Genomic DNA, 70,939 nt, shown 5'->3' with positions numbered 1-70,939 from the left:
TGTGTGGGAGGTGAATAAGTCTCCAGCAGTTTGTGAATCAAGCTGTGGAAGAGCAATGCAAGTCTAGAGTTGGGAATGTGAAGGCCCTGATGATGTTCTGTGTGCATGTGTGGGCGGCAGTGAGGTTGATTCTGGCTGTTTCACATGTAGAAATATGTTGGAGCTGTGATCATACTCAATTAACACTCTTTCCCTCTTTCTTTCTCACTAGCTCTTTTCATCTCTCTCTCTCTCTGTCTCTCCCCTTCCCTCTCTCACTCACAAAGGCAAGAGCACACACAAACACATGCATACACACGTGTATACTTCAGCTCATTAACTTTGTCTCTCACCATCTCTGTTTTTCTTTTTTTTGTCAATAGAGGACTATTAGCTCCAGAGACTACTCTGGTACTGAGGCTCTCAGTATTATTTTCTCATTATTGGTGTTTGTAGTGTTCAGCAATAGCACACTGGCATGTCGTGGCATGATGGTTAACACATTTGTTACTGACTGCTGCCATTGGGAGTACATGTAGTCATTTATGAGCTGGCCAATGCCTATTCTTTCACACACAACAGGCTCTATTGAATGCCATTAAACAAGCAAATGTACCACTAATTTCCCAATAATGGAAAATATGATCGACTGCATCTGAAATTATTTCCCATTGTAGGGCTACAGTGACTTGATCTTAAGATACAAAACTTGACCTAATATCCAAAGAGTGTGCAGGCACACACTATGCGTTGCTCATTATTCCACATCACCTGGGAAGCTATAGATTTAGCCGTCATACCATTTTTACTGTGCTGTGCTGTGGCTCCAACCCTCTACAGGGCTCATTTGGAAAATGATGCACTGCTAATTTAGGATAAATGCAGTCTAGGGGGACCACAATCTAACTTCTGAAATCATCCTCTAATTGTAATAATTATAATGGATTGATTATTTTACCATTTAATTGTTTTTATTACCGATGGGAACATTCATCATTCACATAACCTTGTCATTGCCGTTGACCTATGCTAATTGAAAGATGTTGACATGAATGACAAAGACTGTGTGTTTGCAACAGTGCACTGAAATAAAGTCAATGGGGAACGTTATGTGTGGGTCTTTCTACAATCTGTTCTCGAACTCCCTTTGCAATGGACTGATGACCTGTCCAGGTTGTGTCCCTGCATATCATATGTGACACACATCATCACAAACTACAGGATGGAGAGGTTTGACCAGGAACTAAAGGGGATTAGATGAATCTGTATAAAAGAAGCCTAAAAGTAGCCTAAAATTTGAGAATAGAGTTTGTGATCAGAATGTTGCTGGTTTGAATTCCCCGACCAACTGGAAAAAAAATTTGCCTGGGGTAAGTGAGCGAATAGTGTTCTCCCCTCCAACAACAACTAAACAAAAAATGTATTTCTGCTCCTTTACTCTCAAATGCTACTGCCAGGGACCTCAACACTTGATAATGCTGCTAAGTGTATCATTCTTGGGAGACTAACTAAGCATTACGGTGAAGACAAGTAGGGTCGTCACCTAGTCAGTGGTCGAGGTTTTGGGGTTATGGTATAGGCTGAATCTAATGTTAGATGCCTCCCTATTCCAGAGTTCCTTCCAACTGGGTTTCTTCCCTGCTTAGCTCGGCACACCTTGCCAGCTCCTTCTGGTGCTGTATTGTATTTCCCCCACTACCAGCGTCCTCTTTTCCAATGGTGTTGCTTTTTTCCATGCAGGCTTGTTCGCCCCCAGACCAAGGCCTCCATGACCTTGTTGCACTTGCCCAACAAGATCCCTCCGGCCCAAGTTTAAGTGCCCAAATTGCTGGCTGAACTGCTTTTTTAGGGGTCAGTTTCCACCCAGCCGCAAGGGTAGGCACTACACCTCTTACTATTGTCTTTAGACAATAGTAAGTATCAGCTGTTAGTATCAGCTCCAGTCTCACTTTTGAGCATCTTGATTCTGTCAAGCTAAATAGACCCTCTTCCCACGGCGCTTCACTGCCAACACATTGTGGGACACTCTGACATCCTCTCTCGATTTCCCAAAATATGAGTTGATCTAGTTTTTTTTCTACCTGTGTGTGTGTGTGTGTGTGTGTGTGTGTGTGTGTGTGATAGGTGGCCAGAGGTGGTCAAACCTTTGTAAAAAAAATGTAGGACACTGTACAACATTTGGCAGTTTCACAAGGCCAACAAAATATCCAACTGAATATCCAGTTGATGCAGGCACAGGGAAAAGTTTGATTTGCAGTCTCAATCACTATTGACCAAATTACATTGACCATAATAGTTATGGTAACGGATGGAAGGCGCGTTATTCTGAATCTATGTCATGATAGAATCATACAATTTATTTTGATTATACAGTGCAACAACGTTAGAAACAGACAGGGAAAGGAAAAGGAGATCTTTGAGATAGAGAAGGTTTTTCCAATTGTTTATTAAGTGTTCATAAATATGTCAAGTGTGTGTGATAATTTCATGCTCTGAACAGGCTATATCTCAAATTATAGAGTTTATGTTTCTTTGATAAGCCTAGCTTATCAGTGTTGTTTATTCACATGAACATTCTCTCTTTATTCTTTTTTCTGCCTTCCTGCCTTTCCTTGGATTCAAGCAGCAATTATTCGTCTCATTTTTGCAATATAACAACATCATTAATATCAAGTGCAGGCTCTCTCAAAGTGTCTCTCTCAAAGACGTGAGTTGGCTAATACTCTCTCTCTCGCAAAAATCATCTTTTTATGTCTAACTCTCTTTCTCAGACTTGATGTGGCCAGTTGATGATAGCAAGAAGAAGGTTTTCCTGATGTTTGCGGTACAATGACTGACACATAACTTAAGGTTGAATTCTCTCACAAACTAAAGCACAGACGCATTAGACCACAGAAGTAGCATTGAACCTAAGTCACACATGACATTATTTACCATGATTTGAGATCCTCAGAAAAGAAGATGCAGTGAGGAGGATGACTGAGGGTTTCCAGCTGGGATCCTACTGAGGTTTGAATGTTCCACAAGAGCAGGTTGCACCACTTGAATGAATATTCACGGCAAGAGCAGCTCTCGTCAACATGTAACAGTGCACCAGTGGTCGTACTGATGATGCAACTCCTTGTGCATACGGGGCAGTGTTGTAAACGTTACATCAGGTTGTCCTCATAGACGATGAAGAACCTCATCTTGTGAAATAAAGTCTTGATTGAGTTCAGTCGACATTTACGGACAGCAAGTGTCTGCTCAACAAAATCTGGGTGTGCAGACTGTTCTGTTAAGTTAGGCTGTAGTAGAAGCTATACCATGAAATATTCTACCATCTTTAGAAATGTAGAGATTATGACCAGGATTGATGTTTATCATCTACTACCATAGGCTAGTGATATATTATATCTGTTTAGAAGTGTTTAGTTTCATTTTAAGGAGCTGATGAAATTGAGTATGATGCTACATTGATGGAAAAGCAGGTAACATTAGGCTATAACTGGATTGGCAGATAATGTCCAAGAGAAAGATGTCAGCTACCTGTCTCGGTGTATTTCTGTTTCTATAGTCGATTAAAAAGGTTCATATCTGTTGTTTAAATGTCATTGAAATTAGACATCAAAAATGTCATTTTTTAGATCTCATGCCAGAAAAGGTTTAGAGTTGCAGTTCCATCCATGGTTCTGGCACCATTGTGGCATTCATGACCTCGGGTTGATTTCTAAATAATTTGACAAACTCTGACGCATACCCAACATATTCAGTTCAGATCGCAGGATTGTTTACCCAATGGGGTATCTCAGCCGACTGGCCTCACGACTCAAGCGCTGCAAGAGTGTTTCCATGGTAACCAAGTGTAGTAGTGAGGAGAGGAGCAAAGAGAGCGAGAGAAGGAGAGACACTGTAACCCTGAGCACAGCATTCTCTCATTTTTCTCTCTTCTCCCTGTCCTTTATTTTTATCTATCCTAGAAGGAGATTGTACTGTAGCTTATATCATGTCAGAATCCATGGTGGAATGATTGCCTGTAACATTGATCTTGGAGACTTTTAAAAATGTGTCTTTACAACAATTGTGGTTATGCAACTCCACTCTCAATCCACAAATGCTGTGGGATTCACAAATTAACATCATTGTCTTTTATGGCTCCAGCCATGCAAAGGACATTAAATCTCATACATATTGTCTGTAGTCCATTTAGACATGCTTTGACACCATTTGGCACTCAGGGAAGAACACAGACAATAACTTCTGTGTAGAAACTGAATCAAGTCCATTAGGAATCAGCAGTAACTGGAACTTATTACACTGAGTCCTAGAAACTGCCTGGAATCATCTGTACAATGTTCTACAGGATTTCTGGGCAGGACTCCTAAAAGCTTGATATACAAACACACCTTCGGCTGAAATCACAGCATCATGTATTTGGCTAGACTTAATCAATGTCCAAGAGTCAGAGTGTGAATGCTGACTATATCATCAGTGGCCTCATGCACGGCCAGCCATATATAGTTCAGGGCATCACCTGACTCAACTGGGTTGCAATCGGCATTCAAGCAGACAGAACGCAGTGTTCCAGCTGATCCGTACAGACACTACACAACATTAAACAAGCATGTAAATGCACAGTCTCACACACACGCCCATACCAGCACACAAACACACAATACAATCTCTCTCTCTCTCTCTCTCTCTCTCTCTCTCTTTCTCTCTCTCTCACACACACACACACACACACACATTCTAAGGGAGTGGGGGGTTATTATTAGTAACATTAAGACGGAGAAAATACAAAGGCTTACAAAGGTCTCTTGCACATATAAGCATGCACACACACACACACACACACACACACACACACACACACACACACACACATATATTCTACGGGAGTGGGGGGTTATTATTTACTTTATTTATTATACTTTTATCTGTGTGAACTATTGCTCCTGCGCACCAATATCACAATTTGCATACCATAACAATTAGTTCAAGGAGGTGAGATGCTAAAGCTTTCTCAATTTCTGTTCCTCTGCTCAGATGTTAGTTTATGGTCTGAATGAAAATAACAGTACAATGTAAGTTAGCACTGCTCAAACTTTTTGGTTTTGGCAACAGGTAAACAATTATCTTTTTGCCTGACAAGTTGTGGCATTCCTACATTCCGGTACTGCTTACATTACAACTAATGCCAGTTTATATTTAAAACCTGTAGTAGAGAATAGCCCATGTCTCTGACAGGCAGCCAGCCTATAGGGGCTGCTCAGATCTCAAATCCCTATTTGAGAAACACATGGATGGATTCCAAGACTGTCACAAACCCAATCAGTTGAACAGACTATTAAGAATGATCAGCCATAATCACTGTCATTCAAACAATTATCCATCCACAACTGTACTTTGGCCAGTGCCTGGCTCAAGGGCACCTAGGCTGGATTTGGTGAGTGAGGGGAGAGCATTATTCATTCACTGTCCCTGCCCAAACTTTCACAGTGGGGATTTGAGCTGGCTTCCCTAACCTTTGGGCAACTGCCACCCCGGTAACTCCAGTCTATTGCGTAATTAGTCAGTCACGCATCATTTTCTGGTCAAGCTTAAGAGGATGAGGCTGGGAAGTGCCATAGGCTTCTTTTGCCACTAGGTATTTGCCATGAGTATCCCTTTGCTTTGTCAGCCGCAACCACAAACAGGCTGCCCTGGGACGGCCAAAACTAATGTATCATAATAAATAATGAGGATGCAGGGAATTTCATTCTTGCTCTTCCTTCATGGTTAGCATTAAAGGGATTGTTCAAAAGATAACTCTGGGACTTCTTTCACACTTTTCCCAAGTACACAAGTGGTTATTTTTCATTCTGTATTTTATATATATAGGTTTAAATAGATTTATATAGGTGATTATGTGCAATAGGGTTATCCCATCCCTAACGAGGGATTGTGAATCACAGTGATCATGGATATATTTTTACTGAAGTAACTGTTTACATGTGAGAGAACGTGTGTACATATTTCTTAATATGCTTTATGTATGGTAACCAGTGATGCTGTATGTATATGGGCTAAATATACAGACAGCAAGTGTATTTTTAGTAATGGCAGCATATACGTTTGATTTTGTTTTTATTTTGTTTTCATGTCATTGTTCCTGTTGTTTTGGCCTGAGAGGCAAGACCACTTCCCACAAAGATGAATAATAAAGTGCAATCTTAGCTTTAACACTTTATATGAAACCTTTATATATATATATATATATATATATATATATATATATATATATATATATATATATATGTATGTTGTCTTTAAAATTACAACCTTGACTTCTTGTAGTGTCCTGGAAGTAAAATGTGTAAAGTACATCAACTGGAGAGTCAACATATGTAATTAAGTGCTGCAGCCTTGTGGTGGAACGATGGCACTACAGCAGATAATGCATGGTAAGTTACAACCTTTCAAAACTGAGCTTCAAGCTTTCCAGTTGTGGAAGTGATGTCTCTCCACAGCTTTTCCAAGGCAGGGACTGGGACACTTGTAAGGATAGAGAGAACAATGAGTGGAGCCAAATACCGACTTCTTCTTGAGGATATCCTGCTTCAGAGTGCCAAAGCCTCCAAAACCTTAAACTGAGGTGATAATTTATGTTCCAACAGGACAATGACTCTAAGCATACAGCCAAATCAACACTGGAATCACTTAGTAGCCCAGCCAAAGCCCAGAATTGAATTTCATTGAAGCTGATAGCTGTCCGATAGCTGTCCACTTCCCATCCAATTTGACTGAGCCTGAGCAAATCGGCAAGGAAGAATGGAAGAAAATGTCAAAATCCAGATGTGCCAAGCTGATACAGACATATGCAAGAGCTGTAATCACTGCCAAAGGTAATTCTACAAAGTATTGACTTTAACGGGGGTTGAATACTTTCTGAAGGCACGGTGTACAAAATGTGTGTCATATTTGTATTACAGTTTTTTACGATCGCTAGCAAGCGTTTTTCAATACTTATAATACTTTTTCTAAACTCTTCACACACCAACTCACCTACAACACACAGTTGGCAAAACAGTTAATTTTATGCTCAAAATCACATATTGTAAACTAAACACCAACACTAATTTTCAAAATGCAAGAATACTTTGTCAAAATACACTAACTCTACCAAAACACTGCAAACATGTCTCAAAATCAAATAATTCTTTCAAAACTCTAGCACATGTTTTCTTCCAACAGGAACATTTAGTCAATCACAGCACAATGACATACAAAATACTAACAGCAGATGGTATTACAGAAAATGCATTACTTTACATGTGTCAGTTCTACCCTTATACAATAGACAGTATATTGATAATCAATTGTTTTTCGCACTGCAGTTACTTTTGAAGTCACTCTACATTTTTCTTTTGTTGAGTGTAGTAAATGTTTTGCAAACATTCTATATCAGAAGTGAATGACTCATCTTTACTTTATAGAATGTACAGTATATGAAAAAGGAATAAGTTACAGAATTGCTGCAGTAAAGGCTTTATTTGCTATAGGAAATTACTGCAAGAGATCAACAAAAATCTGCAGTATAGCTGCTGGTTACAGTTGTGTAAAAATAAAATATACAAACAGAAAAAGGCACAGAAGAAAAAAAAAAGAAAAATACACAGTCCTTTTCTAATCTACCCGGTCTTCTGCATTTGGCCACATGTTCTCGTCCACATCACTCCTTATATTTTCTCTGGCTATGCACCTTGGGAAGTATCTTTTGGCGTGCCTTATCCACCCCTGGCAGTGTTCAGCTGTGATTGGTCTATTTGCATAACTTCAATCAGCTGTTTCTCACTAGCAATAAAAAAAATGTTTCAATGTACAATGTGAACTGCTGTTCACTTCAACTTTAGCCTATAAGTTAGGTTTAGAACATGAGGTTATCTGTTCTGACATACAGTGTGAAAGCATTTGTAAATTTGGCAGTAAAAATCCATAGTTTTGGTCTTAGTTGAGCTTGTGTGTAAAAGAAATTCAAGAGTTTTTAAAATGTGTTCAGTGAATGCATTTTGTGTCAAAGGAACAAGAAATGTGTTAATGGTATGGCCCGCAACAGACCGATGTTGTGCTAACTGTGTTAAGAGTTATGAAAATGTGACTACAGAACTGATAAAAGGTTGCTAGCAATCGTAAAAAACTGTAACAGGTTTACAGCTGCTGATAAGATTAGGAAAATTACTGCAACCTCAACCTGAGTACACATTGCACAGCTGTAAGTAGCTGTGGCAGAGCTGAGTTGCGCGCACCCAGACCTTGTGTGTTCTGCTCGACGATAACACAAGCAATCTTCCCCACTTACTGCTTACGCTGCTACTCATAGGTCTACGTCATACAAACTGAAATAGCCCTACAGAAAGTGCCTCACTTGGACCTAACGTTACCCTTCTGGTCTTTGATCTGTTACCTAGCTGTTGTGGCTTCTATCCCTAGCGCCGATATTTTAAAAATGGTTTGAATGTTGAACTATTCCTTTAATTCAGATTTGGCTTAAGTCCACCCCACAAGTATTTGATACCAGAATTGCACTCTTTGGGTAGCTGGGATATTCCTGAAAATACAGGCATGACCTGGGATGTCTATGATACATCACTTTCAATGGGTGAGATGTAATATCTGCTCCAGAGAGGATGAGGAATCCAGTGAACCCAGCAGGCTGTATTGTAGAAGGAAAGTGCAGTACGTTTCTGACATTTTGTCAATACATAAGATCTAATATAACTTTCTCTTGTGTTATTGAACTTGGGTGAGTGCCTGTGTATAAACTTGGATGTTAGGGAAAGAAGGAGAGAGCGAGTTTGTTTTACAAAACACATATTCTGCTCCCACTAAAGAATCCCCCTTTATGAGCTAGGCAGATAGATAAACTCTTCCAAACACTGCTGTATGAATGATGGATTTATTGTGCACCACCACTTACTGTACGTGTGACAGGATGGAGTAAAACTACAAAAATGAAGAAAAGAATTACCATTTGAATAATCTAATAATACAGAAATAGTGCTGCAATGTATAGAATAGTTTAATGACGTCTAACATAAGCTTCTAAATGGAGATAAGCAATATCGCTAATAGACAGAAACAATAGGTAAGCCATAGCTCTTTAGCTAGCATGAAACATCAAATAAATCACACACAAATGATGGCATGAATGTAAACATAAGTAATTATACTCACAATGTTTCTACAGGTGACAACAAGAAAAAAATGGATTTTTTTTTTTTTATTTTCAGAGACCCTAACCCTTACTTGGATTTTTATGATGGATTATCCATATATCATAAACCTAACCCTTCTTAATCAAGTGGAATTTAAGCAATCAGTTCACCCTTTTGCTCATTAGTGCATACTTTCCTGAGTTACATGCACCAAATCTGTTACAGACCTCCTTTATATACATAGAATGAAACTAGACAGGTTATATTGCTTTGAGTCATGCTCCTTGGTATTGGTTGTTGGTTTTGTTGGGAGTTGTTAATTTGCTGTTGCCCTCACTGTATGTCACTCTGAATAAGTGCATCACCTAAACACAATGTAAATCTATACAATGTAAATGTGTTTGTCTGGTTTTGCCCATCCCGTTAATTTGTCTTGTAAAGCTGGACATGCCCCAGTGCATCCAGCCCCCTTGTAAATACAGCAATGTAAATGGAAAAGATAGAGAGAGACAACGGAGATCTGGATGCTGTTTTACTCTGTAGTGTTTGTGTGTTGTGTGGAAAGTGACCAACAGGGGTTGTGAGCAATAACATGTTTGTACAAGCTCAAGATAACAAATTAGCAGAGATGAAGAGAGATGTAGGCCGATTTTTAAATAGAATCTATAGGAGTAAGAAATAGTTTTTAAATCATCTAATTTCCTTTGGCCTAATGTATGAATGTTCTTATTAGTTACCAAGACATGCGAACCATCATAAACCATCAGGCTTCTTACTGTTTTCCAATACATATGGTTGTCAAACTTGTGAATCCCTGTGGACACATGAGTTACATCAGTGTTAACAGATAATGTATTGTTAATGGATAACTTATTGAACAAGGAGTTTCAAGGCACTCTTCAAGCAAAAAAAAAACATGCTGTGGCCTTCATCAGGGAGTAGCACATGAAACTGCAAGGTGTGCTTTCATCTTTAGCTAAATTCATATAAAGTAACATCCAACTCAACACTGGCTTAAAGACACTAGTGATAATGAAACCAAAATAAAACTTTCAAATAAACCTGCCTGCTATACGTTATTGGAGGGAGATTGACACTTTGCCACAGTGGTCAGACAGTTCTTACTAAAGATCTAAAAGATATTACTTCCCAAACAGAAGTTTGTTGAGAAGTAGCTCAAGTCCAAAAATGATGAAAATAGTGGGCTACAGACAAACAATGATACAATCAAGAAGTGGACATTCAAATTCAAAGATATTTCATACACTACATTCATGTAACTGGAATTTGTCTGTCTCTCATCTCTTTTTTCCTTTTGATTTCATCACCATTACCCATCATCCTGTCTTCCCTGATGTGTTTATTCTTCAGCCTTGTCCAAGTCCTCAGAGACTGACGGTGCATCTCTCTGTGGAAAGCAGCGTTGTTGTTAAGAGAATCACTGAACAAAAAAATAATTAATACGTTGACTTAGTCACTACAGTTGTCACTACACTTATTCCCAGTCCCTAATAAAAAGGGTTATTACAAGCGAAATTACAATTCATCACAACATTTTACCAATTATTGAAATACATGGTAATACAGTTATGTCTGGAGTTGATGGCTCTGTATTTAAGCTGCTTCCTGCTTATCCATGCTGCATGCTCAAGATAAAGCATTCATTAATGACTGTAATTATCACTCTATCACTCTCTCTTTACTCTTAACAAACACCCCCCCCCCCAACTGGACAGAACAACTGTGCAGAACTACAGCAGGTGGAGTTTGGGGAGGTGGAAATAAAGCTTTACCAAGCAGCAGTTTGAGTGCAGCAGCCACAGTAGCAAGAATCAGTGTGAGAGTAAAGTCTTTCTTCCGCCTTGTTATGAGAATGGACTATGATTGGTGTAATCTTCACTGCACTCGTATATCAATACCTCAAATGTGGGGTATTGCTCTGTAAGACGATGTATGTGATATATATTAGCATACAGCGATGTATTGCATCTATAGGAACTCACCACAGATCCTTGAGTATTGCGTTTTCCAAACGAGCATGTCAACCATTTCATGTACTCCTCTCGCACCTAGCAAACATAATGAAATAACACACCACAAAAATTATGTTTAATTGTTTTTAGAGGTTAAACACATTTCAACTGCACAATAAGATGATTGAGGTGTTGAGCTGTCACCTCAACACAAATGCAACCCTAACCCTAACATTCTCTATTCATATTCTCTTCATAGTAGTAGAAGTAATAGTAGTAGTAAAGTATCTGAAATAATTTGTTAGGGACTAAAGAGAGGAGAGGGGAATGATCTGGATAAGTCTACCTCCTTGTTGAGCAGACAGTGGACGATGAAGAGGAAGGTCCCCTGTTGTGAGTTGAGGACGATAAAGAGGAACTGAAAGAAGATGTTGGTCTGGTACAGGCCTAGGATCCAGGTACAGCCCAGTACAACAAACTGGGCCACGATCTTGAACACAATCAATCTGCAAACAAAACATTTTATAGGCTTTTCTCAACAATGTATCAACAATGTAGGTAGTAAAAAATATCTACCCAGTGGACAGTTAAGTGACACCTCAGACGTTATAGTAAATCATGAACTCTACCAATGGAAAGTGGCCCACAAAAGGTATAGAACATATCATACATAGTGGTAACTTACATACATACATACATACATACACAGAGAGAGGGAGAGAGAGAGAGAGATTTATTGACCTGTAATAATATAGATAAAAAGAGAGATCATAATCAGTATAAAATATGACCTGTAACACAATTGTAGAGAGAGAGAGGTCAGATCCTCACTAGGTACAGGCTCAGTGACCACCAATTGGCAATCAAAACAGGAAAACATAATAAATCATGGCAACCAAAAGACAACAGAGTATGTGGTCACTGTTCGACAGGTGAGGTCGAGAAGGAGATGCACTTCCTCCTAAAATGTGAAAAATTTAACTCAGCCAGAGAAATCTACTTTAACAAGTTCAGCTCCCAAGTCCCCCACTTCAGAGAGCTTCATGATCAATCAAAACTACGATTTCTACCAGGACAAGGAAACACAGCAGACCTAGCGGCAGGGGCGTAGCCATAATTTCAGAAGTGAGGGGGGCAGATTGTTCAGGAGTAAGACGATTTTTATTGAATGATTTATTGAAAGATCCTCTCCCATTCGATTTTCACAAACATAAATCAACAGATTTCAAATAACTCACAGTATTATAGGCCTATTAATCATAACATAGTATGCACAAACTAAAGTCTAGCCCGTCTTATTTGTTGAGCATAATATTCATGGCCATGATCTAGCCTAAGTGAAGCACCCAAAAGTGTTTCTGCGCCTCTCCTTAGCCGCAATGAATTGCTGAGCAATCAGTCTCTTATTTAGGTTGTCGTACACACATAACACACAGTCGTACCACATAAAAGTCAGTAAGTTGTCAGTAGAAATATGTCATATCTCTTAGGGGGAGGCTTACATTTCCTTCCCGCTTGCAGAGCACACGCATCCCTACTGTGATCCCAACAAAAGATGCAGTGCCCACTTAGAGCGCACCACTGAGTGCAGATTGGCTGGAGTTGGTGCTGTTGTGTCAGCGCGTGCCTCTTTTCGGGTTATTAAAACTATCTACTTTAACAATGTGAGTTGTCACAAAATTAGCGCTGAATTTTGGAATAAAGTGCGGGGGACAGAGGGGACAGATACGGGAACTCGTACCCCGTGTCCGCTACGCCCTTGCCTAGCGGCACAGTTTGTAGAAACTTGCCACAACCTGAGGAACAGTGAGTGACCAATACACTTTTTTATTTTATTTTATATATTTATTTATTCATTTTTTTTATTAACAGAATCTTAATCGCTCAATATCTTGAAACCCTACATATTTGATATTCTCTTTGAATGTTATTGTGTACTGTATATAAAATGTGTGTAACCCTTGTTACCAACAAACATGAATTCCTTCACATAGTTTACTGATCCTCACTCTGCAGTGGAGGCTCTGGATACAGGAGCTGAACACCTCTGTCCAGCACTGACTCACACACACACACACACACACCTAGACTGATATTCATCTTGATGCTTTGGTAATATTGTCTGTGAACTTTCATGCCAATAAAGCACATTGAATTGAATTGAATTGAATTGAGAGAGAGAGAGAGAGGGGAGGGGGGGGGGGGGGGGGGGGAGAGAGATATTTATTGACCTGTAATAATATAGATAACAAGCACAGATCCTGTACAGACCCACAGCACGAGTGTTCAGTTCAATTCAATTCAATTCAATACAACGCACTGCAAGTACTGCAACACAGTTATCGGTTAAATAATTCCACTAATGAAGCATCACGTTAGTTCAGGCAGGGCACGGACGTCACGCGTTGCTAGTCATCTACCAGCTGATCGCCACGCACACCAATCATAATCCATTCTCATAACAAGGCGGTCTATTTAAATGGCCTCCTCCTACACTGATTCCTGCTTCTCAACTGCTGCACACTCTGCTGCTCGGTAAAGCTTTACCTCCACCTCCCCAGCCTCCACCTGATATAGTCTATGCAGTCGAGCCCACGGTGGCTCTGCTCTGTCCACTCTCATGGGGGGATTTGCATGGCGCCCCTGCTATACCTTCAGCATGCTTGCTGGGTAAGCAGGGAGCTGATAGAGCAGGGCCATATCCGCCAAACATAACTGTATTGTTGCAAAATGGTTTTATCTTGTAATTAATGGTTTTATCTTGTGGCTAAAGTGTTCCTGAATGTAATGTTAGTTAAATACCACAACGTGAGCTATATGTTACCTACCGTTAATGTTTGAAGGGCAGCAGAAGACGTTTATAAACGCTTATGCCAGGCTCAGATTACAGGAGTTTTTCGCCGATTTATCCCCGATTCGCCCCTCCCGACAATCGGAGGAAAAATCTGGATCTGAGTCTTGGTCGGAACCAAAGTGGTAATGTGAGCTGTTTACCGATCAAATCTTAACCCTCTCGAACTGTTCGAAGACGCATCGGAGCTGCTCCGATAATTTCTAACCTGTTTGATATTTGCAAGTTAAAATCTGCACAGCGACGTCACTTCATTAGGCCTTTCAACATTGGACAATACAACTTTAACGTCCCAGCCAGGACAGCTGATGGTATTGCCTAGCAACGGTAAACCTTTTAGCACTTTTAGCACTAGGCTAGTGATAGCGTACCAACGTTATAACAAACAGATCTGCCAGTTAAATTCTCACCTCCGGTTCTCGCTGAAGAACAGACAGCCCGCTTTGCCCACATCTCTCCAACCATTTCCTCATCCAAATTCGTCTGGCCTTTCGCTTTTCTTTGGTAAACTACTGCAAACTACTGAACACACCAGAGCCAGCTGTTCCGCCTCCATGTTTGTAAACATCTGCCTCCTGCCTCTCCATGGTGCAAGTTGTTGCATACAGCAGCTCCGTCGGGCAAGATAATCTTAATAATATCTTGTAGTGTGTAATGCACCGTCATTTTCTAAACTTGTAGTGTGAGCTTGTTTGCGATTTGAGAGAAGGAAATCGGTTAAGTTTCACCTTATCTGCGTGACGCAACTCGATTTCAAAATCAGTTAGGATTTTAAAACTCCTGTAATCTGAGCCCAGCTTTACTGTTTACAAATTCCGTTACACAGGCGAGTTCAGCAAATGGTGGAATGTTAAATTTCACTTTTGTTTTCACACCGGGAGACTCTGTGGATTGAGTTCAATGCTGCTGGTCTGCTGTCTGTACATCTCCAAATTACAGACATGACGTGATGTGACATCAGGCGCATTAGAGATCGATTTAGATCCATTTCTCTACATTGACCAACTTTTGACTTTGTGCTTCTGTATGGGAAACACTGCATCTCTTAGCCACAGACGCCTTCTAAAGGCTATCTGACGAAGCGCATCATCTCACTAATGGTATTTCCACAGGATCCGTCATTTCCACGCTTCCCATTCATTTTCTATGTAAGCGGCTGTGCAATACATTCTGGTAGAGCCGCGGTGTGTTTCGAGAGACAGCGCGTGACGTTGGCCGCTCCACATTTGCATAAAGTTGAGGTCTAGGCTACTTTATGCAAATCAGGGGCGTCCAGCGCAACTCGCTGCCTCTGGAAACTCCCAAAACTCGTGAACAAACTTTTAAACTAGCCGTTGTCGATCTAAAATGATGACAGATTCAGCAACTGTATGGCTTATTTCTCGCCTCAAATGTTTTCAGAAACACATTTCGGAGAGAGAGTTTCCAAACGAGCCGCCATGTTTTTCCAGTTTGAAATCCGGGGGCAGACGGCCCAACGAGTGACAGCGTTCGTCCAATCAGGTGCAGCAAGGAAGCACACCTATCAAGCATCCAATATTGGGAAGCAACGCAATCCCTTGCGTGAAACAGTGCCCCTGTGATAACACACCATAAGCGTTACTTGACTGACTGACTGACTGCTTGACCTGAATTTGCCTAGTGATACCCTCGGCTGCGGCGTATGTAAAAGACAGATCATAAACTTATAAAACATGACCTGTAACATAATTGTACAATGATTAGTGGGCTTGCTGCAAGCACACACACACACACCCCAACCACCCAGACACACACATTCACAACACAGCTACCCACACACACACACACACACACACACACACACTACACTACACTACTGGTACTGTATAGTACCAGTAGTGTAGTGTAGTGTGTGTGTGTCCTAGCAATCATCTAGTACACTCTAGCAACCACCTACAAACGCCCTAGCAACCACCCAGAAACACCCTAGCAACCACCTAGACCACCCTGGCAACCACCCAGTACACCCTAGCAACTACCTATAACACCCTAGCAACCACCTAGTAAACCCTTGCAACCACCTACTACACCCTAGCAACCACCTACAAACAGCCTAGCAACAAACCTAGTTCACCCTAACAACCACCTAGTACACCCTAGCAACCACTTATTACACCCTAGCAAACACCTACAAACGCCCTAGCAACCACCTAGTACACCCTAGCAACCACCTAGAAACACCCTAGCAACCACCTAGAACACCCAGGAACCACCTAGAAACACACTAGCAACCACCTAGAAGTGCCCTAGTAACCACCTAGAAACACCCTAGCAACCACTAAGAAACACCCTAGCAACCACCTAGAACACCCTAGCAACCACCTAGAAACACCCTAGCCACCACCTAGAAGCGCCCTAGCAACCACCTACTACACCCTAGCAAACACTTACAAATGCACTAGCAACCACCTAGTAGACCCTAGCAGCCACCTAGAAACACTGTAGCAACCACCTAATACACCCTACCAACCACCTCGAACACCCTAGCAACCACCTAGAAACACCCTAGCAACCACCTAGTACACCCTAGCAGCCACCTAGAACTCCCTAGCAACCAAGTTGAAACACCCTAGCAACCACCTAGAAGCACCCTAGCAACCACATAGTACACCCTAGCAACCACCAAGAAACACCCTAACAACCACCTAGACACACCATAGCAACCACATAGTACACCCTAGCAACCACCAAGAAACATCCTAACAACCACCTAGACACACCATAGCAACCACCTAGTACACCCTATCAACCACCTAGAAATACCCTAGCAACAGCAAGCCCACACATTTTCTCCAGGAAATGTATTCTAGTTACAAAGACAATGTTTCTCATTGTTGTAACACACAATCTCTCTCTCTCTCTCTCTCTCTCTCTCTCTCTCTCTCTCTCTCTCTCTCTCACACACACACACACACACACACACACACACACACACACACCTTGTGTCTTTGGACTGAGAGACATCACTCTTCATGTTGGCCAAGGTAGGTCTCAGACTCCATAAAGTAGCACAGAACAAGATCCAATTAAGCTTAAAGAAGAAAGACACTGAGAATGAGTAGATATTGAATCTGACCCAATCACCCCATTGAGAAAAGAATGACAACATTGACACTGTATGATGCATTACATTTGTTTGAACACTTTAACTGTCAGGATGTATTTTTTTCCCAACTGCACATTATGATAGTGCTATACTTCTGCAGTTTCTCAATGTTCTGTATTTGGTTATTATATCAAGAAAATATTACAGTAAGAATGATAATAATAACTAAGTGTATAGCATGTTTATTTAAAAAGTTACAAAGTGCTATACTGATTGGATTAAATCATATTAAAATGTGATTTCTAGTGGGGTTCTGGCTTAGCTTTCACCTGAAAATGATAGCTTGGCAAAAATAACCGGAGCAGTAATTGTCCAGTTGTTGAGTTGTAAACACTTATGATAAGCTGAACACTAAGACGTTAAATGCAATATAAGAGGGCTAAGCTAGCTAGCTTGTCATCTAACTAACATTTGTGCCATAGATAGATAGATAGATAGATAGTTGCTCATATGATAATACACTCACTGCAAGGACAACAATAACCGGCCCTGTTAAAGCCCAGTTGAAGTTGCGATCTCTTGACAGCCAGCACCTGCAATTCAATCACACAACACAATCTTATCCAACCATTGTGCAGTATAAATAGACATACATTAATCTGGAAGAAGCAATGAATGAGTGTATGTATCACTGTTTATGCTACTCACACCTCTGACTTTGTAGCGCCATAGCCATCAGAATACACCAGTGCAGAAATGCCCACAATCACAAATGGAACACCATAACCAGTGAGGTAGAGAAGAGGCTTGGGGAGGCCGTCCCTCTGGATGACCTGCACCTTGGAGAGTCTTCTGACCAGCAGATGGAGCTGGAGAGCTTCAAGCAGCATCCACACAAAACTGGCCACAACCAGGAAGTGGAGCAGCCCAGCCATGACAGTGCAGGCCAGCTGTTGACATACATAGCCTTTGCCATTGTCCATAGTTTGAAAACATGCATAGATATAGAAACTCTTTGTCTATTCATGTGTGGGTTAGTTTAGTGAGTGACTCCTGTAATAGGTGTCCTTTAAAGAGTAAAACCAAAACCAAATCTGTGTAAAGCCTGACATCTAATGGTAAAAAGCATACTACTGAAATTGTCATCTGCTATTGGCTGATCTTTGCAGCACAATGTAGTACTGGTTGTAGGATAATCACACTTAATAGAACACTTTGGTGCAATGTTACCTTTAGTCATATGCATTTACAAATTAGTCAGTGGCAAACACTGGCAAACTTGCCACAAAATACAAAATAAGGGAAAAGAAATACTAATGCCTGTTTAATCCATACAAATACAAATACTGTAGGACAGTACATTGTACTTACTGAATGGCTTCATTTAAGTAAAAGTATCACTGCAGTTAAACCGGTGTATTTACATTGTACTACAATACAACTCCTGATCCAGAGTGTTTAGAGCTCCATCAAGTCAGTTAAGTGCCAAGGATTTTGTCCGGTCTACTCCTGGCCTGTTTCATGTCTCATGCTGTTGCAGAACACACATGTGTCTTTAGCCAGGCAAAGCTCCATGCACAACTAGATACACACTCAGCAGAAAATTATTAACTTCAGTTGTCAAATTTATATAATACATGAGACCTGATAAAATATTGGTTGAACCACAGAAAAACTTCAGGGTTTGGATTAGTTCCTCAACCATTCTGAAAAATGACTGCCCTCTAGTAGCTCCTCAGATGACACTGAGTCATTCCTCTATTACCCATTAATATTGAACTTTGAAATGGACTGAGGACCCCAGGACACTTGTACTTGAAAATCAACTAGTATCTGTAACTTAGTCTTATCGTACCTCTTGTTTGACATATCTGTCATTCCACAGCAGCAGTAGATGGGATAGGCTGAGGCTGATGCAGAGGTGAAGACGGGCTGTGTTGTTGATCTTGGGGTTCCAACTACACAGGAGGAAGGTGAGGATGGCCAAAGCAAAGAAGAACAGCCCAATAATTACACACACTCGGTTCAGCCATTCTAGGAAAGGATCCTCTGGTGGAGGCTGAGAAGACAGAGGAACACACACAAACACACACACACTCTGATCAACCTGACCTTGGATGTGGGACTTAGCAAAACACATGTACACACAAATCTTTTGTACCTCCCCAATCTGCAGGATGAGGGCAAAGGTGGAAAGGTGAGAGCAGCTGCACACTGTGAAGTTTTCATCAGAGTATGCGACCCAACAGCCCTCTACTGACCAACGCATGGTCTCTCCCTCTTCTCCTCCCTGGTCATCCCCCTGTCTCTCTCTTTTCTTCTCTCCTTTGTCCTCCCAGTACACACAGGTCACCATACCAGAGTCAGGTAATCTCTGAAGAACCAAGAGAAACAAATATTATTAGATATGTCAAAAGATAGCTTTATGTTGTCAGAGAAGTGGATGGATGGATGAATGGATGGATGGATGGATGGATGGGTGGGTGGATGGGTAGGTATATAATCAATGGGTTGGTTGAATGAGCACCGTCTTGTGTTGGATAGTGAAGTTGACAGGCTGAGAGAGGTTGGTGTGGTTTGTTGTGGGCAAGATTGCAGTGATGACATCAGAGTACATCTCTGTCTTGTTCTCTGTTTGAAAGTATTGATGACTAAGAAGATTCTCCATCCCACTGAGTGTCATGAAGGCAGCTGCTGCAGAACCTGGGAATGTCCACATGATAGAGGAGACAAACAATCTCGTAAAAATCTTTACCATGGTAATCTCCATCATCATCATCCTCTTCATCATGAGCTCTCTCTCACCATTGTTGCTTTTGGCTACAGCCTGCAGGTTGATCTCCATGGTGTTTCCTTTGGCCGAAAGGGAAGTGCTGTTCTCAGTGTTGCTCCCTGGACCAATAGCTTGTAGACTCAAAGCTGGCACATAGATAGGAGTTACAACAGGTTGAATTGATATCCACCTAGAACTCAAATATGTCTAAGCCAGTGATTCTCAACCTTTTTCATATCAAGGACCCTAATTTAGTCCACATTTGATCCACAGTCCCCCATTTGATGAGATTTTGTCTCTCGGACCCAAATCTCAGAATATTTTTATTGTTAAATATGATTTTGTCCAGAATTCCATGACTATCTGTATTGTAGGTAGAGAGATAACAGTGAAACTATGATCAAAATAGTCATTCTTCTACATTCTCTAATTGTGTTAACTTCTTGTAAATGAAATAATGGTGAAGTTTAATAATTCATCAATTTGCTGTGGACCCCCTGGAACCCACTCAAGGACCCCACATTGAGAACCACTGGTCTAAGCTAAGAGGAATTTCTCTTACCCACTGTTGAAGTCTGTACGGTTCTGTTGGTCTGGTTCTGATTTGGCTCTATCAGGGTGGAAATCAAACGCCCTGAGATGCCCAGGATCACACTGCCGGTCTCCCCATCTCCTTCACTACTCACCATCTTGGTTGTCTTGGCCCGTGGTCCAACACCTGACACTTCCTTGAAAAATGTAAGTCATTGTAATGAATAACTGAATTGGCTGACAAATACACAGAAAACATATAGAGAGATATGGAGAGAAAGAGGTTCTCTCTAAAGACAACATGGTAGTAATGCTATTGAAATATGTTGGATGTTGAGTACCATAGATGCAGAGAAGCCGTTTGCCACTGTCTGCAAAGAAGACAGAGGGAAAAGAACTAGGTAAAATGTACTTGCAGTTTTCTCACCACATCACATCTTTACACCAAAAGTCAAGAATTGTTTGATCTGTTTCTACAATTAAAACACACTGTAGACCATGCTATGTTGAGTTGAAAAAGGTTTAAAAAATTAGCTACTGAGTATCGATTACATTCACAGTAATAATGCTCTCACAGAAAGCGTAAACACAGAGAGCAAGCCATTTGAATCTCTGTTTCCAACTCCAGTAGAATCATCATGCACTGACGTTCCTAGAAATTGGTAGGGTGTAATAAGTAGGTAGTGATTATCAATGGTACACAAACTGTGGGTTTAATTAGAGTTTTTTCTACAGACCGCTTCTGGTAAGGTGATGCCTGTGTTGTCCTTTAGTTGTTGATCCATATTACCAAGGAAAGCTCTCTCTTTTGTCTGGCCCTGCAACAAATACACAAACTCAGCCTCTTCTATCTAAATTTGGATTGTACATCTTCTACATCTTTTGATTGAACACAGTTACGTCTCATCTATGTAATTTTGGATTGTAGCTTGCAGAGGACAAAATAATTAAAGAGACATACAGAGACATTTTGGCAAATTAAATCATCATTAAATCATTAAACATTATTGTCATGCTTTAATAGGACTGATAATTGATTGATAATATTTTTACGTTTGTGTCAAAAATGTGTTTACTTTGCTACAGTGCATGCTAATGATTTAGCATGTCTGTGTTAAGTGGAAGGTACAGCCTAGTTTTGTATCATCTCAAAATCACATACATACTAAATGCTGAACATACAAAGGTGACATTGCAACCAATGTTTTCATTGCACAATGGTAAGAGATTACTCTGAGGATTGGATGATGTAGCAGGCTTGTTAACTTCTCAGTTAGCAAGCCTGTTAGACAGTTAGCAGGTCGAATGTTCCTCTGAAAGATCCTAAAACACGCATTGTTGCTAATTATTTGAGTGGACTGGGGTCATTTGCTTGCAAATTACATTGCATAGCATGATTAATGAAATTGTAGTCTTTCAAATTGAAGATGCCAGCAGTACTTACCTCTGGAGGTTTTATCTCATCAAGAATATCTTGAAGACCTGTCAATATGACAGCATACATAGCACATGAATGCCCTTAACAAAATGTTTCATAAATCTTTGTTCTCTTTTAATTTGACTGTGCTCACTTTGACAAAATGTGACCCCCATCTTCCACAAGATCCCAGTTGAAGGGTAGAATCCATCAGGACAGGAACAGTAGAAGGTCCCTGGTACATTAGTACACACAGTTTTGTGACCACACAGACCTGGTGTCTCACTGCACTCATCTATATCTGTAGAGGAGAAAACACACATTTACACAGGCCAGCTCTTATGGGCCAGCAGTGACCACTATTCTGGTCTGTCTATTCTTATGGGACACATTTGGACACCACAAGATAGTAAAAGCATAGGTCACACACATTGAACTATGGCACACACCTGTGCATGGGTTTGCAAAGCTGGCTATCACATCTGGGTTGTTTAGCCGGTAACCAGTGTTACAGGTACAGATGTGAGACCCAATTGCATTGGTACAGTTGGCATCAGGACCGCAGATTGTCTCATCTTCGACACACTCATCAATATCTGTGCAAATACATGATACATGCTTTGAAAAAGTTATTCTAATTTACTATTACTCACCTATGACCACATAGTTGGTATTACACATTTCGTATTGCACCCTTCAGATGAGGTCAATAGCCTAGAACAACTTTAGGAGTCAGGCTGCAAATCTAAGTCCAGGGGTTCTCAAACATTTTCATGTCAAGGACCCCTGAATTGACATACATACATTACACCAAAAAAAACCCAATTAATATTATTTTGGCCCAGGGACCATATATGGGAAGATTTTTGGTGTTTTTGAGTATTGAATTGTATACGTATTTGGACAGTAAATGGGGAGATAGTAGAGGGGAGAGTGAAACCTTATTCTTATACATTCTCTCATCAGGGGACCCTATGGAACCTCCTAAAAGACCCCCGGGGGTCCTGGGACCCTACTTTTGTGAACCAACGTCCTAGACACCCAAAAGTTGTAACCAGCCCATATTGGAGCTACATCCAAAACAATAGCTTTCAACCCTATTACATATACTGACACAGACCCCTGCTCTTCAAGGACTCTTCAGGATTCTTATCTAAGCTCTAGATATCACCTGGACTCCTGTCACCAGGACTACAGAAACTCTGCTTGACTTTGCTCCCTAAGTTTTCTTCAGCCCCTACTACCTGTTCACAATGCTACAACCTGCCCTCTCAAACTAACCTCTTGCTTATTGTGACTCTTGCATTCCTTGTTGGGTGTTTATATTGTAATCTAAAGTATAAGTCATCAAAAGTGTAATGGAAATCCATGCACAGATATATGTCAACTTTCAGGGTCTCAGGCACGTCTTCTCTGCAAATACCTTGACAGATGTTGGTCTCACTGGGTTCTTTGTCTGGTTCGGTTGGTGTGAACCCCTGAAGACATGCACAGATATAAGCTCCAGGTGTATTGGTGCAGACAGAATCAGGACCACAGACAGTAGAATTGAAACACTCGTCGATATCTGAGGAAGGGACAGTGACACTGTTCTAATGAAACTGTGACATAATATAGGATATATAGGACAAGATAAAATTGTATGATCTTTCCACTCATCACTTTTACTCATAAAGAAAAACATGAAAAGACAAAATGGGTCCTGTGACTTGTATTTTTATTCAAATCAAGGCATTTTATGCCGTTTGTGAAATATGATTCTAAAACAATACTTGACCTAGATGTCATGGACCCATTGAAGCATATCAAAAATTGATCATCTAGTCCCTACAGTCGCTTGGGTAGTTGCTGTTACAGAATTTAAGGATAAATTTGGCGATGTTGGACCTATATATAATTTGTCTCTTACATACCTGTAACACCTGGACCCGCTCCAGAGTCCGCTCCCATTGCTATAGCCTCTTACTGTTAACAATGAGTCCAAATGGGGTTTGTCAAAATATATATAAAAAAGCCAATTTGCTCAGAAAGCAGCAGCACGGCACCATTTCCACCATTTCTACCTGGCTCCATGTGCAGTTGTTTACAATCGGACATGACCATCCGCAAAATTAGATCACACTGCCAGTGACACATCTTCACCCCACAGCAGTCTGTGCTATCACAGAGAAAAATACTTCCATGATTTCCAGATTAGTGAAAGTGTGCGTAATGGCAGAATACTGTCATGAAACTAGAGCTAATTTTAATTATGTACTTTACAACTTTTCTGTTTACTGTCAACTCCCATGTGGAGCCTACAAATGGCATTTTTGGAGATATTTTGACAAACCCTGTTTGGACTGAGGCCTAGCAATGGGAGCAGGATGTTTCAACTGACAGCTGACTTGTGAGTCAATATTCTCTGCAGGTCCAAGTATTATAAGTATGTAAGAGACAAATTATGTATAGGTCCAAAATCGCCAAACTTATACTTTAACCCTCTACCCTCACCATAATCATCATGAGAGGGAGCAGGGAGCAAGCAATGAAAAAGATTGTATCCTTTGTGTTTGAGACACACTGAGAGATCTTAACACAGAGTCTGCTTCCAGGTGAGCAAATACAGGTCATGGGCAGTGACAGTAAAGTTTTATTGTCAGCTAGTGCTACTGCATAATGTACGATTTCCATTGTAATAATCATAATGTCATAATACTATATAATACAAAATTGTTCTGTTCTATTCTATTCTATTGTTCTGTCCTCGCTAAGCGTTGTCCCCAAGAACGTATACTCAGCTATACAGACAGCTAAACACTCTCCTAATGAAGCTCCAAGGAACAGACCGATGCATTGAATTTGGCAGTTTAATCAGGATTAAGTGTGAAAAGATGATGCCATTTATAAACTATGAAGGAGAGGATGGCATTGGATTGTAGCCAGCAGTAACATGTGGCTGCCTCAGGCAAGATCTTGAGAGGAAGAGAAGCACTTCCTGTTTCCGGGGTTAGCAAGAGAAACTACACAGAACAACCACCAGGGGGTGGCAAATGCAATACAAAACAGATCTGGCTCCATCACATCTATTCTATTCTATTCTATTCTATTCTATTCTATTCTATTCTATTTATTTAGATTAGATTAGGCTAGACTAGATTAGGCTAGACTAGACTAGACTAGACTAGACTGGATTGGATTGGATTGGATTGGATTGGATTGGATTGATTAGATTACATTACATTACATTACATTACATTAGATAAAGGGTTGTAGCAACAAGATCCAAATCTTGCTTTGGAAACCCTGGCTGAACCTACTTTTGACGAGCAAGTGCAGTTACAGTACAGTATGTCAGTACTGTCAACAGACCTTGGCAAACAGGAGATGAGTCAGGTACAAGCTGGTAGCCATCATTGCATGTGCAGGCGTAACTTCCTGGGTTGTTCTCACAGGTCCCATCATCACCACAGACGTTGTCAAGACACTCGTCAACATCTGTCAGGAGCAAGAGACAACCTTTACTGTCGTGTCAACCTGTATATCAGTCTAGCAACCTGCATAAAAGTGATGTAATAGCAGCCAAGCAGAAACAAACATTAGTTTGAGATTGCGAGAGACAGAGACAGGGACATTTTTTAAATGCTACCTGTGCATGGGTTGGACCCCCCAGGCGGTGATGCTGGGTCTGTTGCTATGTATCCCACCAGACAGGTACACTGGTGTGCTCCAATTTTGTTGGTACAATTGGAGTCAGAACCACAGATACCTGCAGTCCTCACACACTCATCTATGTCTGCCAGGAGATGTTACAGACACAATTTTAAAATGTGTGTATATTGCTAACAAATTGCAAATTGTAAGACTGCATGAAGCCTCTTGATGTACTTCTAGCTAGAAAGTTAATTGCATTGACCATAGGTCACATTGTGATTTACTATAGTTCAGATGCAACAAATGTGCTTACCAACGCAGCCATATGATTCTGGAGTGGGGAGGTGTTCTGGAGGGATTTCATACCCAGCAACACAAACACAGCCTCCATCACTCTCACACTTAGCAAGTGGTCCACACGAGTCTGGGTTACAGACATGATGATCTGAGTAGAAATATCACACGCACACACGCATGCACGCACGCACGCACACACACACACACACACACACACACACACACACACACCATATTCATAATGAAAAGATGAAAGCAGGTCACCCACTACAGCTGAAGTTACCTCATTGGCTGCTACATCTTGACACTGAAATATAAAACTACGGATGACAATGATTAGCTGTTACTCACAGATCACATAACCCAAATTGCCATATGGGTTTATAGGTTTGTACACATAGAATCCTCCAGGACAGAGGGCCACACTCATTGAAAAACCTTGATTGTTACACGTTCCAACATCTCTATATGCAGTCCCTGTTGTTGGTGTCTCTGACTCAGTAGTTGGATACGAAAATGGAATCTGAACAGTGTAATAGGTGCCACCACGGTTGGAGCCAATGCAGTCTGAAACAATTCGGTCTCCACCAATCCCTGTGAAGCGCCACCACTTGTTAGGCAGATTTGCATCGTTTTTGGGGAAGCCAGGGAAGGAAGTTGATGTAAAGGCTCGGTTCCGCCACGAATCAGTTAAGTTGGTGTACCCATCACAAGAATCTGCATGGAACAAGGAAAATGATGTCAATAATGATGAACACAGATGACTGCCATTTCACCTATGGAGCCTAGAAGCTTTTTGTGTCTGCTAGTGAACATCATCCATACCAGGAGGAAATTCACAATGGGCAGGGATGAACAGTAAACCTGAGAAAAACAGACAATGGAGAGTTATGGAGAGGAAGAATAGCTTACAAGTTGTCAGTATTATTAAAAAAAATGAAATGTCATATGAGAAAACTGACTTATTTAGTTATTGAAATGAAGAGATATAAGGAATTTGTCTGATGTGTCTGAGTCTGATTTATTTCTAAGATATTTATATCAAAAAATAACTTCAATGCTGAACTGGTGATGATGATGACCACAAAATAAAAAAAAATATGCATTATTAAAATGAATGTAAAATAATTATTTATAATCTAATAACATGTTCTTGTTGGAATGATTTGCCGTTAAATTGATTTGGAGTCAAGACAACACTTTCAGCTAAAACACTTTTGCTACTTTAAAAAACTGCCAACAAAGAATTAATTGATTTTGATCATGCATGAATCAGGATCATACGGAGCCCCTAAAGTCCTTTCGGGACTTTAGGGGCTCCGTAGGGATCATACTGCTCAACTTTTTATGAATTAAATAAAACAGCATTATTTTCAAATTAGCCACAATACATTTGAAATGGATTTTGAATGAATTCCTTGGGATCTAATGTAATAAGTCTTGATCAGTCCATAACTTTTGAGATTCTCACACATTGAATGAACGTGAATTCACTCACCCAGGAGAAGTGACAGGACACAGCAATTCATCATGACAGCTCCCTCTCCGGCTCTGCAAAACATCAATCCTCACTGTCTAAGGTATACATCTTAGAAATTTGCACAGCACGCAAAAAATGTTTTTAGAAGGTTTGGTACAAATGCAAAAAGCAATGCAAATTCACTGACTCATGATGGGAAAACATGTAGAATAATAGAGCACATGACAAGACAAGAGGAGGGACAGTCTTTTAAGTAGTATGATGATTTCAGCAGAAGGTATTTCACTCATAGCCTATTATAACAAAGCTTAATGATTAGTTGGTGACAGACACTTTATTGTCATCAGGGAGGGAAATTATTTTCTACAGCAGTACAGTCCAGTCCAGTCCAGTCCAGTCCAGAGGCACTCTTAATTTAGAAAGTAACACAGTAACAGCACAGAAAGGGACCAACTCACAGTGATGCTTGGCAGACATGCTGAGCACACACAAAAATAATGGTGATTACAAATACATAGATAATTTAAAAACAGTAACAAACCTTGATCAACAGCCATTACAATTCACTGAATAAGACCCAGAGTCATTATCGTCACATCTGTCTGTGTCCAGCCAGCTGGAGATTAGCGAGTGAGCATGAGTGAGTGTCTGTGTTGTGGATCTGAGTCTATGTGTGTGCATTAAAATGAGAGATGACAGAGGGGATAAAAGAGTTTCTGTCTCTGTTAGTCCAGGAGATGGGGGCCCGAAGGCGTCGTCCTGAAGGGAGGAAGGTCAGGTCATTGTTCAGGGGATGCAGGGGGTCAAAGAGGATCTTGTTGGCCGTCCTGTCCTTTCTAATACCCAGGATCTTGCTGACAATGTTTATTGTCATCCTAATCATGTTTTTTTTGGGCGACGTTTGTGTTCCCAAACCAGCAAAGCACGCAGCATGTAAGAATGCTCCCTATGAAAGCTTTATAAAAGAGTTAAAATGGGCCGGTCTGTACCAAAGGATGCCAGCTTCCTTAAAAACTAGAGTCTTTGTTGACATTTTCTGTGTACATGTGCAGTGTGGTGATCCCACTTAAGTTTATTACCTCCGCCAAGGAGGTTATGTTTTCGGTGCCGTTTGTTTGTTTGTCTGTTAGCAGGATTACGGAAAAACTACTGGCCCGATTTTCATGAAACTTTGTGGAAGGGTGTAGCATGGGCGGAGGTCTGCGCTCTCCGAGTGCCCTTCTAGTTATCCATGATTATGCCCAGATATTTATAGCCGCCAACAACCTCGATGGCTTGGTCCTTGATAGTCTAACTGTAGCCTGGGCAGGATGATGATGTCTTCTGAGGTCTATGTGCATCTCATTCGTCTTACTTGTGTTAAGAGTCAGGTGGGAGTCATCACACCGCTTCAGGAAGTCGTCCAGCACAGGGCCATAGAGGACTTCTTCATCAGATAAGAGACCAATCAGAGCAGTGTCGTCGGCAGACTTAATCAGATGCCTGTTGGGGTATTGGCTAACACAACTGTTTATGTATAAAATAAAAAGTACTGGGGAGAGGACACAGCCCTGAGGAGAGCCAGTTTTAGCAATTCGTGTCTCTGACATCCACCTACCCACTTTGACCTGCTGTGTCCTTCTGGAGAGGAAATCCCAAATCCATAGGATGAGGGTTTCACTAAGGCCAAAGTGAAGTGGAGCCTTTCTGCCACGATATGTGGCTTGATGGTATTAAAGGCAGATGAGAAGTCCACAAATAAAACCTTTGCATGACACTTGGACTCATCCAGATGTTGGTATAGCATAATCAGAAATGTAACATTACATAACATTAAATAATGACATGAGACATTTAAAACACACAAGAGGAGAAGTAACTTATTGGTGCTAGATTCGTTTCTATAGAGCCATGCTATTACAGTAGTGATCTGCATAATGACAGATTGCTCTCCTACCAAGAAACAAGAACCAAGGACTGCTTTATCCAAAAACCTAGCAATCCAGGGGCCAGGCACTCTAGGTATTGGGTGCATCCAGTTACCCTAGAAATGCTTCCTCCTTTCCTTCATGACCCAGAAACTGATGTTTGCCCCGCCATCTAGCCAACCATCTCAGTACAGTTCTGTTCACTTCTCCTCCATCTCTCACTCACTTTCCTCCCTTCCTTTTCTCGCCTCCTTCGAGTTTCTTCCTGGTAGGAGATAAGTGGTAGCAAGGGAGGAGAGGAAATGAGCAGTACGCTAGTTACCCCTGGATTGGAATAATAAGCAACTTCTAATTGTTATTTAATTAATCATTAACCTAAGTTTGTTAGGCTTATAAATTTGCATTATCCTAAAATGTTGAAAGTTCCTCCAATGAGGCCACAGACATGGGCTGCGTGGAGCTTAATTTTTATTTGTATTTATTTATTTATTTATTTATTTTTTGGGAGGGCTGGAAATGTATCCATGCTGCCAAAGAAGTGCTGGTACCACAGATAAATAAATGCTGACATGCACAGTTTTGCTGCAACTCTCAACTCAAATCTTCTACTAGGACTTTCAAAATTAATTTATCACCATCTCTTGTGGAGGCTTTGTCATAATCAGTTGGATTTAAGCAATCATGTCATTTTGTGTGTAGTGCATGATCTGATGTGAATCAGATGCACAAATGAAACTAGGCAGGTTATGTAGTTTTGACTCTTGTACTGCTTGTTATGTTGGCGATCTGGGAATGTAAACTTGATTTGCTGTTGCACTCACTGTATGTCACTCCGATTAAGAGCATCAGCTAAACACAATGTAAATGAGAATATGTCTGGCTTTGCCCATCCCGTTAATTTGTCTTGTGAAGCTGGACACATGCACCCCAGTGCATCCCGAACCCCATGCAAATACAACAATACAAATGGAAAAGAAAGAGAGAGTCAATTGATCTGAACGTTTTTTACTCAGTAGTGTGTGTGTCTGTGTGTGTGTGTGTGTGTGTGTGTGTGTGTGTGTGTGTGTGTGTGTGTGTGTGGGGGGGGTATGACTTAAGTCACTTTCAGGGACACACACCAGACTTAAGACCAGTTGATTGGGGACGGCTTGTGCAATTGGGGACAAAAGCCGTGTCTCCAATTGGTAAAAAGCTGATTTTTGGATCAGTGGTTAAGGTTAGGGTTAGGTTAAAGTTAGGGTAAGGGTTAGGTTTAGGCAAGTAGTGGTTATGGTTAGGGTTAGGGTAATTCTCCAGGAAATGAATATAAGTCTATGTAAATACCCCAAAAGTGACTTAAGTAAGATTGTGTGTATGTGTGTGTGTGTGTGTGTGTGTGTATGTGTGAGAGATGTGGACAGTGACCTACAGCAGTTCTGGGTGGAAACATGTTTGTAGAAACTTCTCAAAATTCTTTCACACTCAAGCAAATGCATAGATGAAGAGTGTAGCTCTTGTTTTGAAAAATAATTTATAGAAATAATTTAATAAGTTTAATAAGTCAAAACATGTACAACATGTAGAATTTATAAAAACAAGTTCGCTAATGAATAATGCTTTGATATGGGTAATGACTTCATCTCTCTTCTCTGTCTCTCATCTCTTTTTTCCCATTTCATTTCATCACCATTATCCATCTTCCTTTCTTCCTTGGTCTGTTTGTTCTTCAGCCTTGTCCAAGTCCTCAGAGACTGATGGTGCATCTCTCTAATGAAACACATCATTATTATTATTATTATTATTAGTAGTAGTAGTAGTAGTAGGAGGAGGAGCAGTAGTATTAGTAGGATTATTTTTTAATTTTAAAACGGAATGAAATTTAGGCAAATATTACACAAACCATTAGCAAGACACTAATAAATATAAGGTGTGGTTCTGGTTAGAAGTCTTGCAGCTGCACTCTGCACTGTGCTAGCAGCCTTGCAACTGAGGTGAGACAAAGTTCAGATGAAATAAACAAGTGTGCTAGCACTTCTGAGGTGTTGGGAGGGTATTCAATATTAGAGAGGCATACAGCGACAGTAAATATACACATGCTCGCACGTCCAGTGTCATCGCCATCTAACGTCTCATTGGCCCTAATGTTGTGCATTCTCACAGACGCACCCATACACTCCGACAGTGACAAACACACAGAGCACGGCTCTTATTGAGGTGCTCCATCCCAAGCACCTAGTAATATGATATCTTACTCCACATCATCAAAACACAAAATGATAAAAGATTTTCTCATTTTCTCATTATATTTATTATATATTTTCACTCATCATTTTTATCATACTTATTATCTGCCTAAACCGCTAAATGAACATAGTGCTTCAGTGAATAATTTTCACTGCTGTTTTCACTGTATTTTTCACTGTACAAACACATACTATTTGTATATGAGCATACAGCCACGCTGTATCTGCAAGAACTCACCACAGATCCTTCAGCTTTACGTTTTCTGAAAGAGCAGGTCAGCCATCTCATGTACTCCTCTCGCACCTAGAAAACATAATGAAATATACTATGCTGTACGTTTTGAATGCATATTGACACTCCAGCTTCCTAACACACCAGAAAGATTATGCCTAATTTTGCAACTGCAACTAAAATGCAATTTAACATTCTCTATTTTATACTCTTCTTGATCTGGATCTGGGGAATGATCTGGATAAGTCTACCTCCTTGTTGAGCAGACAGTGGACGATGAAGAGGAAGGTCCCCTGTTGTGAGTTGAGAACGATAAAGAGGAACTGAAAGAAGATGTTGGTCTGGTACAGGCCTAGGATCCAGGTACAGCCCAGTACGACAAACTGGGCCACGATCTTGAACACAATCAATCTGCAAACAAAAACATTTTTCTTGGCTTTTCTCATCATGTGGTGAAATTCAAATTTGGTAGACAGAGTAAACAATGAAATCTACCAATGGAAAGCAGCTTACAAAGGGCATAGAATATATTCATATACCACACACACACCTTGTGTCTTTGGACTGAGAGACATCACTCTTCATGTTGGCCAAGGTAGGTCTCAGACTCCATAAAGTAGCACAGAACAAGATCCAATTAAGCTTAAAGAAGAAAGACACTGACAATGAGTAGGTCTGACCCAATCAATGAGAACATTGATACCGCAGGATGCATTACATTTGTTTCAGTACACTTTAACTGTCAGGATGTCTTTGTTGTTTTTTTTCCCCCAAACTGCACATTATAATAATGCTATACTTCTGCAGTTTCTCAATGTTCTGTATTTGGTTATTACAGCCAGAAAATATTAAGACTGATAATAATAACTATGTGTAGAGCACGTTTCTCAAAAAAGTTTAGTTTAACTGAGTTGTAAAAACCATAGATAGATAGATAGATTGATAGATAGATAGATAAATAGATAGTTGCTCATAATACACTCACTGCAAGGACAACAATAACCGGCCCTGTTAAAGCCCAGTTGAAGTTGCGATCTCTTGACAGCCAGCACCTGCAATTCAATCACACAACTGTACACAATCTTATCCAACCAATGTGCAGGATAAATAGACATACATTAATCTGGAAGAAGCAATGAATGAGTGTGTGTCACTGTTTATGCTACTCACACCTCTGACTTTGTAGCGCCATAGCCATCAGAATACACCAGTGCAGAAATGCCCACAATCACAAATGGAACACCATAACCAGTGAGGTAGAGAAGCGGCTTGGGGAGGCCGTCCCTCTGGATGACCTGCACCTTGGAGAGTCTTCTGACCAGCAGATGGAGCTGGAGAGCCTCAAGCAGCATCCACACAAAACTGGCCACAACCAGGAAGTGGAGCAGCCCAGCCATGACAGTGCAGGCCAGCTGTTGTCATACATAGCCTTTATTAGAGATGTAACCATTTATTACAAAACATGGTAATACAGTTTAATTTGGCACAATGGCTCACTTCTAAAAAGCTGCTGTCTGCCTAATTGAGCAAGCTTGCCCACGATAAGGCAGAGAACACGAACATAACCCCCCTGCATAACCACAGAATAACACTGGTACTCTTTTCTCTCTGGTTATCTTCAGAGTTAAAAACAACTAGAAAGTATAGACTGGGCAGGTGGAGGCTGGAGGGGTGGTGGTAAAGCTTTACCAGCGTATGCAGCAGTAACAGTGATGGTGAGCATGAGTGAGTATAGAGAAGTTTGGGTTCCCGTGTTGAAAGACTTTGGCAAGTGTTTTTATAATGTGTTTACCAGTGTCTGTGTTGTGTTATATCCCTAGGGAAGAGTATCTAAGTCTTCATGAGAGCTGAGGAGATGCACATGTGGACTAAACAGGCAATCTGCACAAAGTGCAGTTTGTGACCAACATATAGACTTTCATGCAGAGGCTGATGAAGGAGATGCATAAGACCATAGAAAATTTGGCTGCAAACCAACTTCAGGTCCTTGCGCTGCAATGTGGGTGGGGTCAGGGTCCGGGTCCCTCCCCTCAAGTGCCTCCATCATGATGCCATGTCTCTTGTGGCCTCAGAAAGCCTTGATAAGCCCGATAGGTGAGTCTGCTGCTCCTAGCTCCTAGCTCCTAGCTCCTCTGCCGTGGATGACAATGATGTGGATGACGCTGATGCAGATTTTTTGGGGTGGTTCTGGGACCTGTGATTTGTCTATTGAAGTGTTTGGTTTAACGCGCTGCAGCAACTACTGGCATCCCTTGCCTGCTGTCCCCTTCCATAGTTTCTGCACTGGACTGGGACCCTAAAAGGCAGAGGTACCCCACCTTGCCTGTATTTCCAGATTTTGTTAAGCACCTTCAGTTCCCTGTTCAGCTCTTGCCAGTCTCAGTGGGGCATCTAAGCATGGGCTAGCGGGAACCTTGAGGATGAGCTCAACCTTCATCATCCGATGAAACCATATTTGGTTTAAACATTTTTGTCACTGTTTGACCAGTGGTCTGTTATTGGTGTACCTGAAGGGCCTGACAAGGGGCTTCAGATGTCAAGAGGCACTGCAGACCTGATGGTGGAGATGCTCAAAGTCATTGATATGGTGATCCAGGGGGTGAGTGCTCAGGCCAGGGTTGACACTGGCTCAGATGCATATGCAGATGCTGATCGGGCAACAGTATTGGAGGCCAGTATAATCCCCAAGGTGTGGGGATTATACGCTTGCCCAGGCCTGGAAGGCCTGGGAAAGCATATAGGCTATTCTTAGGCAAGCATACAGGTTATTCTTCAGCCCACATGGTCAAGAACCCCAGTTGGGCGGCCCCAGAGGAAGCACACTCCACAGCAACCCACTCCAATGCACATTGGAGATCATAGTCTAATGAGACCAAAACGATGGCACAACATCATCTACAAACAGCAGCCACCCTAATGTCACTGAACTGGACACTCTCCAGAACTTGGCTGCACCTTGAAATCCTGCCCATGATTAACAGGAGTGAGGGCAACATGCTCACCTTGAAATAGTTTGATTTAATACCAAGATTGAGAACATTCATTCATTCAACATTCATTCTGAATGTCTGGGCTGAGTGGCTTGCAATATTGGCCCCAGCACCCCATACTCCCACAGTATCTACCACAGGATACCTCAGGGAACACAGTCAAAGGCTTTGTCTAAATCCACAAAACACATGTTGATTGGAGTAGCAAACTCCCATAACCCCTGGTCTACTTTTCTGTGACCATGCAAGACAAAATGCATTTTGTTCCTCCTGAATCCGAATGTGGCGTTATGGACTCTATTGATAATGCAGGATTACAACCGTCACAGTCACGTCTCTTCACATTCCCTCATTATTGCAAATGTGAGCACTCAGTATTGAGTCGTTAGGTGGAGCCCTCTCCACCCACTTACCCACTTCTAAACTGCTGTTAGGCACATATGCGCACACATCCCTACAGCCTGTCCACTGGGCCAGATTCCAACTGTGCTGGACTCCTCAAATCCACCTGCCACATCTCTCCCCCAAGACAACTCCTAAGGGGAGAAACTACTCCTGATCAAGGAGTTTGGTTTCAGAGATTACATTGTGCACGGAAGTGAGCCCAACTATATGTAGTTGTTATTTCTCAACCTCTTGCATCTGCTCTGGCTCCTTCCCTCTAGAGAGGTTATGTTCCATGTTCAGAGAGCCAGTTTCCATTGCCAAGGTCCATCATGTCTGCTGAGTCTGCTTTGCACCTGTCCTTCACCTGACAGGCATTGCACTGGACAACTATCCTTCATTTTGCATGTGGTGAGCCCACAAGGCAGTAGTGAAGTGGACCGTTGGCTGCAGGACCAATCATGGTCTAAGGAATGTTTCAAAATTCAGCGCATGCAGGTTTGGCCCCAAACCTGCAAAGTAATCACTAAAATGTGTTTCCTCTGACTTGACTCTGAGCTGGAAGAGCCAATAATCAGTCCGGTCATCCTCCTAGAATTTAAAATTAATTCAGATTCAACTGACAAAACCAGAGTTGCTCTCATTTATAATGAAGGTTCAGTTCTTGAGGAAATCAGAATGTAGTAGAAATTTTTCCTTATTGAAATACATATTACAGGAGTGTTTAGAGCTGGCTTTTTGTCTATCAAGTCAGTTAAGTACAGAGGATTTTTCTGTTTCTGTGCGTTCATGTCTAATGGTGTGAACACAAACGTGTCTTTAGCCAAGCAAAGCTTCATGTACAAGTAGATACTCACTCAGCAGATTCTTTTAACTTAAGTTCTGTCAACTTTATAAAAAACTTGAGGCCCCATAAAATAGCGGTTGATCCAAAGGAAAACTTATATTTTTGATCTGAGATTTGACGGGTGTAACATTAGTTTCTCAACTATTCTGGAGAATGCATAACCCTGAAGACCTCTAGTCCCCTCTGCTAGCTTTTCAGATGGTATTTAAATATTCCCCTCTGACCCTTTAACTTCAATAGAACTTTAAACAGGACTGAGGATGCTTGGAAAATACTTATTGAAAATCAACTTAGTCTTATCGTACCTCTTGTTTGACATATCTGTCATTCCACAGCAGCATTAGATGGGATAGGGCGAGGCTGATGCAGAGGTGAAGACGGGCTGTGTTGTTGATCTTGGGGTTCCAACTACACAGGAGGAAGGTGAGGATGGCCAAAGCAAAGAAGAACAGCCCAATAATTACACACACTCGGTTCAGCCATTCTAGGAAAGGATCCTCTGGTGGAGGCTGAGAAGACAGAAGAATGCACACAGACTGATTAACTTGGCCTTGAGACTGGTCTAGCATTTACATACAGGCACAGACAAATGGGCAGAGTACCTCCCCAATCTGCAGGATGAGGGCAAAGGTGGAAAGGTGAGAGCAGCTGCACACTGTGTGGTTTTCATCAGAGTATGCGACCCAACAGCCCTCTACTGACCAACGCATGGTCTCTCCCTCTTCTCCTCCCTTGTCATCTCCCTGCTCCTCTCTTTTCTTCTCTCCTTTGTCCTCCCAGTACACACAGGTCACCATACCAGAGTCAGGTAATCTCTGAAGAACCAAGAGAAACAAAGATTATTAGATATGTCAAAATATACCTTTATGTTGTTAGAAAAGTGGATGGATGGATGGTTGGATGGATGGATGGGTGGGTGGGTGGATGGATGGATGGATGGATGAATGGATGGATGGATGGATGGATGGATGGATGGATGGATGGATGGATGGATGAATGGATGAATGGATGGGTGGATGGGTAGGTATATAATCAATGGGTTGGTTGAATGAGCACCGTCTTGTGTTGGATAGTGAAGTTGACAGGCTGAGAGAGGTTGGTGTGGTTTGTTGTGGGCAAGATTGCAGTGATGACATCAGAGTACATCTCTGTCTTGTTCTCTGTTTGAAAGTATTGATGACTAAGAAGATTCTCCATCCCACTGAGTGTCATGAAGGCAGCTGCTGCAGAACCTGGGAATGTCCACATGATAGAGGAGACAAACAATCTCGTAAAAATCTTTACCATGGTAATCTCCATCATCATCATCCTCTTCATCATGAGCTCTCTCTCACCATTGTTGCTTTTGGCTACAGCCTGCAGGTTGATCTCCATGGTGTTTCCTTTGGCCGAGAGGGAAGTGCTGTTCTCAGTGTTGCTCCCTGGACCAATAGCTTGTAGACTCAAATCTGGCACATAGATAGGAGTTACAACAGGTCGAATTGATATCCACCTAGAACTCAAATATGTCTAACCTAAGAGGAATTTCTCTTACCCACTGTTGAAGTCTGCACGGTTCTGTTGGTCTGGTTCTGATTTGGCTCTATCAGGGTGGAAATCAAACGCCCTGAGATGCCCAGGATCACACTGCCGGTCTCCCCATCTCCTTCACTACTCACCATCTTGGTTGTCTTGGCCCGTGGTCCAACACCTGACACTTCCTTGGAGAATTAAAGTCATTGTAATGAATAACTGAATTGGCTGTTACAAGCACAAAATAGAGTAAAAGCTCTCTCTAAAGGCTACACAGTTAGTGTTACTGAATTTATGTTTTGAATGGTGAGTACCATAGATGCTGAGAAGCTGTTTGTCACTGTCTGCAAAGAAAGGACGAGAAGTACAGAGGGAAGAGGATTAGTGGATTACATCACATTGGTGCACTAAAATAGTCTAAAGTGTTATATCTGTTTATATATCTGTTTATCTAATTAAAATAGATCATGCTACTTGGCCTTGACATGTAAGATAATTCTATAAACCAACAAAAATAAGTAATCAACAGTCCACGAACTGTGGGTTAAATCAGAGGCGTCACAAATAGGGTGGACAAGCTGCGACAAGTCCCACCCAAAGTTAGTCCTTTTGTCACACTCAATAATTTTGAGGCCCAGCCAGAATCAATAAATAATCAAGGGGGCCTAGAAGAATTCTAATTTCACAGTGCTTGGATTGCTGTTTAACATGAAAGCCAGTTGATCATACAGTATGATTCATCAGTCAGACAAATGTTTCACACTATGAGTGGCTGTTTGCTGTGCCTTCTACAGGCGGACCTGGAACACGCCCCTGGAACGTGCATCAAGCTTGTTCAAGGTGAGCCAAGGCCAGACTGAGGGAGAACAAGAGTCACACAGCATGCAGCCTAAGGTAAGGCAACTTGCAATCGTAATTATTTGCAGCCCAAAGAAAATTTTAGCCTAACTTAGCTAATTCTAGCTAAGTTAAGCGAAGTGCTAGAGTGCAGTTTTTAATCTTAATTAATCAGGTTAAAAGTGAAAAACATCATGACAATGACAATCATTTGTTCAACAGTTTTGACCTGACCACTTCTGATTGTTTAAGGCAATTAAATACTTGTACCCTAGAGCCCAGATATGAGGACTAACAACATCACTTTGTGTGTAGATCATAAGTTGAAGACAATCGTCTAAGATGGCAGGAAATGCATTCAAACTTTCACCAATTTTCTGGGGGAGGACCCCCAGACTCCCCACCAAACTCTGTCCCACCCAATATGTAAATAGTAGTGACGCCCTTGGGTTAAATCAAAGTTTTTTCTACTGACCGCTTCTGGTAAGATGATGTCTGCATTGTCTTTCAGTTGCTGGTCCATATTGCCAAGGAAAGTTCTTTCTTTTGTCTGGCCCTGCAACAGATGCACAAACTCAGCCTCATTTATCTTGAAAGCAACTAACTGGATTGTAGAGTAAAATATTCAGAGTATACACAGATATTTTGGCAAATACTATCTTTGATCATGTTATCATTGCGCTACAAGTGGAATGATAAGAGTTTCACCTTTGTATGTCCAGTTTTTGTTTACATTGCTACCATGTATGCTAATTGTTTGGCGCATGTCAGTGTGAGGGGGATGGTACATGCTAGCTTTATATCATCTAAATTTCACTGTTGTATACTACTGAACATACAAAGATTATACTGCTACCAAAGTTTCATTGCACATCTTCTCAGATGGGCAGCATCATAGCACAAACTTGGATCTTTCAGCAATGAAACTTTTTGACAAGAGCATAAGACAAACTTTTGTTGCTTATTTTAGTATATCAGGGGTATTTTCTTGCAAATGACTTTGCATAGCATGGTAAATAAAATTGTCCTCTTTCAAATTAAAGATGCCAGCAAAACTCACCTCTGGAGGTTTTATCTCATCTAGAATGTCCTGAAGATCTGTTGGATTGGTTGGAGTGTGGAAAATAGATAAAAATGAAATAAATACATAAATAAAATAAAATAAAATAAACAACCATCTATTGCTCATAGGACACATCAGGATATGACAGCATGCATTAATCCCCTTAACAAAATGCTTCATAAATCTTTGTTCTCTTTTAACTTGACTGTGCTCACTTTTACAAAATGTGATCCCCATCTTCCACAGGATTCCAGTTGAAGGGTAGAATCCATCAGGACAGGAACAGTAGAAGGTCCCTGGTACATTAGTACACACAGTTTTGTGACCACACACACCTGGTGTCTCACTGCACTCATCTATATCTGTAGAGGAGAAAATACACATTTACACAAGCCAGCTCTTATGGGCCAGCAGTGACCACTATTCTGGTCTGTCTATTCTTATGGGACACATTTGGACAGCACAAAATAGTAAAAGCATAGGTCACACACATATTGAACAAGAGCACACACCTTTGCATGGGTTTGCAAAGCTGGCTATCACATCTGGGTTGTTCACCTGGTAACCAGTGTTACAGGTACAGATATGAGTCCCAATTGTGTTGGTACAGTTTGCATCAGGACCGCAGATGGTGGCATCTTCGACACACTCATCAATATCTGTGCAAATACATGATATATGCTTAACGAAACTCTCATTTTAATTGTTGGTTTTGCACATATTGTACCCCTTCAGATGAGGTCAGTGGAATAGAATACACTTCAGTATCAAATGTAGGATTCAAATCTAGGTCACTCACAAAAGAAACCAAACACCAATCAGCATATTGTATCAGCCTAGACAATCAAAAGTCGTAGCCAGCCTACTGTGGAGCCACACTGACATGTGGATTTTAACCTTATTACATATCAAGCCCCTCCTCTCTCAGTGTAGCTTCTTATCCAAACTCTGGATATAACCTGTTGGGACTACTGAAACTCCCACCTGGCGCTGCTCCCCAAGCTTTCTTCAGCCCCTGGATCTCGTTCCCAATGTTGCAACCTGCCTTCTCTTCAACATAACTCCTCACTCTGCTACTAGCATACACTTGTGTGTCCCTTTCTTGTTCCCTGGCTACCCAATGGTGGGATGAGCTTTCCACTACAGTCAAGACTGTGGAATTGTCATTTTCCATCTGCCAATGCATGCTGAAAAATGTCTCCCTGTCGCCCCCATTCCTTCTTTACTTACACATGATCTTTTTCCTGTCTTGCAAATAAATGTATTGCAAAAGCTTAAAGGTAATGACTGCCAAGAGGCATTTTGGCCCTCAAGGTCTCAGGCAAATACCTTGACAGATGTTGGTCTCGCTGGGTTCTTTGTCTGGTTCGGTTGGTGTGAACCCCTGAAGACATGCACAGATATAAGCTCCAGGTGTATTGGTGCAGACAGAATCAGGACCACAGACAGTAGAATTGAAACACTCGTCGATATCTGAGGAAGGGACAGTGACACTGTTCTCAAAAACAAAGACATTGTTGTATTTGTATTTTGATTTTAATCAAAGAATCTTGTGCCATTGTGCCATTCAAGTTTTGTGAAATATGTTTCAAACAAAAAATATTTCACTCAAAAATTATGGACCCACTGAAGCATATATCTGAATCTATCTATCTTTAAACTCAGAATTCTGAGAATTAAGTCAGAATTCTGAGTTTAAACTCAGAATTCTGACTTTATTCTGACTTTAAATTCAGAATTCTGACTTTATTCTCAGAATTCTGAGATTAATCTCAGAACTCAAATACATTTTTCACGTGGCCCTAATCCTCTTCTGTATTGACAGCTGACCCACAGATTTTTTTTTTTTTTTTCACATTCCCACAATGGCATCAAGAGGCATATTCAGGTCAGGAAGTCAGTCAGTCATCTAGAGGGCCAAATGCCTAACTGACTCTCTGTCGTTAATTTACGAACATACTTTTGACGAGCAAGTGCAGTTACAGTACAGTATGTCAGTACTGTCAACAGACCTTGGCAAACAGGAGATGAGTCAGGTACAAGCTGGTAGCCTTCATTGCATGTGCAGGCGTAACTTCCTGGGTTGTTCTCACAGGTCCCATCATCACCACAGACGTTGTCAAGACACTCGTCAACATCTGTCAGGAGCAAGAGATAACCTTTACTGTTGTGTCAACCTGTATATCAGTCTAGCAACCTGCATAAAAGTGATGTAATAGCAGCCAAGCAGAAACAAACATTAGTTTGAGATTGCGAGAGAGAGAGAGACAGAGACAGGAACATTTTTTAAATGCTACCTGTGCATGGGTTGGACCCCCCAGGCGGTGATGCTGGGTCGGTAGCTATGTATCCCACCAGACAGGTACAGTTGTATGTTCCAATTTTGTTGGTACAATTGGAGTCAGAACCACAGATACCTGCAGTCCTCACACACTCATCTATGTCTGCCAGGAGATGTTACAGACACTATTTTAAATGTGTGTATATTGCTAACAAATTGCAAATTGTAAGAATGCATGAAGCCTCTTGATGTACTTCTAGCTAGAAAGTTAATTGCACTGACCATAGGTCACATTGTGATTTACCATAGTTCAGATGCAACAAATGTGCTTACCAACGCAGCCATATGATTCTGGAGTGGGGAGGTGTTCTGGAGGGATTTCATACCCAGCAACACAAACACAGCCTCCATCACTGTCACACTTAGCAAGTGGTCCACACGAGTCTGGGTTACAGACTTGATGATCTGAATAGAGATATCACACACACACACACACACACACACACACACACACACACACACACACACACACCATATTCATCATGAAAAGATGGAAGCAGGTCACTCACTACAGTTGAAGTTATACCTCATTGGCTGCTACATCTTGACACACAATATAAAACAAGTTAACAGATGACAATGATTAGCTGTTACTCACAGATCACATAACCCATATTGCCATGTGGGTGTCCTAATGGTTTGTACACATAGAATCCTCCGGGACAGAGGGCCACATCCACGTTAATACCAAAACGATTGCAGCTTCCAACATCTCCATGTGCAGTCTTTGTTTTTGGTGTCACAGACTCAATAGTTGGAAGTGCAAATGAAAAATGAATGAGGTAAGAGGTGCCACCAGTGTTGCTTCCAATACAGCTTGTAATGACTCTGTCTCCACCAATCCCTGTGAAGCGCCACCAACTGTTAACAAGATGTGCATCGTCTTTGGGGAAGCCAGGGAAGGAAGTTGATGTAAAGGCTCGGTTCCGCCACGAATCAGTTAAGTTGGTGTACCCATCACAAGAACCTGCATGGAACAAGGAAAATGATGTCAATAATGATGAGCACAGATGACTGTCATTTCACCTATGGACCTGTGAGTGAACATCATCCATACCTGGAGGAAAATCACAATGGGCAGGGATGAAGAGTAAACCTGAGAAAAACAGACAATGGAGAGTTATGGAGAGGAAGAATACCTTACAAGTTGTCAGTATTCTTTTACAGTTTACATCTTTACATAACAAATAACAATTCTAGAAAAAAACATTAACCCTCTCTAAATGTCATATGAGAAAATTGACTTATTTAGTCATTGAAATGAAGAGATATAAGGAATTTGCAGGACACAGCCCAAGTTATAAATAATTAATTTTCAAGGTATCATGAAGTACCAGTAATGCCACTCCAAAAACTGAAGTCTGATTTATTTCTAAGACATTTATATCAAACATAACAATAATCTAATAGCATTTTCTGGTTGGAATGATTTGCCTTTGTGTTTAATTGATTTGGAGTCAAGACAACACTTTCAGCTAAAACACTTTTGCTTTTTTTTTTTTTTAAACTGCCAACAAAGAATTAATTGATTTTGATCATGAATGATTGAAGAGGATCATACTGCTGCTCAACTTTGAATTAACATATTTTCAAATTAGCCACAATACATTTTGAAATGGATTTTGAATGAATTCCTTGGGATCTAATGTAATAAGTCTTGATCAGTCCATAACTTTGGAGATTCTCACACATTGAATGAATGTGAACTCACTCACCCAGGAGAAGTGACAGGACACAGCAATTCATCATGACAGCTCCCTCTCCGGCTCTGCAAAACATCAATCCTCACTGTCTAAGGTATACATCTTAGAAATTTGCACAGCACACAAAAAATGTTTTTAGAAGGTTTGGTACAAATGCAAAAAGTGATGCAAATTCACTGACTCATGATGGGAAAACATGTAGAATAATAGAGCACATGGCAAGACAAGAGGAGGGAAGAGAGAGCTATAGACTGCTGCCATCTGTCAGTCTTGTAAGTAGTAGATTTTCGCAAAAGATATTTCACTCATAGCCTACTGTAACAAAGCTTGATGATTATTTGTTGATCTTAATAAAAACCTATTTTGGTGCAACTGATCGAGAGTGACACTGTATTGTCCTCAGGGAGAGAATTATGTTCCATAGCAGTAAACAGTCCACAGGTAGTCGAAAATAAGAAAGACATCCACACAGTAACAGCAAGAAAGGGATCAAGTCACAGTGATGCTAGGCAGACATGCATTATTAAAAATAATGGTGATTACAAAAACATAGGCAGTGGCAACACAGTGACCAACTTTCAGAACAAACATATCCATCAGAGTGTCATCAGTGTGACCCAGTGAGATGGTGATTTAGTGGTAAATTAAGCGGTGGGTCGTCTATGAACGATATATTGGCTACGATAAAGCAAACCACTACCTAATTATGTCTTCAGTATCCTCAGTTCATTATACAGGAGCCTATTGCAATCAATCATTTAATTATTTCAATTTATGCATGCCAATGGCCTGAAGCCAACACAACAGTAAAATCACTCTATTAATAAAAAATGATGAGGTTACAGTTCAACTCAAACTTGACTCATGGCATCATGTGAATATAGAGGGCTTTCAGGTGATGTAACTGCTGGTAGCCATATTGGAGGTCCACAGCTCGTAAGCAACAATAGCTGTGAACAATTGATTGTGTTTCTAAACGTACAACTCAACTGTCTCAACAGAATTCAATTGACATAATTCATTTTTTTCTTTTATAAATCTGTTTATTGTTTTTTGCACAGAATTTTAGACAAGATTTTTTTTTTTATATAAATCTGTTTATTGTTTTTTGCACAGAATGACAGTTAATTTTTGTGCTGTTTTTGACTGGGAACTGGTCATTTCACCACTGAAAAAAATATTTTTGTTAAGATGATGTCAGTGTTTTAGTAAGCAAATCATAGTATCTGATCAGCTAAACATCACAGTCTTGTATGTAAATGCATCTGATTTGCACACAAACGTATCTAGTAGATGCTAGCAATACTGACTAGTAGTCATGTGTTAGGCTACAGTTTGTACCATTGTACATGCAAGTGATACACAAAGTGATGATTCAGTTTTTTGCCCTGATGAAGACTTACAAAACATACATACTCAGCAAAAATCCCTTGCTACCTGGATTAAAAAACAACAACATAGGCCTACATATATGCCGTCGGTTGTGTCGAACAGTGCATGATCCCTTGCTAAATGACATGCACCAGTCTGATGCAGACTGAATTTGGATACAAAGAGTGAAACACAACAGAAGAGAGAGCTGAGCTTGCTTCACCCGTCATGTCAATTTGTCTTGTAAAGCTGTCACACCTTAGTGCACCTAAACCCCCATTTAAATACAAATCCCTTCAAATACAAATGTAGAAGAAAGAAACGAACGCCTGACATGTAAATGTATTTTTACTCAGTGATTCTGTGTCGCGTGAACAATTGCAGCCAATGAGTTTTGTGGGCATAACGAGAGGTAAGGGATGTTAGCCTATTGCTAATAATGTGTGTCACATTCCAAATATTTTCTGATTTCATTTTGTTTCTGATTATATTTCATAATGATCAAACCAAATTATAGCTTATAAAAAACAAAAATACATGAACTTTTGAAATGGCATGATTCACAACACAACCTTGAAGCATAGTTGGCTCTAAATAGACAGTATACAGTGGCAGGCTATCTAACCGTAGTAACTGATAAGAAACTGACAGACATTTGATTCAGTACATGTTGATAACTTGATGGAGCGCTGGTTTCCTCATACAGTTCGAATGCATGCTGGGATAAGCTCCAGTCCCCCCATGAATTTAATGCAGATTCGACTTTAGATCTAAATTTCTGTTGCTGTCATTCCTTTGCAATTTTATTTTGCAATCATTATTGCTATCGTATTTTTTTCAACTTACTTTGGTATTACATGTTAAATGCCAGAGAGAGAGCGAGAAAAAGAAAGTGGGGGGCTGCTAGGAACCAATATTTCTTGTCTAAGTTCTCCATCGACCATTTAAATTGAGGGAACGATTAGTTTAGGAGACTGCGCAGATCGAGCACTCTACCGGTGAATCGGTGAGGGTCGAGTTTAATACATTCATGGTGAGGATGAATTAATATATATACTCTGCTAGGTTTATAGATGTCTAGATAAATATGCCTATATCACTTAATTTAGCTAAAGTGTGACGCAGAGTTTGAAGCTGGATTATATAGGTCACGGGTTGTTAGCACTAGCAAACAGCTTGCTAAAGATGTGCCAGCTGTTTATGTTAGCAACAATAGCTTAACGTCGAGGGTTACACAGAATCCCGCTCAATGAAAGGCTTCATTAAATAGATATGTTACTCTTACAGCCTATTATTTGGTAGTTTAGCTAGTTAATGATAGAAGCATGCAGTGAATGGTCTCTGGGAACACAGAATGTCCTGTTGGGTTTTTATTTAAACACGCAAATTGAACTGCTAGTATTGTGCGGTCCTCAGACAGAAAACTCAGACCTAACTTACTGACACCCCCAGAGAATTTTAATGGGTACAGTTATAATGAAATAGACAATCTCTGACCGTCAACTCTGGCAATGAGAGACAGCAGTAATAACCCGTAAATGCTGTATGACCCAGGGGATATACATGCTGAATTTAAACGGTGTTAACTTGCCCTCGCTAAATTACAACATAATTTACGTTAGACATCACACAGTAGCCAGCTAACTGCTTTTGCTGAATTAACATGATCAGTATACTGATACATATGGGGAAGCTTGTCCTTTAATTCACAATGAGCCAGATTCAGTATATCATTACTCTTCTTTTCCACAGTGTACCTAGCCAGTGAAAGCAACTGATAAGCTACAGAGTGAATATAGAGAGACAGACAACCATGACGTCACTGGTAAGTTCTGAGTGGAGTTTACTCTATGCAAAGTAGTCAATCTTTCAAACTGTGTTATTGCTCTACATAGCCTAATGTCTGGCTGTGTGGCTTGTGTACTGTTACAGTTTGAGATGTAAACTGTATTGCAGTTTAAAGTGTCTTGCCTTTTCATATGCTTTGCATGTAGAGAGCATTATTCTATTATTCAACTCAGCCCAACACCACACACAGTGCTAAGATCGAATTGAAAAGAGGCTGTAGTCCATTTGGTATTACACATCCTGCAGTTGACATTCCAGATGGGAGAAAATTCAAAGCCAAGAGCAAACCTTCTAAAGTGATTCTCTGGATGTGTCTTTGTCTTACAGGGGAGCAGCAGTTCTTCAGCCACAGAATACACTGTGCGAGTCCCCAAGTGAGTAACATAGCCTGCATTCTACCCCGACAATGCAGCTCTGCTTTGTCAGACACTCCCGTCTGTCTGTGCCTTGTCGTATGTCTCTGCTCCGTTGTGTGTTAGTACATGGAAAATATGATGAAACATCACCGATTCAGTTATTTGGTGCAGTGGCTCAGTGGTTAGCACTGCTGCCTCACAGCAAGAACGACCCAGGTTCAGTTCCCCAACCTTTTTGTGCAGAGTTTGCATGCGTGTTTCCTATGGGTGCTCTGGATTCCCACAGTCCAAAGGCAAGCAAGTCGGGTCAATCGGAGACTCTAAAGTGGTGTGAATGTGAGTTTGTCTATCTGTGTTAGCCCAGTGATAGACTGGTGACCTGTCCAGGGTGTTTCCCTGCCTTTTGCCCAGTGCATGCTGGGATAGACTCCAGTCCCCTGTGACCCTCAATAGGAATAAGCGGGTGAAGACAATTAATGAAGGAATGAATGTCTGTTTGCCTGTCGGTCTATTCCACAGGAACACCAGCAAGAAGTACAGCATCATGGCCTTCAACGCAGGAGACAAAGTCAACTGTTCCGCCTGGACACAGGTGAGTCTACTCTTAGACAGATGAATGTCACTCACATCCCATGGGAACTCTGGCCCTCTTCGTAATATTTCTAATAACGCTTCAGGCAGGCTGCAGAACATCAATAATGATGTGCATTTTTCCGCATTTTCATGAACACTTTGCTTATGTACACTTGGGTATATTTTTCTCAGAGGGGAATTCCCCTCAATTTAATAATTTACATGTATTAATCCTGTGGCCTATGACAGTTCAATTAATACTTGGTAAATCATGTCATTAAGATCATGATTAAGATTAAGGTCATCACCCTGGAGCTAGTCCACTGACCGTGAGTGAGAGGCTAATGTTACAATGTTTGTATTAGCTTGAGTAGCCTTACTTTTGATGCCTACAGAAAATATAGAAAAAGTCAGCAATAGCGTGGCCATGTGATGGTCCTAGTTATTGCCTGGATATGGCCTTTTGACTTATCATTGTCATTTATCATCAGTGTTTCTGGTATTTTGAAAATATTTAAAATATTTTTTAAAATCAAGAAATGAAGTAAACATTTTACCGACACCATGGGCATGTTTTAGAGCATTATGGTGGCCATAATCTGAAACACAAAATTAGAAAATAATTAGTCTCATCCATGTTCTGCTGTTTATTTAAAAGATAGTTACAGCTTGAAAAATCTTGTGATGTTGTAGTCAGCGCGCTGCTCTCACCTGCCCATGTAACAACAACAACAACAACAACAAAGCCCCACTACAACTCTAATGTAGCCTCCCTAAAAAATAGAAAAATAACATAATTCAAAATTGTTTTGTGCCTAATAACCTGAGCATTAATTACAAAAGATAACACAGGTAACTGTTAACCTCTCCATTGAGACAGTATGTTATATGTGTATCCCTATAAATTCAACCATAACAAAAGGGGGGTAGTAAAATATATTGCAGGAAATATATTTGTAGGAAATACAAGATGGACTATTAAAAAGGAATAATGTCAGAGCGACTATTTGCTTGTGGTACATTTCTAAATGTAAATGCAATGAAAAAGGCCTTTAGTTGTAAACATCACAGGAGTAAATGTTACATAGCGCTGTTGAGAAATGAACATGTCCATTGCAAACACTTGCTTCTTATGACACATTATAGGACACGTACTGGTGTTATATTCCTACACTGCATCATAATGTTACCAAGGTGCCTCATATATTTGCACATGAAATAGTCCACACCGAGCTGCTTCAATAGATTGATTCATTTTCCACAGTGCAGGGATTTTCCTGCCATGGCCATGAATGTTCCCCACAGTGATCGATAGCTTATTATTCCCTCTTGTGGACAGTTTTAGTATAGCACTTTCCTTGTAAAATGTTCAGGGCCTCGTTTCCCAGTAATGATTGTTCTTAGAGGTAAAGCGTTTTTAAGTGTAATCCTATGAAGGCTCGTTCATTACCTACGTGCGTTTCTCAAAGCAGCACTTAGTTAAGTGTATTTTAAAGCCCTGCGATCCTGTCAGTATGGAAGGTGCTTTTGGGAAACGAGGCCCTGGTCAAGATGTCACCGCTCAAGCCAAGTTCATTTCAACAACAGTACCGATAATACACTAGTTCACTGAATTCAAGAATCATAAGCAGCGTTACCTCCTTCCCTCCCCAGGCTCGTATGGAAAGAGACATGAGCGCCCGGCGGATGTACGGGGAGGAAGAGTCGCAGGATGGCGCAGCTGGCAGTGAGTTTGGCAAGAAGCAGCGGGAGGAAGCGCGGCGGAAGAAGTTTGGTATCGTGACACGTGAGTTCAAAGTGGAGGACCAGCCCTGGATCCTCAAGGTCAACGGCAAGGCTGGCAAGAGGTGGGGACAAACACACTTCTTTACTCTGTCACTCACTCTTTCTATCTCTAACTTACACTGACTTTCTCTTTCTTTCTCCATATGCTTGCATGCTGTCATCATACATAAACACAATTATTTTCACACATTGAGCACAATGCACTAGGGTTAGGCGGTATCCAATTTTTGACACTGTTAAACCTTCCCCAAATTTTCCCGCGGTATACGGTATTACCATCTGATTAAAAATCACATTGTAGGGCTTGGAGGGAGCCGCCAATTCCAAATGATGAATTTATGTAGTCGCTGCTATACCGTTTCCCACCACAAGGTGGCTGCAGTGCACTTCAACTGTGATTTTCACATGACAAAAATGTGATACATGTTCCAGTTTTATTCTCTGAACATCATCAGAAACGGAATAGCAAACGTTGCATATTTACAACAGAATATTGAAACAATAACAACAAAACATGTACAAAATTAACAACATGTCATCTATTAACAACAAATATAAAACTTGAGTGCAAATACAGCGGGTAGCCTAAGGTAAATAAAAAATAGTGCAAGGACATGAAATTAATTCTCGGGCGTCTGTCAACCAAATGGAATGAAATTAACAACAAATTGTCTATGGGCTACAATACAGTACAAATAAATTAAACTAAAAGCCTATAGCAAATAATTTATCAAATAATAACAAAATAACAATAAATAACAAAAACGGCAGTAACGAAAATGGGCATAAAAGCGTATCCTACAGACCGCAACGTTAGGCTATTCTTCAAGCCTATTCTAGGTTTTTCGCCAGAAAAACAAGCATACCGTATTTACTTTTTCCAGCTTGAGCAGGGCACGTAACGGACTTACAACTTTGCCTGCGGTGCTGAACACCCGCTCTGATGGTGAGCTTGTGGCACACGCGCACAAGTACTTTCGGGCCACCCTCGACATCAGCGGAAAGCGGCTGGCTCCATTTGACTTCCACCAGAGAAGGGGATCTTCGTCCGTGAATCACAGGCTCGCGACAATAGGCATTCATCTCTGATTCTGCTCGCTCCTCTATGGTGCCGAGTCCGACGGGACCTGCCACGCCCGCCGCATCAGCTTTTTTTTGCAAGAGACTGCCCAAAGTTATCTTTTTTTTCGGGGGTGCAGGTTGGGCATCTCTCTCCTCTTCTTCTGCCAGAAATTTTTTTATGACGGTAATGAAACGGACACCGTTGCTATTTTCAAATACCCCGGGATACCGTATTACCGTATTACCGCCCAACCCTACAATGCACTCATATTTGAATGCATTGGGAATGACTCACTAATCCATCTTTCCATGCAGTAGATCCATAAATGCCTCTTTAAACTCGTTTAGATCTTAAACAGTAAACCTCCAGAGTGTGTTTTTGTACTAGTGTATGGGAGTTATAGTTCACATGCATCTCTTGCTGTGGCTCAGTTTCAGCCAAAGACTTGGGATCTGTACAGGAAATTATGCAGGAAAGATGGAAAAACAGTTGCAAAGCAACTACAGCCGCTAGGTAGCGAAAAAGTGCTTTTCACACCATATCCACATTTGTATAAACAGCAATACGTTCTGGGTCAAAATATTCCCATATGAAAGTACAGGAACCTGATATGCATTGTTTTGTTTGCAATACAGCCACTCTCTCCCTCTGTCTGTGTATGTGTGTTTGTGTGCGGTTTTTACAGGTTCAAAGGTCAAAAGAAGGGCGGTGTTACAGAGAACGCATCCTACTACATCTTCACACAGTGTCCCGATGGGGCCTTCGAGGCCTTCCCTGTCCACGGCTGGTACAACTTCACACCGCTGGCCAAGCACCGCACGCTCACTGCCGAGGAAGCTGAGGAGGAGTGGGGCAGGTGAGGAAGGATTGGGTGTCTGTGATGGAGGGAGGGGGATCGGGAAAAATCCATGTGAGGAGGAGAAGAATGGAGGTTGAGGAGATGTAGCAGGTAGTAAGGGGAGGCCAGGAGAAGAGAAATTGGTGAGAAGGACGGGGGCAGGAAAGAAGGCAGAAGAGAGGAACGGTGAAAGAAAAGATCAGTAAGTAATCGGGGGAAGTTACAGCAGGAGAGTTAGAGCAGCAAAAATGGAGAGGAAATTGCATTATGAAGGAAAAAGATTGAAGACAGGAGCAGTGGGGGAGGAGGGGCACGCAAAGTAGTTAATTGGTGTTTTGGAACAAATTTGTGTGTGAGAGAGTTGTATTTGGATGCATGAGTGGAGCCGAAACTTTGAGCTTAAAATGTACTTTACATGCACACACACAAAGTCCGAAATGACCACCTGCCAAGCACCAAATACCAGTAAAATTTGTCTTTGGCAGATAAATCAGTAAGTGTCCCGCTAATATTTGAAAGCCTTGGTTCTGTACAGTCTTTGGTCTTTGCCTTTTGTCAAACAGATTTGATCACTGTGCCTGACCGTGATCAAATCAAAGCAAAACAGTGGCTCTGTATCAAACTGGCTTTTGATTGGCTGCCTGTTACTCAGGCATCTAAACTAAACTTTTCCTCCTGTTTCTCTGCTGTCTGGATGGTCAACTAGCCTAACATCGGTTAAAAAAAAAAAAAGAAAAAATGTATACTAAATATTTTGGACAGTAAAAATGATTCTTGGCAGGTACTGTTTATTTGTTTACCAGCCCTTGGCGGGTGCGTCAGAAGATTCATTTTGGACATTGCATTTATGATGCCTGCCCCCCTCCTACAGGAGGAACAAGGTGGTGAACCACTTCAGCATCATGCTCCAGAGGCGTCTGCGGGAGCAGGAGCGCGGCGAGGACGAGGAAGATGAGACCGAGAAGGCGGGGAAGAAGAAAAAGAAGAAGGGCGGTGGGCGAGGGGGCGACTTGCGCATCCACGACCTGGAAGACGACTTGGAGATGAGCAGCGATGACAGCGACAGCAGCATGGGAGAGGGTAAGGAGAGAGAGACGGGGCGGGGTGGGACTGAGGAAAGGGAGGAAAGCAAAGGATCCTATGAGAGAGAGTTTGTGAAAGAGAAAGAAAAATCGGCCACTTCAAATGTGATTGTAGTAAAGCATTTAAATGTCTCCTCATTCTGTTCTGTTGTTTGCTTCTTCCCTCCCTCCCTCTCATCACCATTACTTATCTCTCCATGATCTTCTTTCTTGCCGCTGCCTGGGCTCCCCTCCCGTTTATATTTATTCCTTTCCCCTCTGCTATCTTCTATCCATCCATCCATCCCCTGGACCAGATGGAGAGGGCAAGGCGAAGGCGAAGAAAGAGAAGGAGGGGAAAGGGAAAGGAAAGAAGAAGAAGAAGAGGAAGAGCAGTGACAACGAGGCCATGGAGGACAGTGATGACGGTGACTACGAGGGCCTAGAGGTGGACTACATGTCAGATGAAAGCAGGTCAGATCCATTGCATTCTCACACACACTCAAACACACCTTATGGACACTTGTATAAAATCTGTTGTTTTGTTTTTTTTAACATATCTTGTGACATGCACACATTCAATTTTGTCCCCAATTTCAGTTCAGAGGAGGAGCCAGAGAAAGGAAAGCCCAGCAAAGGAGAGGACCTCCCCAAAGGTCAGAGCTCTGTGTGTGTGTGTGTGTGTGTGCGCGTTTATTTGAGAGAGATAAGTTGTCTAACATAATCAAATATAGATAATCAAATATAGATAATATAAACTATTATTACGTCAGCAATTTTAATGCCCATTAATTGTAATAAAATTGTCTAAAAATGCCACTGTATTATGGGTTGGTTAAGGATTCAATAAATCACACAGAGGTGTGAACCCATTTCCACTGCAAGTGGGTCTGTTCTCACCTACAGTCCCATGAAACCAGCAAAGTCCTCCCTTTTTGGACCGATGACATCGCTATCACATAATTGCCAAGAATTCTCTAAGATGATGAATATTATGAGAATGCACATTGCCTATGCTTTTACCTCACCAAAATGTCAGCGGACATGTAGTTTGTTTTTGACTTGTGGCACTTTAAATGAATGATTGCCAATGCCAACTACACTGGTTTCCTTCTAAAATATTTGCCCCTTGTTTGTAGGAATCGACGAGGCATCTGAAAGCGAGGAAGAGAGTGAGGAGGAGAAACAGAATGAGGAGGAAGCGAAAGAGGAGGAGGAGGAAGAGGAAGGAAAGAAGACCCCAGTCCAAACGGAGAAGAAGAAGAAAAAGGGTACATACCTCTAGGACAGATGACAACTTGACAAAATACATATTTGAATGAGGACCTAATGAATATGAGCAGTGTTAAATGATACTGCCTTCTGCCTGATGCTTAAGGTGAAACTATGTTGAGTTGTGTGGACTTGTGTGTGTCGCAGACAGCAGCGGAGAATCGGACAGCTCAGACGACAGCGACATCGAAGGAGAGGCAGCCTCTGCTTTGTTCATGGTGGTAAGAGTGAGTGTGTGTATGACTGGATATGGGCGCATGGTATAGTGTTTTCTTATTCAAAAACCTGCATTACCTGGCCAGCTTTACCGTTTGTGTTCTTGCATCAAGGCCTGGTTGATTATTTGCATAATTTCACGTTTATGAATAAGAAAATACTCTACTGTTAGCCCATAACAATTTTACATTTGAGTTCTGTTAGAAAATGCTTTCTTTCTCTGCCGTTCTGACATGCAGTACAACTTGTTAAATATGTAACAAGTTGATTTTCATTGGCTGTCGCATGGGCTGAGAATAAGGCATCGCTAATGTAGTTCTGTCACAGTAATCTCACGATCTCCAATTTTCTGAATTCTGTCTAGTACACGTGTTGTGCTTTTTCTTTTCTTTTTTCCCCAACTAACTCCTCTTTGTTTCTCTTCTCCTCTTTCAGAAGAAGCGCACGCCTCCGAAGCGTGGAGGGGGGCGTGGCTCCGGCGGCAGCTCCAGGACTGGCAGTCGCCCCGGGACACCGTCCATAGACTCCGCCTCCACCTCCAGTACACTCCGTGCTGCCGCCAGCAAGCTGGAGCAAGGTGTTCACACGTACACATGCATACCCACACCAAATGATATAATATATAACTCCATAGCCAAAGTATTCATTTGTAAATGAAAGACACTTGACAGATGTTTTGATTTCTCCTAATCTGAGTCTATGAAAATTCCAAAGGTGACCTGAAATCTCTCCCTCTCTTTTTTTTTTCCCTTCCATCCCTCCCTCACTTGCCTACAGGTAAGAGACAGCCCCAGGGTCCTGGCACTGACTCACCGGCTGCCAAAAGGCTGAAGATGGAGCCCAGCAGTCAGAGCCCTGCCCCCTCTGGAAAGAGCACACCCCAGCCCCCGTCGGGCAAATCCACCCCCAGCTCCAGGTACACAAGCTAAACAATCTTTCCTAATGTCTCTAAGCATTACAAATATATTAATTCTCAACAATTTACAGACTGAGATGACTGCCAAATATATTAGAGTTGCAAATGCTGACATCAAAAGACAAAAAGGATGTTTCATTTAGGTGTAAAAATACTACTCTGCTTCTCTTCTGCCCCTCAAAATCGTCTCTTCTCCATCCATGTACCCCACAGCGACGTGCAGCTGACAGAGGACGCGGTCCGGCGCTACCTGATCCGCAAACCCATGACCACCAAAGACCTGCTGAAGAAGTTCCAGACCAAGCGCACAGGCTTGAGCAGCGAGCAGACGGTCAATGTGCTGGCGCAGATCCTGAAGCGCCTCAATCCGGAGCGGAAGAACGTAAACGACAAAATGCACTTCTACCTCACTGAGTGACCGAAGGACAGGGGGATGGAGGGGTGGTGGTAGAAAAACGGAGAGGTGAGGGGCTGACAGTGATATCTTCTAAAGGATAAAATAAAAGAGAATAAGGAAAAAAAGGGGCTAAGACCCAGTGTCTTGTTGAACACTGACTGCGTCCTTGTACTCTAGCTTTCTCAGATCAAGATTATTTCAAACAAGGATGGAGGTATCTGTTGGTATTCTCACAAAACCCCGACCACTGGAAGAGTGTGTGTTTTTGTGTCTGTTTTAAAAGGGTTGTGGTATGAGATGCTGTGGGATCTGAGGTTGAAACTGTAGTTGCAGGTGACACTTATCAAAGAACATTTTGTTAAGCATCTTCGATTTGTTTTCTATAACCACAAAACCTACAGTAAATAACAGAAACCTTTTCATATGGAGTGAAAAGCACTGCTCATAAACCCTGTATGGTCTTCTCTCCACATGTAAACCGTTAAAGTTAGAACTTGGTGATTTGAAAAAAGTCTTATAACTTGTTTTTCTTTGCTAGACACTTTTCTAATAAAATCTAAAACGTGCTTCTTCTTGAGTTCTTCTTCTTGGTACCACATAGGTGATGCTAACTTACCCAACACTATGAACCACAAATCCGGTCTATACCTGTAACAGGGATACATTTCTCTAAATAAGTAAATAAAAATTCTTAGGTGAAATTTACTCATTTAAAGAAGAAAAGGAGATGTTAAACCCTGAAATTTGGTATGCATTTAAGCTACTCCTCTGTATACATTTCATATATAAATGTATATATGATATATGCATCATACAGTATGCACGAGTATTGCTGTCATTTTGGAGTAGAAATTTGAATATGCACACTATATTTTTATGTGTTGGAGAAAAAAAACAGTATCCTTGTCGGCGGTTACTGCGGGAGTCTTGCAGTAACTATTGGCAATGTGTACAGAAAATCTGGTACTTTTTGAATGCATTTTTATGTTCAGAATAATGGCATTGATTTACAATCCCGTATAATGTTGCACACCACACTGATACAGGAGCAGACAAATCAAAAGCTTTAAATGGCTTGAGTACATTAGACTAAAATAAGTACATACAGTTTATGCACATAATGTGACATTGAATAAACCCTCTTACAATATTGCACAGAGTGATATGACCTTGTTTAACCACAGAACTCAAGGCATTAACATTAACAGGATGCAGTAGTTTGTCATTTCAGCTTAGTGCCTGGTCACTTTATGTGCGGGCAATGTTGTAGTTGGCCAGAAACCAGTCACAGGTCATTTTAATGGCTAGAAGGGAAGTGAAGCAAAAACAAATTATATTTAGCAGGCTGGGGTTGCATGCAAAAAATCATTCAAATCCCTCCTTCATTTGTGTGCTGAGTGGCTGGGGGAAAAGCAGGGACTAAGCTTGCCCAAGGGTTGTTAGTTTGACTTATCACATTGTTTTCTTGGGTGTTGTTTGTTACTATAAGAAACACATCATCACTTTCAGTGTATGAATTTCATTAATGCTCATAAATAGGACATAACTGATATTAATATTGTCCTCGTCTGTCCTGTCCTTGGGTGGACAAGTTCAGATCAATGCCATTGTATTTTATTAAATGATACAGACTTTGAGGTTATGATTCTATGACATATTCTCAAATTTTCATTTAACTTTCTATTTAAATTCAAATGGATTTTCAATTCTGACACTTTCAATTTTGACTTATGTGGTGTTCACACAACAGCAGCATTGTACTTTTTCTTTTGCTCTGACAATAGGTTCCCTAGTGTCAAGATGCACTGTGAACTCTGACCTTCTTGAAGGGGCGTGAAGGTGAAGTTGGGGAGGTAGCGTCTTAGCTTGGCGTTGCTGGCTGTCTTCTTCATCTGGCCATCAGACATGGTGGTGTCAAACTGATGTGAGGTGTCAAGGAGAGGTCAGGTGGTACTGCTGAGGGTTTGAGTGAGCCTCAAATCTATGACCCTTTGGTTTCTTCATCCCTGGAGTGTACAGCGCATCCAGAGGCTTCATACTGTATATGCACATGACATCAAATTCTGAAAACCAATGCGGAAGATGAAAACAATATCCCTTAACTCCACCTGTTAGAACTTACTTAAGCTTTACTTCCAAAACACTATTAACCTATTCTGAAAAATAAAGCTTCCAGAAATTCATAAAGTAATACAGTATATCAAGAACACAGATGATTTTGTTGATGGTTACACAAAAGTAGCAAATGAGTTGATCCGTACACCACTGATCTATTTAGTTTTCACACATTTGTATCTCTATGTTTTAGGAATGTTGGCAAGATACTGAATGTCCCTGGGCAAAACCTATGATCACGACCCAGGTTCAGTAAAGCATCTCAAGACTAAGACCTTAGTCAATTTACTTATAATATAACAAAGATGGCATTTGCATGGTTCTGGGAAACTGCACAGCCCATTAGACTATTGCCTTGTCTCCAGTTGCCAGGATTTAGCTATGCCATGGCTCAAAGTGATCATTGCTACTATCTCCAGAACCAGGCTGGACCACGACTGGACAGATGTGGTCAAAGCTGGATACAAGCTCAGATATAAAGGTTTCAAAGTTTACTGATTGTAAATAGAATGCTTTGTAATAGTTAGGTGTATTAAATTTGTATCTTTTTCACTAAATACGAAACTGTGAATGAAACAGCCAATTGTCTGTTTATTGCACTAGCACTGAAACAAGTTGTTGAGTCATGGGGCACGAAGTGTGCTTGTCATTGTATTTTGGCGAGCTGACTATTCAGTGGAGACCCAAATCATACCAGCCCCAGTTATGTTGAACAGAGCTAATGGGGACAGGCTGTAGCAGCGCTGGGGAATGTTGAAAGGATACAAGCATTTTGCCTTTGAAGTCCAGAGACTGCGCAATCATCTCCACAGCCTCTTTGATCGAGACCTCTTCCTCTTCCCCCACTGTGCAATCGAGAGGCAACGTGTCAAAGGAAGCATGGTTGCATACACATATACACAGCGATGGTCTCGCACACGTGTGTGTGTGTGTGTGTCTGTGTGTGTGTGGGTGTGTGTGTGTGTGTGTATGTCATCCTGTCATGGTGCATGTGTGTTTATGCTGCACATATTTGCAATTAATTGTTTTCAAGTGATAACTTTCTCGGTCTTGCCCTCTGTCACACATCACACAAACATATACCCAGAAGCACACACACAAGCAAATACACACTATGAAGCACTGTACTCACCAGAGAGGATGATGGGGTCAACCTCATTATATTCCCTTAGTACCCAAACAATTAGACGGCCCAGGTCCTGAGAATAACACAGACACACACATCAATCAATCAATCAGACAGAGTTTAAAAAACAAGTAGGCATTGCTCAACATCAACTACATCAGTAAAAGATAGTAAAAACAACAAAAAACAACATTAAATACAACAAAAACAGATCATAGCAAGTCAGCAATAAAACATATCATAAGTATGCCATAAAATAATAAGACTAGAGTAAAGATCCATTGATAAGAGCAAATCTCAAATGCGCTACAGAGACAGAGGCTACACCAACATGCAGATTAAGTCTCAGTCTATAGTCAGCCAGATGGCATTAGCTCAGACTCCTTTCTGAGGGGACGGCCAGGTCAGTCAAGGATGGCATGAGCCTTTCTCAACACCTGCCACTCCAAGATCCAAGATCACAGTTAGCTGTGTCCGACTCACCCCAATAATCTTGCTGGCTACTTTAACCAGACTCCCCAATCTAGTTTTATTGCACATGTTCAGGTTGCCAAACCAAGCTACAATACAAAAAGTTAAAATAGATTCAATAAAGCTTTAATAAAACAATGTCATGGCTTTACTACATTAAAATAATTCATTTTACGCAAGAAAAACAATCGTTGTAGCACCTTGTTACAGATAACATCTGTATTCTTCTCAAATTTACATTTATTGTCAACAACAGTACCCTTGTACTTATAGCTATCCACTAACTCCATGACCTTGCCTTTAACACTGGTGATGTTGACAGTATGTTCTGGAAACTTGATAAAATATCTATCTTTAAATGTCATTTGTATACAAAATATATAATACAATAGTGGAGAGAGGACACAACCCTGGGGAGAACCAGTGGAACCTGAACACACTGAGACATGTTTGTAAGGAAATCCACTACCCAGCGCACAGTGTTCAGCTCTAAGCTAAGCTATGACAGCAGCTTTTCAGCAAGTAAATGGGGCTGGATAGTGTTGAAGGCTGAAGAAAAGTCAATATACAGCAGCCTAGAGTCTTTGGTGCAGTAAAGTCAGTGTGAAGTCAGTGTAGCATCTTCCACTCCTCTTCCAGCCTGATAAGCAAACTGCACAGGATCCAGGACACTCCCAAGTTGGCTCATAATGTGTGACCTTTTTTCAGAAGTTTTCATAACCAGGGATGTTAATGCCACTGGCCTGAAATCATTTAGTTCCCTGGGGATGCTCGTTTTTGCTACTGGAACAAAAATAAAGTCTGTCTTGGGAGGAGCTATGGTTATCTTGCATATCTCATTTATTTCAGATTTAAAATCAAAACGGTCAAAACAGAGGTAAAAGCTACTGAGCTCATTTGCCAGTTGTATGTCAGAGTTAAAACCATCTAGTCATACAGCCCTACTGCCTCTTTGGTCATGTGACCCAGTCATATTCCTCATGCCTCTCCATGCAGACCTGAGATTGCTGCTGATAAGCCCTGGTTCCATTTTATCTTATATATCTTATATATAATTTATCTAATATCTTATATATAATTTATCTAATATCTTATATCTTATATATCATTTCTGACCTTACTTCTTTTCTGCCCTCCCTTTCAGCAATCACGTCACCCTTCTGGAAAGCAGACTTCTTTTTGAGCAACACTGTCTCTAGATGTTTAGAAATCCATGGCTTGTTATTTGGAAAGATCTTAACATATTTTGTGGGAACTGCCAAATCTTTGAATAAGGATAAATAACTACAGACTGTGTCAGTGACATCATCAATAGAGTCAGTAGATATCTGTGTGAATTCCCTGGGGAGATAGAAGAGTCGCAATGACACATAGTTCTAGTTCTAGTTCTAGCACACAGACGCAGTACTGTACCAGAGAATAGATGAACTGCCTTCTAGGAGAACCAGAGCCCCACACATTCACAGGAGTCCCATCCTCTATGAGCGAGACAGGGGAAAAGAAGTCATTGTATTACCATGTTACTGTGTGTGTGTTGATATGTGTTTGTGCTTACTCAGTGCTTGTTCACATACATGTGGGCACGCGTGTAGACGGGCGAGTGGGTCTGAGTTACTTACGTTTGGCTTTGTATGTCTTGTTCATGAGTGCTGACAGCACATGGCCATTTTCTATGTTGAAGTTGTCATGAGGGCCAAACACATTAGTTGGGATGACCGCCGTGTAGCGATGTCCATACTGCTGAAAGTATGCCCTGTGAAATGAACACTCACACACACACACACACACACACACACACACACACACAAGGAAGCGTGTTTACATTATTGTTTTGGATAGATGTCCACCCCCAAACCTTTGTTGTGACTGGCAATTAATAGAATGCAGCATTTTAATTAGAACGCTGATCCCACTGCCCACTTTGCACTAGGAAATTGGCATATAGGACTGGTCTGTAGGAGACAGTATGCACCTGGCTCAGTGAATTACGATTCATTATGGTTGTTTTCACGGTCACAGATCAGCTGAGGCCACAACCAAAAGTTAAACAAAAGTTCCGAAAGACAACATGAATACTTCTTGTCTGAGCATACTTCTCTGGGCTTTGTGTTTTTGTTGAGGATGAATGCATGACAGATTCCCCCATCTGTCCACACCACACCCCTGTTTGCACTGCACAGCTCACCTGTTCTGAACATCAATCATCCTTTTAGCATGTGAGTAGCCAAAGTTGGAGTCATGGGGCGGCCCATTGTGTATCTGTGAGAGTTGGGGATTACAGCAAACGTTAAAACCCCACCCTTGCCAAAATAATAAATTAATGTTTCTCTCAATTCCATAGCTGTGCAGTAACATTGCACCCAGATAATTACTGTCGAGGTACAATGTCATTGCGTGGTCCAAAACCTGAGACACCTGATAAAATAATCATATCTATTCACTCCTAGGAGAACTGAGCTTATTAATGGCAGGCAATTTTCTGTCTTTCAACTGTCTTTCTTCTTCATTTAGAGGACAACACCACCGTTTTTGATTATGTGCAGCAGTACCTCAGTCATTCGTCTATTCTTCAAAACTCCATGAAACTCCCTACAATTAAGGGAAATGTCAAGGCAAGAAAAAAAGGTGACACTACGGTTCTCAAAAGTTGCTCCATAGAGAAGGAGGAAGCTCTTCATCATGGGTTCTATTATGGCATATTGGAACAACTTTTCAGGAAAAAAAATAACATCAAACAATTCTGTAGTAGTGATTAGTCAGCACAAAATAGCTCCCTCATTTCTCCATTCTGGAAAAAATATAAAAAAGCCAGAAAATAGCCTGAGGTATTAACTCCAAGAATGACATGAGCCACAGGTCAAAGCACAGTGGCATTCTTTTGAGTGCTGATATAAAAATAATGCTTTCAGTAAAGTCAGTTTCAGTAAAATGAGGCATATGTATCATAATCTAAACTTCAAATTCAAACTCGCCACAGTCTAATCAGTTGGAGTATTATTAGATCTTCAATTCTGTATTCAATTCAATTCTGTCTCATAAGGTTGTACCTATCAGTTGTTAAACTCACCATGGTCTCATCAATGGGGTAGGTGGTTCTGTCAGGGAAGATGCAGCTGGACAGGCAGGACACTACCTTGGTGACACCCATCTCATGAGCCGTTTGTAGCACATTGTCATTGATCTTGAGGTTGTCCCTCTGTGAAGATTGTTGAAGGCTGTCACTCGCTGTCCATCAAAGTTAAAAGACAATGTAGATATTGTGCATTCATCTCAAATACTGCAACATCAGCCTCATTTTCACTGTGGCTTTGACATTGATTTTACTGCAACAGTTCACAAACAATTTCTATTTTTAGCCTATTTTAACTGCAGCAGAAAGTCAGTTTCAGTTGCGATGGGACACAGAAAGGCTGCATTGTCTCACCAAGAAGTGCAGGTTCTCCCTCATGTGTAGATACAGTCCTCCCACTTTTGCAGCTAGGTGGATGACATGAGTGGGACGATATTTCTCAAACACAGCCCTGGTCTGCCCAACATCTCTGTTGACATTATAGTACATAGTTTTAGCACCACGTTTATACAGTAATCAATTACACATTGGGTGGTAGTAGCCTAAAAATTAAGTTTGTAACTTGAAGGTTTGAATTCCCATGCCAGCTGGGGAAATCTCTGTGGGAGAAGTGAATGAGTAACATTCACTCCTCCCTTAAACACTGCTCAGGTGCCCTTGAGCAAGGTGCTTCACCCCCAATGCTACAGTGGGGTCTCTCAATAGTAGAAGACTGTCATTGCACTGGACAGCTCCTAGGTATGATTGTGAGTGGCCTGCATGAATGAGGGTGTTGCTGAAAAAGAGCATACATGCTCAACACTTCTTCCCTTGATGAATAAAAAAAAGGTTTAACCATTTATTGACTGTAATGGTAGTACAGTTAGTTTCACTTTGCTATAATGGCTCTATAATCATGGTGTTCCCTGCAGCAGGGGTTCAGCATAGAAGGCATACATACGATAAACAGATAGGGAGCAATATAAAAACCCCGTCTGAGCATACTGAGAAGAAGCACAGCAGGTGGATGCGTTTATCAAACACGCCTTGCATTAACATAATTGTATTGTGTACAATACAATGGACAGTGCACCTCCCAATATTGCTGGGGAGCTGCCCCTATCACCCCCAAATCTACCCCTATGTGGTCTGCAGCTTCCTGTTCTGTGCTGTTCGTGGATGTATGCTCATTTGTGAGGAATGCTATCTGTCCTGTAAGGCGAGGTACTGTAGTTCCTAATGAACATAGAGCAAATAAAGCTGGAGTTGCTAAATAGGCTTTTGGTCTTCTCTTCAGATTAAAGGTAGAATGTCACAAATCAATCTAATTTGGAATTTCATCTTTTTTAGATGGACTGAGTAGAAAATAAAACAGTTCAATCTAATAGTGTCTTAACACATCAATGATAAACAATTTAGTTGGTAGGCCGTTCTTTGGTGGAACTGCCATAGTGAAGCAACTTACACAAGATCGGCATCCTTAGAAGAGAGGAAGATCCATTCTTCTCCCTCATGCTTCCCACCTTCCTCCTGCACCACATGCTCAATGGCTTTGCCTACCAACCCAGATCCCCCAGTCACAAGGACACGTATCGGCCCTGCATTGTTTACTGACCCCATCTTCTATGTCTGTGTTGGCTGTGAATGACTGAGAGTGAAAATCAGTTACAGAAAAGAGGTGTCATGAAATTCAATTGAATAATTTTTTCACATTATTGCTATAATACAAATAAATAAGTACATAAATAAAAAAAGAAGTAGCTGTCTTAAAGCGGGTAAACTAGACACTCTGAGATATTCATATATCCACATACTTTGAGTTAGGACTTTTCAACCAAAGACATACACATTCTGCAAACAGATAATACTAAATCATAACATTTAGTCAATAAACAACCTTAGAATAATTCACAAATCAGCATAAAAAGTGTCACCTTTCTAATGCCTTCATGCTCCTTACCTGCGTGTTAGTGGGCTGAAGTAAGTGTGGACGTCTCTGGAAAGTGTGTGTCTAAACTGGACTGTCAGTGTCTCACCAGGCAATCCTGTCTAACAAGTACTTCACATTATTCTTTTGTATACTTTGGAAAGCTTTCAGGTTTTTGTTCCTCACTTTGGAGTGATGAACAGGTTTGGGGCAACTATAGGTGTAGGGGGAAACTTCTGACTCCTCCTACCAGGTGATCCAGTCCTTGGAACCATGGAGAAGATGGTCTAATACCATCTGCTGGTATGTTTAGTCATAATCCATTTTTGACTGAAGCTCATAATTTTAAGATGTGTGGATTAGGGCACAATGAGGCAAAAATTTTGAGAAAAAGTGCCATCTAAATATGAGGGCTGAGGTTTTGATCACAATTGGTAAATTTGCATACAACAAAAAACTTAATACCTTTCTTGAAAAGGTTTGTCCTATCATCAGTGAAATAACTGAGAATGAATGCCCTATCATTAACCAATTAATAGTAGTTTCACTTTGCATTCTGAATTAATTTAAAGTGAATTAACTCTTGCCCTGTTGCTTGAGGTACATTTCTGAGGGAGTGTGGATCAAAACCTAATTGCAATAGAATTCTCTACTACCTACGAGAAATAGTTCTGTCACGGGAATGATGCGCTTTGGGAATGTTTTTTAGTTATGCTGCATGTCCATGATATGAGTGCATGATAGGTAAAGTCATAGTTATGTTTTTTTTTCTACCTGTCTCCAGTCATAAATGTTTATGAGAAATACACAAGATGAGGCGACTCATTATAATATTGTGCAGACCTCGCTCATGTCCCCACCTAGCAACCTCAAGTTGTGGTCTTGCCTCTAACCAGTAGGAGACTATGAAAACATCCATAGACTAGACACACTGCATGCTTCTAAATTAGAGACTATATTGAAGTCCCAGTTTTGGAAAATATGAGAGCAGCACATATACTTCCTATTTCACTTTGATTTTATTTTAGTAAAGTGCTTCAGAAATGCTCAATTTAACAATGAGTGCTACTAAGCACTTCTCTGTATTATACAGAACTAGAGTAACACACCACAGTGATGACAATATCTTTAACCTAGTCAGAATCAATAGTGGTGTTCAACAGTGGTGTTGTCATTGATATTTCCCAGTGGGGAACACCATATTCCGAGCAATCCCACAATCAAGTCCACCTTTAAATATTGAGCCAACATATGTATATATAAATATTTTATACATGTAATCAATGGAGATCACCAACACAGTCCTCTCAGTTCATGTTGTGCTCCTTTAATATCCCAGTTGAGTCTGTGTTGTGGGTATTTGTATTTTTCCCTCCTGGGCGCTCTTGGTTCATGCGGGAAGGTTCCGACAAATGACGGAGATACGGCGCTGGCGAGGCACTTTCTGTCCGTGGAACAAGGACTCCTCATCTTTCAGGATCTCATGAGTGAAGTCATATCTGGCCTGGTCCCTGCGTGAGTGTGGGGGATAGAGGGGGGAGGGAGGGATGATTACTAGATTATTGTTGTTAGATCATTGTTATCCTGTCTATAATATAACTACACTCCATGATGAAAATGTCTGAGGTTTCTGTTTGCCTTTCACTGCATTTATTTTCTGTTCTGTTCAAATGGAGTTTTCTTAACACTAACAGATAGCAGAGCACAACACACATTTAGACACAGCTCTTACATGCCTCACTCTACATGGATTCATGCATCTCATGAACACATGAACACACAATGAAGGAGAATGACAGAAGGCAAAGAAACAACTGTCCCTGGTCTCTTCATCAAGGTAAGACTGTTGAGGTTGAAATCGATGTTGGTTGAAGAGGCAAAGAATCAAGGATGTGGCAGATGGGATCCAACCTGGCTCAACTTTATCAGACCTGGTTCAAACCTTTTTCAAATATTTTGCCCATTTCCTTTAGTGTACCTGGATACAGGCTACAGGCAGAAACGATTCACAACTGTCACAGTTTGTTGCGTGCCATGGTATTGGGGTCAGAGTTCTTCAGCATGTTTTTGGTTCATTCTGTAAATTCCGTACTTTTTCCAGACTTCACCTTCTTTACTGGCTTTGAAGCTTTTGATCAATTTTTCATATGATGTATGCTGAAAAACTGACAGTGGGTCTACACCTACATTTTTTTTTACTCCGATGTGAATTGTGTCTGAGCAGGGTTACATTTTTTCAATGATCTTTTGCTTTTGTGCAACTCCCAAACTTTCCAAGACCTAGAAATGATCAAATTTATTTTCCAGAGAATCAAATCAAAACATATTCTTCTGAAGGAATTGCAGTATATTCCAAACCTCAGTATGTAGAGGGAGCGTCGGGGCAGCAGCAGGTCCAGCCATTCATTGGTGGCACCCTCTTTCACCAAACGCATGATGCTGTCTGACAGAAGACTTAACCCTGCAATGGTGCTGCCGCAAAACTGAGAAAGGGGGAGAAGGTGGGTAGATGGGACAGGAAGGTGGACAGGAATAAAGCACACTGGAACAACAGCTTAATATCCCTTAAGAAAGGGTTTCCCAAAAGTTTTGATGCCAAGGAACCCTAAACAGACACTTTCTATATGGGAACTCCTTTCATGGAAGATTTTGCCCCAGGGACCCCAGAGGAACACAATGAAATCCTTTTAATGTGACAGGGAAATAACAGTGGGGAGCCTGAAACCTATGTTCAAAATAGCCATTCATATACATACTGCCATTACTCTAATGTTGATGAAATGAAATAACAGTGAATTTTGCTTGATATTGCTGAACCTATACATGCACCTTCTCATGGACTCTTGGAAATGACCTGACCCCATGCTGAGAACTGGTGCAGGGATTTGTTAGCCCTGTTAGCTAGTTTAAAGATAATCCTGTACTGACTTAACCTGACAAGGAATTATTCTCTAGAAATGGGGTGAAAAATGTATTTGCTGAAGCGGTTCTTCAGCACTGCACAGGCTTCCATGTAGTAGGAAGAGAAACCTACCTTGACACTGTCGATGTGGGGTTTGATGTAGCCAGCCTTGTCCAGATCTAGGATGTGTACGGGACCAAGGAGTGGACTGTCCTCAGCAAACGCCACAGATCTGACACGACTCAAGACCCCTTCACATGCCGCCCCCCACGTCACACGCTCGGTCTCTCGGTACCCGTGAATAGCCTAAATGAGGGTTAGTGTTAGTGAGCACAATGTAGGTCAGGTCAGTGTCAGGGGCTCTTAAAACACAACCATGCTGTTTCTATGCAATAAGCCACAAAAAGGTTTTGCTTTATGGTAATTAGATAACTAAGAGGCCTTGTGAGTCAAGACACCTGTACTTGTTATTAATTGTAGGTTTACAATTATTCTATAATTAAGTAATAGTATTTGAATGGTGTTCTTCCACTAGGCAATAGTGCTTGAGTAGTAGTTAAACAAAGTGGTTGCCAAGCCATGCTTAAGTGCCAGTATGAGTGATGACTCATATATTTAAATTAACTGTTATAGTCACAGGTGTACATTTAGGTTAGTTATGTTATTTTAAACTGACCTCGAACGTGACGAGCCAATCAGAACTGGGGACTTGAAGACTCAGTTTAACAGTAGTCAACACACTAGTTATCACAAACATAAGCTAGCCAGAGCCACGAGTTCACCACCACCAATAGGCCTAAATGCGAATTCTGTGTAATTAATTTTCAGGTAAGTAGCCTACTGTCACACTGAAGCCAGCATATCAAGGTCGACTTGTCAAACTTAACTTACATCGTCCCAGTGGTCGAACTCGTACCGTTTCTTCCTCAGACCTGGCTCCAGCTCTCGCATAAGGGCGCCCTCCTCCTCCTCACTGATGAACTCCGTCCTCACCTCCACCTGTGAGCTGAGCCTCTTGACCAGCTCCGGACTGGAACCGACTATTAGCTCTTCATCCCGGAAAGGTAACAGGCCGCTGTTAGCAGGACCGGACGACCTGGCAACGGAGCTCAGACAGCGCGGGGCATTGCACAGAGGTGCTTTATGAATTCGTTTCACGACTGTTAGCAATAGTTTCATTCTTCCGTTGTAAGTATCATTCAGCGTCGATACCCAGTCCGATAAAGCCGCGTTTAGCGGGGTTTTGCTTTATTATTTTGTTGACAGAAGTCAGGCTGCGATGTGAGGCGCCATGTTCAAAACGCAAAGTATTGTGGGGGACGTAGTCTTTCAACGACTCGAGATAAAACGGCAAGGAATGCGCTGCAGTATCGTCACCAGTGCCCCTGTCCTGAGCTCATTTGACAATCTTTTGATAATAATGTGAACAAAATACACAAGATTTTTAGTCGAAGTTTGGAGTGCTAAATCAAAACCTGCTATGAATCGTCTTTCAAGTGCTGGCCAGTGTAGTATGGCTATTATGTTAAGCTGAGAACAAGAAACCACAATCAAAAGGTAATGTTAACTACAACGTTAACTTACAACCTTTACTGAAACAGCCAAGAATTTTGCCTAAAAATAGGCACACTGTATGGGATCAAGGAGGGATACAGAGTAGCCTGGCAAAGAGGAGGTGAGTGCCAATCCATGCTAGGCTATAACGTTACTCCTGTTAGACTCTGGGTGTCACTACAGTGTTACATGTACCTTTTGTGATATTGTCTTAGGTGAAGGAGAAGGATAGGTTTCATGGCCCTCAGGCATATTTAACCCATTAAAAAATATATTGTTAGATGCCAAAATGGTCTGCTGTGAGACTGTCATGTGAGACTGTTGTCATATCCTGATGCCTTTATACCATTTAAATGATGGTAGCCTATATAGCAGGAGGCTTGTATGTGAGAATCCCACTAACATGAATTATATATTCACATGATTAAAAGGGAAGTGAGTTACTTCCCTACCTCATCCTCCTTTTCTCAGTATCTCTCTCTCTCTCTCTCTCTCTCTCTCTCTCTCTCTCTCTCCCTCTCTCCCTCTCTCCCTCTCCCTGTCTGACCTGACTTGTATTTCATGTTTTGATTTTGGTATTAAGCCATCTGTATCTGTATACAGGCTGTCTCGGCGAGAACAGACATTTGTTAAATCTCTGTTCTCCAGCTCATTCACACCAATACAGACTTAACACACTCATTGCCACACAGAGTTACACACTCATTCAATCTCTGCGTTGATAATATAATGATAGTGATCAATGCTAATTGCGAAGGTTAGAAGAACAGATGACAGTGGACAGTGGCGGCGGTTTTCAATTATATTATCCAGCAGCTGGCTACAGTGTGTGTGTGTGTGTGTGTGTGCGTGTGCCTGTGCGTATGTGTGTATATATATCCAGGCCTGCACGCTATGCACAGCCACAAAGGAGGCTCACTCAGCCCAAGCCTGCCGCCTAGGCTACTGCTCTCATAGCTTTGGGATACGTACACACAAAGAGAGGGAGAAGAGTGGCAAGAATAAGGAAAGAGAGAGTGAGTGCAGACCAGACGGGAACAGATGTGAAGAGAAAGCGATGTGCAGTGAGGGGAAGTGGGTAGGTGAAAGAGGAGAAGGGATACTAAAGGAGGGGAGAGCAGAGAGGGAAGGAGAGGTCACCCACTGTTTGCCTGACCGACTGGGTTTCATGCCTCACCACCACCCTTCCCTCTGTCTCCTCAGCTGCTCTCATTGGCCAGCTGCCACATAAGTTCTTCCCTCGCAGGCCTTTTCTCAATGGAGTTATGACTGATAGCTCCAAGGTTGCACCAGAGTTATGAGTGGATCTAAGGGGAAGAACAAGGAGGGGTCAGTATCACCACAGTCAGTCCAAATTGGTGATACAACATGCAGCATATGAGTTTGCAACGTCTCACCCACAAGAAGCTGCACAAGTGCAATCTCATTCTCCCTGAGTATGTGTCATACCCTTAGTCCCTGCTGGCTATGACACAATTGACCCATCCTTGTTTCAATTGTTCTTCATTGTAGGGATAAACAAGGAGAGAGGTTGCTATGTGCCCCATCATTCCTACAAAAGGATTCCTGCACATTGGACCAGAATTGTGGTCAGAATGAATAGAGGTAAATAACATTGAGATCTTAATGTACATATACTGTATATGGCGAATAAGTCTGACAGAAAAAAACTGAAAAATCACCTAGATAGTTTACTTGTAAGAGTGTTTTTGTTGAAATAGAGTGACTATTTCAACACTAGTCAAGTCACCGCGGCACTTGATTTATTAACTGGTAGCATAAAACCTGACTGTTAATCTCCATATCAGAGCTCTTCACGGGCGCCATGAATTTGTTTACATTCTGTAGCGTCTGCTGTTGTGATGCTGCCCGACCCCTACTTGGTTTATCCACCTAGGGGTGAACAGGAAGTGTGTGCTGTGTCAGAATGCTGACAAGGTGACAAGTGTTACCGTATTGATTGTAAGGTACACTGTGGATCCAGGACGCTCAGCCTCAGTCTGCAAAGAATATGATGCTCCTCACTGCTTCTTATTTGATCTGAGTTTTGTTTTATTTTCTAGGTTAGACACAATTTAAGAGAAACCTACAAGTTGGAATAGAGGTAGAGAGGAATGAAGGAATGATTGGATGAAGGTGGTTAGGAAAAAGTAGAAAAGATTGAGGAGAAATATTGTTTGGAGAAGTTTCTTGGCAAAGAGGATATAACATTAAATTGGTTGGTAATGATTCTCGTCAATGAATGAAATGATTCTCAACAATGAATGAAACAGGAATGAAGTACAAGAAAACTTGAGAATATAGAAATATTTTTTTACGTAAATTAGGACCAAGGGCCAAGGGGTTGGAAAGAGTTAGAGGGAGGGAAAGGGATAGAAGAAAAATACAAAGTGACATTTCATAGTGACATATATATATATATATATATACGGGCTGTCTTGACGAGAACAGAAATTTCTTAAATCTCTGCTCATTCACACAAATGCAGACTTACACACTCGTCTCAATCTTTGCGTTGATGATATAATGATCGATAGTGAATGCTAATTGCGAAGGTTAGAAGGGGGAAATATTTGAAAGGATGAATAGTTTGCGTTTTATCAATCCTTTATTGTGCAATTAAAAATGTGTATAATACAATTTTCAGTTGGCCCATACTGACACTTTTGCACCACTATCCACAAACCGAACTTGAAGGGATGAATAAAGACAGAGAGAACATGGGAGCCTGTGGGGGGTGGAGGAGTAAATGAGGTTGAGAGAAAAATGGAGGATGAAAAAAGGAGGAGGGGAGTTCTGAGAACAGATAAAGTGGTGACTTCATCCCCACCAGAGATTCCCCCAGCGAAACAGTTGGCCTACTTACCACTAAGGACAGGTTAGC

At 41.2% G+C, this 70,939-nt stretch overlaps 5 protein-coding genes across 8 annotated transcripts; 1 reads left to right on the top strand and 4 right to left on the bottom strand.

Annotated features, from left to right (window-relative positions):
* Positions 1-10,366: 10,366 nt before the first annotated feature.
* LOC139914272 (uncharacterized) lies at positions 10,367-28,821 on the bottom strand. Its single transcript, XM_078284512.1, has 24 exons — positions 28,775-28,821; positions 28,532-28,683; positions 26,523-26,561; positions 26,049-26,414; positions 25,714-25,845; positions 25,396-25,542; positions 25,119-25,244; positions 23,191-23,334; positions 22,217-22,363; positions 21,922-22,068; positions 21,795-21,832; positions 21,088-21,168; positions 20,692-20,721; positions 20,382-20,547; positions 19,852-19,965; positions 19,574-19,749; positions 19,208-19,420; positions 18,902-19,105; positions 17,755-17,996; positions 17,573-17,639; positions 16,940-17,031; positions 11,475-11,634; positions 11,159-11,224; positions 10,367-10,563 (listed from the first exon to the last, which is right to left on the bottom strand). Exons 1-24 carry the CDS (start codon positions 28,819-28,821, stop codon positions 10,516-10,518), a joined length of 3,144 nt encoding a protein of 1,047 aa, XP_078140638.1. The 3' UTR covers positions 10,367-10,515.
* A 1,931-nt stretch (positions 28,822-30,752) lies between these two features.
* On the bottom strand, positions 30,753-43,258 carry LOC139914271 (uncharacterized). The gene is made up of 23 exons (XM_078284511.1): positions 43,228-43,258; positions 42,570-42,608; positions 42,111-42,479; positions 41,786-41,917; positions 41,469-41,615; positions 41,184-41,309; positions 40,501-40,644; positions 39,684-39,830; positions 39,387-39,533; positions 39,169-39,206; positions 38,584-38,664; positions 37,586-37,615; positions 37,294-37,459; positions 37,094-37,207; positions 36,816-36,991; positions 36,362-36,574; positions 36,065-36,268; positions 32,709-32,950; positions 32,524-32,590; positions 32,089-32,180; positions 31,790-31,949; positions 31,545-31,610; positions 30,753-30,830 (listed from the first exon to the last, which is right to left on the bottom strand). Exons 1-23 carry the CDS (start codon positions 43,256-43,258, stop codon positions 30,753-30,755), a joined length of 3,009 nt encoding a protein of 1,002 aa, XP_078140637.1.
* A 2,290-nt stretch (positions 43,259-45,548) lies between these two features.
* On the top strand, positions 45,549-55,477 carry gtf2f1 (general transcription factor IIF, polypeptide 1). 2 transcript variants are annotated; one of them, XM_071902542.2, is made up of 14 exons: positions 45,549-45,619; positions 46,339-46,411; positions 46,762-46,808; positions 47,310-47,382; positions 49,017-49,210; positions 50,897-51,067; positions 51,921-52,129; positions 52,428-52,584; positions 52,711-52,766; positions 53,250-53,381; positions 53,530-53,600; positions 54,034-54,175; positions 54,376-54,514; positions 54,728-55,477. In XM_071902542.2, exons 2-14 carry the CDS (start codon positions 46,400-46,402, stop codon positions 54,930-54,932), a joined length of 1,608 nt encoding a protein of 535 aa, XP_071758643.1. In that variant the 5' UTR covers positions 45,549-45,619; positions 46,339-46,399; the 3' UTR covers positions 54,933-55,477. The 2 variants fall into 2 exon arrangements, with proteins under 2 accessions (XP_071758643.1, XP_071758642.1); XM_071902541.2 differs by having other exon boundaries at positions 53,530-53,603.
* Positions 55,478-55,903: 426 nt separating this feature from the next.
* LOC139914265 (GDP-L-fucose synthase-like) lies at positions 55,904-63,980 on the bottom strand. 3 transcript variants are annotated; one of them, XM_071902532.2, is made up of 11 exons: positions 63,633-63,980; positions 63,138-63,320; positions 62,048-62,162; positions 61,691-61,819; positions 60,809-60,882; positions 60,243-60,376; positions 60,037-60,101; positions 58,159-58,225; positions 57,792-57,871; positions 56,731-56,830; positions 55,904-56,215 (listed from the first exon to the last, which is right to left on the bottom strand). In XM_071902532.2, exons 2-11 carry the CDS (start codon positions 63,290-63,292, stop codon positions 56,160-56,162), a joined length of 975 nt encoding a protein of 324 aa, XP_071758633.2. In that variant the 5' UTR covers positions 63,293-63,320; positions 63,633-63,980; the 3' UTR covers positions 55,904-56,159. The 3 variants fall into 3 exon arrangements, with proteins under 3 accessions (XP_071758633.2, XP_071758635.2, XP_071758634.2); XM_071902534.2 differs by having other exon boundaries at positions 61,691-61,848; positions 62,048-62,100; XM_071902533.2 differs by having other exon boundaries at positions 63,138-63,310.
* Positions 63,981-64,116: 136 nt separating this feature from the next.
* On the bottom strand, positions 64,117-67,795 carry alkbh7 (alkB homolog 7). Its single transcript, XM_071902535.2, has 4 exons — positions 67,393-67,795; positions 66,634-66,807; positions 65,958-66,082; positions 64,117-65,110 (listed from the first exon to the last, which is right to left on the bottom strand). The coding sequence occupies exons 1-4, from the start codon at positions 67,678-67,680 to the stop codon at positions 64,990-64,992; spliced, it is 708 nt and encodes a 235-aa protein (XP_071758636.1). The 5' UTR covers positions 67,681-67,795; the 3' UTR covers positions 64,117-64,989.
* Between the last annotated feature and the right edge of the window lie 3,144 nt (positions 67,796-70,939).

Source organism: Centroberyx gerrardi, chromosome 7 (assembly GCF_048128805.1).
Source record: "Centroberyx gerrardi isolate f3 chromosome 7, fCenGer3.hap1.cur.20231027, whole genome shotgun sequence".
NCBI classification, from domain to species: Eukaryota; Metazoa; Chordata; class Actinopteri; order Beryciformes; family Berycidae; genus Centroberyx; species Centroberyx gerrardi.
The sequence above is the reverse complement of the archived record's forward strand: the minus strand, read 5'-3'. Positions and strand labels throughout refer to the sequence as shown.

Bases quoted from the DNA above. Each gene is read 5' to 3' on its own strand.
- LOC139914272 (XM_078284512.1), bottom strand. From the start codon at position 28,821: ATGGATTTGGGATTTCCTCTCCAGAAGGACACAGCAGGTCAAAGTGG. The intron at 23,335-25,118 runs GTCTGTTGACAG...TCCCTTCCTCAG, and splicing joins CTCATCTCCTGTTTGCCAAG to ATATCGACGAGTGTTTCAAT. The intron at 19,421-19,573 runs GTGCTCATTCAA...TTGGTTCTTCAG, and splicing joins TCACTATCCAACACAAGACG to AGATTACCTGACTCTGGTAT.
- gtf2f1 (XM_071902541.2), top strand. The intron at 49,211-50,896 runs GTGGGGACAAAC...CGGTTTTTACAG, and splicing joins AACGGCAAGGCTGGCAAGAG to GTTCAAAGGTCAAAAGAAGG. The intron at 54,176-54,375 runs GTGTTCACACGT...ACTTGCCTACAG, and splicing joins CGCCAGCAAGCTGGAGCAAG to GTAAGAGACAGCCCCAGGGT.
- alkbh7 (XM_071902535.2), bottom strand. From the start codon at position 67,680: ATGAAACTATTGCTAACAGTCGTGAAACGAATTCATAAAGCACCTCTG. The intron at 66,083-66,633 runs GTAGGTTTCTCT...CCCCTTTCTCAG, and splicing joins CCCACATCGACAGTGTCAAG to TTTTGCGGCAGCACCATTGC. The intron at 65,111-65,957 runs GTTTGGAATATA...ACACTCACGCAG, and splicing joins CGCTCCCTCTACATACTGAG to GGACCAGGCCAGATATGACT.
- LOC139914271 (XM_078284511.1), bottom strand. From the start codon at position 43,258: ATGAATTGCTGTGTCCTGTCACTTCTCCTGG. The intron at 39,207-39,386 runs GTGAGCACAGTC...CCAATCCAACAG, and splicing joins GGGGATCACATTTTGTAAAA to ATCTTCAGGACATTCTAGAT. The intron at 37,208-37,293 runs GTAAGAGAAATT...TCTATGTGCCAG, and splicing joins CGTGCAGACTTCAACAGTGG to ATTTGAGTCTACAAGCTATT.
- LOC139914265 (XM_071902532.2), bottom strand. From the start codon at position 63,292: ATGGGGTCAGTAAACAATGCAGGGCCGATACGTGTCCTTGTGACTGGG. The intron at 61,820-62,047 runs GTGAGACAATGC...CAATCTTCACAG, and splicing joins GGGAGAACCTGCACTTCTTG to AGGGACAACCTCAAGATCAA. The intron at 56,831-57,791 runs GTATCCTTTCAA...ACCTCACATCAG, and splicing joins ACTTCAAAGGCAAAATGCTT to TTTGACACCACCATGTCTGA.